Source organism: Capricornis sumatraensis, chromosome 12 (genome assembly GCF_032405125.1).
Source record: "Capricornis sumatraensis isolate serow.1 chromosome 12, serow.2, whole genome shotgun sequence".
Taxonomy (NCBI): Eukaryota; Metazoa; Chordata; class Mammalia; order Artiodactyla; family Bovidae; genus Capricornis; species Capricornis sumatraensis.
In genome coordinates this window covers 90,364,109-90,435,073 of record NC_091080.1, presented here as the reverse complement: position 1 = coordinate 90,435,073, position 70,965 = coordinate 90,364,109, and the positions used below count along the sequence as shown (strand labels likewise).

Here is a 70,965-nt window from a genome sequence, read left to right as displayed (position 1 = left end):
GGGGTGTCTTTTTTTTGGTGGGTTCCAATGGTTGTTCTACAGCTAGTTAAAAGTTTTGTTGCTCTCACAGCAGATGAGTGCATGTCCTTCTACTCTGCCATCTTGAACCAAAAGCACTCTTTAATGTTAGTATAGTAGACTGAAAAATAACCTCCAGCCCCCTAAAAAAAGATACCATGTTCTAATCCCCAAAACTTGGGAATGTTACCTTATATGACAGATAAAGAGTTTTACAGATACAAGTTCAGGTCTTGGGGTAGAAATTCTATCCTAGATTATTACTATGCCCTGAATGCCTTCAGGCATTCACCAACTCATCACCAACTCTGTGGATGTGAGTTTGAGTAAACTCTTGAGAGTTGGTGATGGAGGCCTGGCGTGCTGCAGTCCATGGTGTCACAAAGAGTCAGACATAACTGAGCGACTGAACTGAACTGAACGCCTTCACATGTATCCTTTCAAGAGGGAACTGGAAGAGGTGTTAACACAGAACACACAGGACATGGCAAGAAGAGCGAGGCTGAAAGATACTAGCCTTGAAGACAGGAGTGATGTGGTCAGAATGCAAGAAGTCCTCCTCGCAGCCCCCAGGAGCGGGAAGAAGCTCGCAGTGGGCTCCCCTAGACCTTCCTGAGGGAGCAGAGCCTGCCGACACCTTGGTATGGGCCCAGCGATGCTGATTTTGGATTTCCAGCCCTCAGATGAACTTTGTGTTGTTTTGAGCCTACCTACTTTGTGCTAACTTGTTACCTAACCATGTGGGCCTATTTTTGGAATTGGACAGTGGATAGAGACTGGAAGAATTTAGAGGCACATGACAAAATGCCTGGACTGCTTTTGAGAGACTCTAGGTAGGAATATGGACTTTCTAAAGTGCCTCTGGGCACTTCTGGTTAGGGGTGGGAAGAAAACAAGTAACATGTTAATGGAAACTGGAGGCAGGGAATTCCTTATTATATAGTGGGAGAAACCTAGCTGGATTGTATCCTACAGCAAGAGGTGCAGCTTACATCATGATGACCTTCAATTCTAAGTAAAGTGTAGCCTTGTTTCTTCTCATAATTTATGAAAAATGCAAGAAGAGAGAAATTGAGCAAAGAACCAGGAAGTAAAATAGATGAGAACTTGATGTTTGTGCTAGAAAGAAGGTCATGGGTATGACTGGACATCTTCTTGCTAATGCTGAAAAAATTAGGCGTGTGACTCACAGGTTACCTCAGCCATTTTTGCAGAAGCCAGGAGTAGATGAGGTTATCCCAGAAGGACCTGTGGAAGAGCCTGTTGGCTCATGGCCAGATGTGCCTGGGAGATCAGCAGAAACACTGCCAACAGGGGCTGAGAGAGAAGACCGTGGCAGAGGCTTTCAGACTCCATCATAACAGATGAGACGGCGGTATGGAGTCAGAACAGAGACGGGAAGATCCTGGTGGAAGGAATGTGGCCCTAGAATGTCAGCACCTTGATTCTGCTGCAGTGATAACTGCCTGCTGGATACACTTCTGTTGTTTGAAGCTATCCAGTTTGTGGTAATATGTTACAGTGGCTACTGGAAACTAACAGTTGGAAAGAGAACAGAACATTTGTAATAGAGCTGAGTGTATGTCAGCTGACTAGTAACGACACGTTTATACAGTTTAAGAGATGGGAAAACATGGTATGCATCAAATTTATAGGTCAATTTAAATATCTTAATTTGGGATGGAATGGTGGGCAAGTTAGGGTTTTCAGGCATTAAGAGGCTTGTTGCCAGATAAGGTAGAAAACTGATTTAATTATGTTGATGTATTCTGGGCAACAATTTTTTAAAACCTGTGAACATTAAATGTATTGACATCGTGCAGTGTGGTGAGAAGGACAGAGGCTATAGAAACAAGAAAGCCACTGAGGTCAGTGAAAAGGTGGGCACTTAATAAGGTGGAAATAGAAATAGTAAAGAGAGGATAGCTGAACTTGGTGAGTGAGGAGGGTGTGCAGAGGGAGGAAGAAGAGGAAAGGGAAGAGAAGGAAGTCTGCTGTAGGAACCAGGACGGCCCGGTGTGGTCATGCCAAGAGCCAGCGGTCACCAGGCATTGGAGGAAAACTTCACAAAAGGAATGCTTATTGAACAAGATAAAAGAACCTAGTAAAAGAGGATTTAGGGCACAGAATTAAAAGAAGTGCATCTAGAAGAGTACAGTTTCTTTTCTGTGAAATTTTAAGACATGAATGGTAGAATCCTGAAAGTGTCCGCTCTCTCTTGGCAGTAACGTCGAGCAGTCTCTCCAGAGATCTGGAAGACAGTGGTTTCTGTACCCAGTGTTTCATACCATGCTCAATTACCAGGCGGTTCTTGAAGCAGTTGTTTGTACTTAGGTAAAATGAGGAGAGAGGAGATGTTACCTAAAGTATGTTTGATATAAAGGTAGCAAAAGGGAATTAAACTGAGGAGAAAGGGGACTAGAGGGAGGGTGGTTACGATTTCTCTTTAGATGAGTAGCTAATGATACAATGATGGTATATATCCTCAGAAGGTGTCTGTCAGAATAACTAAATTGCCATGGGCTCCAGGGGGGAAAGAGGGTATTACTTTTTTCAAACCAACCCCCCTCCTTTTTTTTGGCCTTGTACATGAATAACATAAAATAGTTTGCTAAGGGTCAAAACTAATTACATCAGATTTTCTTTTTAATATTTTTTACTCATTTTTTATCTAAAATGGGACCTGTATTATACTTGTTAGTGGAGGGAAGGGTGTGTTAAAATTGCAAAATGGCAGAGTGAAACATACGCTTTGGAAGGTTAAAATGTAGACATTTCACATTTCCAAGTTAGGGGCATGATTCCTAATTGTAATTTTTTAATTTTTTCCCAGCATTCCTGTTACCAGTCCTGATACATATTTCATAAAAATTCATATGTATTCCAAGTAGAGTGATGGTTTTCAGTATCACTATTTGCTAAAGAAACTGCTGCTAAGAACCTTGATCCAAAATTGAAGACAGTGTAAGGAGAATGCTTAGAAAAGAGTTAATTTTTAATAAGGTAATAGAACCTCTGGGTAAAGAGGGACAGGGAGACAAAAGATCCTGGGAGAGGGGCTAGGTAGACCCTTCTATTATGGCAGTATACGCTGCTTTTGTGTACTTCACCTCAGCAATTCTTTTGAATGGGGTAAGAATTGAAAACCTTTTTGAGACCACGTGGGTGCCGTGGCCATGAAGGCTGGCCTGCATCATCGGTGTTGACCTTTCTCTTAGGCCTCCATGGTGTAAGAGAACTTGGTGCTGTCCATCAGTGTAAACACGCCTGTGCATGCCCGCCCCTCATTTGGAAGAATGGTTTCTTGTGTGCACATTGGAAACGAAGAGGGGAGAGGAGTAATGCATACTTGCCTGCAAACGGGGTCATGAGAGACAGACCAGGTCAGTTAGCTGAGAGGGCTGCAAGGCCTTAGCGAAACACCTTTCCAGGCAGCTGTGGAGCCCCACCACACACGCTGACGCACAGGCAGGTTTCCGTCTCTTGAAAGCCACTGAGTTAAAACGAGAAAAGATTGGTTTTTCTCAGCTAGCCTTTTTTAATATAAAATTTACTCTATTGTCAAGGGTTATCAATTTACCAGCATACTCATTAACTTGCAGTTGAAAAGGACTTTGTAATTTTATCAGTTCAACATAGTTTTCTTATTTTAGAGCTAAAATAATGGTTTTTCTTCTTTGGTCACTCTACTTAGGCCTCATTTTTTCTGTTTGGCTGAAAGGGTATTTTCTAGCATTTATAAGTGTTCTACTTCACAGTGTGCTCTCATAATTATCTTATTTCATCTTGTAATTACCCTACGATATACTTACTGTAGTCATTTCATAGTTATTATCATTGCTATTAGAGTCATTCTTTATATATAAGGGTCAAAAATGATTAAGATTTCCCCAAGATTATTGAAGTACTGAATCCTAAAAAACCAACTTTTATGAATGTTAAATTCTTCTGTGTTTTACAAAATCTTGGAATGTTTTACAAATAGGGAGCCTTCCCTAATATACTAAAATTGTTAAAAAAACTTATTTCAGGCCACATTTTGGAATACATGTTCTTTACACAAAGACACTTATTTCTGCACCATTTTATTTGAAAATGTCTGTTTTGTTACTCTTTTATTTTTTTCTTACAGTTTTGTTGAGATATAATTGACATACAGCACTGTATAGGTTAGTGTATAGCCTAAACATTTGACTTATGAAATGATTACCATGATAAGTTTAGTAAAAATCCATCTTTTTTTTTTGTCCCAAAATATGCTCAGTTTAAAGCCGTAATAGAACAAACTATGAGTGTGTGTGCACAGAGGCAGGAAAGGTGTGCTTCAGGTTTCGAGAATTGTTCCATTGTCGGGTGCTGGCAGCGGGCCCTGTGCTTCGCTGGCACTGGGCATAGCACTTCAGTGGTTAGTGTCATCCCAGCTTAATTATGCTCCCCCGCTGCATAGACACTGTCATCTCCCGTATTTGTAGACTTAATGAAAATGAACCTTTTCTTTTTCTTCACTCAGATCTGAAGTTAATTTCAATACGGTTGGAATAGTTTTTTCTGTCTGTGAAGGAAGTTGCTTTTTAAATCTTGTTTAATTTTTTTGGTTAGGTAATATCACATAATTCTGGATTTAACAGTTATACAGTATTTTCTTTTACAGGGTTTTTCCAGTCTTTTACAAACCATGTTACAATAAATTTGTTCAATTTTGCATGTATGCAAGTATATTTATAGAATAAAACTAGTAGAAAATGAAATTGCTGGATATAAAAGTGCTATGAAAATGTAGTTTGGGGTAGATAGTGCCAAAGTGCTTTTCATAAATTTCTCAAGTGGGTTGTTGAGGTGTGTGATATAAAACCCTTCAATTCCCAGGGTTCTTTCTAATATGCTTTCCTTAAGGCCGAGTTAGAACTTTAGGGATGTCTGTATTGGTGAAAGTTTCCGAAGCACAGGCACGCACCCTGAGAGTCTTTACTACATCTTGACTCAGCTGCATGCGCCATGCCCTGACCATCTAGAAAGCAATTTCAGGAGCATAATGGAGATGAAAGCAATGAAGTTTTGACTTTGGAAATAGAAAGACATTCAGATGATGCAGTGAATATTTTACGATCAAGGTCAAATAGGGAGAAAAGGCCAACTTGGTGATAACTGAGATTCAGAAGTCAAGGGTTGGCACAGGCGGTCTAAACCTTGGCACTGTTCAACTTTGGAATGAGTTGTTTGTTGCGGGGGCTGTCCTAGGCCTTGTTGGGTGTTTGGCAGTCTGTTCTCTCCCCATGAGATGCCAGCAGCCACACCCCAGTCATGATGACTCAAGTCACCACCACACACTGCTTGATGTCCCCTGGGGGAGAGTGGAGTGGAATTGGACCTAGTTGAGAGTTTAAGGAAGTGGATGTGGTATCTTTGGAGAGAAGAGCGACTTGAGGAGGAAGGAGCTGGTGAGAATGGCCTAAATTTTCTTAGTGCAGAGAGGAAATCTGTAGAGAACACAGGAAGTTGGTTGCTTGAGACTGAAGGAGTTGAAGGCATTGCAGGAATTAATTTTATTGGTGTCTATTGAAATTAGCCAGGGAAGCCCATCACCGCCTCAATGGACATGAGTTTGAGCAAGCTTGGGAAGTTGTTGAAGGACAGGGAAGCCTTGCATGCTGCAGTCCATGGGGTTGCAAAGAGTCAGACATGACTGAGTGACTGAACTGATTGAAATTAGCGTTTTAATAGTCAGCCAAGTCAGAAAGGTTTCGTTATTTTTCTCTCCAGAAAAAAGTTTATTATTTTTTGGTTGTCAATATGACAGTATAATGTAGCACCATTGAGGATTTTTGTATGCCTTTCTGATTACAAATTTAGTTAAACAAGTTGGTAGATAGAATACTCTTTAGAATTCATGCCTCCATTCGTAATTGACAGTTTGTTAGTCTGGTTGCTAAAATGATAGATAAAAATAGGTAATAGGACAAAATGTATACTGAGCTCAAGGCATGATTATAGAAACTTCTTTTCATCTTCAAAATGTTCATGTGCTTTCCTAACAATTTGTTCATATATTTTTCATAAAAAACAATATTGGAAAATGTTAGAATAATTTACAAGGAGTTGTTTTCGACTTCCTCAATATTTTTCCCTAATACCTTCTATGTCATCTTAGGCAAGATTTTTTTAAACATAAACTTTTGTATACCCTTTTGATTAATTTGTCAGAAGTTACAAATAAAAAAATTTGTTACTAATTTTTTACTTTTAACTTACAGGCTGAAGAACAGTTGAGAATTGTTGAAGAACAAAGAAAGATTCATGAGGAAAGGATGAAACTAGAACAAGAGCGACAGCGTCAACAAAAAGAAGAACAAAAAATTATCCTGGGCAAGGGGAAGTCCAGGCCAAAACTGTCCTTCTCGTTAAAAACCCAGGATTAGACTGCAAACTCTGAACTTTTTACGAAGAAATATGGAAAAACTTTGTATGGTAGCTTCATGTTGAAGTGGTTTTTTTTGTTTTGTTTTATTTTTGTTTTTTTAATTTGGAAAATCTGGAAAGTTAGCTTGTTTTAATAGGGGCTATGCTCTACAGTTCCTTTTTTCCCCCAGCCCACCCACCCCTCAACCCCCTTACCCCCCAACCCCCTCTTAACCTCCATTAAGTCAGATCCTTATCAGATCATTGTTACCTTCTAAAAAGCGATCTATTTTTCACCTGTTGGACTCTGTTAGTGGTCTGAGGAAGAACAGATCACTTTGTTAACTATGGATGGTCTGATAAGGTTTTTACTGACCCACTGACTTTAGAGTTACACTCTGTTTACTACATCATAATGCTGGTTTTGCTGACTTTTTGTTTTTTTATATATTTATAAAAAAAGAAAAAGTTGGTGGTTGCACTGGAAGCCCCAGGGTGTCACTGGGCCTTTGTGGTGTATTGTTAGCCAGTGTCTCGCGATACCGTTGCTCTTGGTGTTCCTGACACAGGTAAGGAAGCAGTTGGTCACCTCTGGCACAGGATACATACACAATTCAGTATTGTCTCTGTTCACCTGGTTTCTATTTCATTGACAGAATCAAACCAGCATTCCCCACTGTGTAAATAAATGATTTTGCTGAATAAAGTAAAGTCTTAAATTCATATGTTGAAGCAATTTTTTTTAAAGTTCTGTTAAGTCTTAAAGAGGGTGGTTTACTTTTTGATGTCAACAATCTAGAAATCCTAGGACTATGCTATATATTTCTTCTAGCTTATACCTTTAACATAGGATTTATATGTACTTTAAATATACTTGAGAATTAGTATTTAATGGCTATTTTTACAAATACCTAATTTATGCCTACACAAATTATGGCAGCAGTATTACCTTTAAGAAAGATTAAGCACCCAGAAAAAGATTTAAATTCTCAATCCTACACCTATTTTAGGGTAATAAGTATTATCACCACAAATTATACTTAATAAAGACTAGAAAAATGCCTCTAAAAGTTTACAGTATCTTAAATTATTTTCACAGTGGGCCATCAGAAAGAACTTAGCTTTGTTCTTTTACGAAAGGCTAAGGTGGTGAGATCACCCTCAGTGGAGGGTACATGCACATTTATTTTGGGGAAAACACATTTCAGCTTAAAAGTTTTCCTTTTGTTTTTGCATGTGGTATCTTATAAATGACTTCTATATACTAGAATCTGCCTCGTTTATCTTTACATATGTTTAAGTCAACTGGCATTAAAACATTTATTCAGGAAAAGGAGATGGATATAAAAAAGCTGCCTGAGATGCATAGATACGTCATCAAAGTAGAGAAACCTTCCAGTATTTCTGAGACAGTTTGACCAGTCTTTTAAAAGTGAAGACATAAGTTAATGAGATGACTAAATGCTAGATTATTTTGTGTGTGCATGCTTTAGTTTGAGCTCTTCCTGAGTCTAATTGTGATAAGGAACAATAAACTAGGTTTAAATATCTTTAAAGACAGAATTTTAAATAGGCATGAACTGTAGTGAGAACTGACTTTTAGTGAACATGGTACCTTCTACTCTAGTAAAACATTCACTTTATTTACCTAAAGAATTTAGGTTGCTTATGAATCCCTTTTTTAATCTCTCAATTAGGTTAGCTCTAATTATTTTATGATTCTTAACACTTTTTTTTAATGTAACTTTTTTTTGGGCGGGGGGGGTGCAGATCCATTGTTCCTAAGTTGTGTATTCAAGTTTTTGGAAATGTTTATTTAAAAATTGTTTTGCTATACAAGTGTTCTAAACATTGTATCTAAGAGAGTAGCCTGGACTTTAGAATATATGAAATCAGCTTATGCGTGCCTTTTTTAATTTTTAAAAAATTTCTTCCTGCCTCATATGGTGTGAAATCGCAGTGAGTTGCTTAGTAACGTATTGCAGTATCCCTTTGCTGTTGGAGACTCCCGTCCAATAATCAAATTGTTCCTGCTCCAGGCTGCAGGAAAGAGGATGGAATTGTTAATAAAGTACACCCAGTCTTCTCTATGCAACAGCAATATGTAGTCATTTGTTTTCTTCATTTCTACTGCTTTTGTATACATACTATAAAAGTTCAAATTCTTTCCCAAACTATTGGCAGTTCAGATGTTCTTTAATTAAGTATGCTTTTCTTCACAATTTGTTTTTTAAAGTTATATGTTCTTATTGCATTACAGAATTAACTGATGACTGTTTATTTTTATTACAGTATTTAAAATATGTAGTTATTGCCATTTATATTGTGGAGTTTGCAGAATGAAATCAGTTGTATAAACTAAACCTTTAAATTAGCTATGTGTGAGGACTCTTCAATGCTTGCAAAGAGGGGAAGGGGTTTGTAGTTAAAGATACACTGCTTCAGTTTCTCTTGTGAAGACAGCAAATTAGGCTCTCCCTATCCTCAGTTAATTTCTGAGTCAGTTTTACTAGTAATGTCCGTAGCTTTTCTGTGTAGCCACCAGTACTTTAAGAATTTGCAAATAATTTAGTTTACCAAAAAAAAAAAAATTTGCAAAAGATAATTAGTACTACTTTTAAAATTTTCTGTCTGAGGTAAAATAAGCATAGAATCCTGGCCAGTTGAGGTGTATATATTGTTTCCAAGGCTTTGTTTTATATCAGAGTTCTCAACTAAAGTTTCTCCGAAGATGTTAATAAAGCCAGAGCTTCTGTCATCGGTTGTCCCTGCTTTCTGCTCCTTTACACCCAGAGCCATCCATCTGTTTTGTCTGTTGGCCTGAGAAATTCTACAACAGAGTATCAGTTTTTGAGACTCCATCCAGGAGGCTTGTGAACACTCAGGTAGCAAAGTATGACTTGACTCGTGAAAGGACCAGAACCAGTGAAGGTAACAGGCTCTGGGAGGAGTGTGAAGGCCAAGCAGTAGGCCCACTCTTTGGTTGAATTGCCACTTGTGGAGGTGTTGATTCTTCACCATCACCTTTGTCGTTCATAAATGTTCCTGTTTGCCCTTGTGTTTCGAGTGTTGCTATTTGCTTTTTAACAGTCTGTGGTCCAGTGGCACAGTTGCCAGTGGAGCGGTAATCTGTTTTATACTGTGTGTTTCGTGCTGTATGTATTTTATCAGGTAGCCATAATTGGTTTTCAGATGGTTAAATCACATTGCCTGATCCATTTACTGTGTATAATTACTAGAATAATGAGTGACTTGCAGCTAGGAAGCAATGGAAAGGGGGATACAGACAACCCAGTAGGACTTATAAGTGGTGTGTGTGTGATTGAACTTCATGGGACGTTTTACAAGATTGTCCCTTTCCTGAGCCTCCGATGGTTGCCCAGGGGATGCTGGAAAAGTTTCACTTTTTATTTATCTTTCCATGTCTGAAGCCAGTAAGTTTCAGAATAAAAGTAAAATCAGTGTTCAGGTAGTTTTCACTACCACTCAAGCGAAGGTTTGTGTGTGTGTGTGTGTTCAGCAGCGTCAGTAACCTTGTAAGATTGCTGTTAACTGCTGATCACTAAGCCTGGTTTATTAGGGTTAGAATAAAATGGGTTCTTTGTATACATATGGGTAATGATTATTGCCTTCCTCATTTTCCAGGCTTTCACAATGGATTAAATTAATGACAACATGAACAATTAAAGGAATATATAATTCCAATTGGTTCTAGGTACTGTGAAATCTCTTACTGCAAAGTGGGATAAAGGAGCAAAAATGGTTTGATGGAGACTGCTGGTCAGTAATACCCCTTACATGTTGAGAGCAGAATTTATTATGTTACACAGGATGTCTTATCTTATCATTGCACAAAGTGGGAATCTCAGCATGTTCAGTCACTAAGTTGTGTCCAACTCTTCCCAACCCCACGAACCATAACCTACCAGTCACTTACGTCCTCCACTATCTCCCGGAGTTTGCTCAAATTCATGCCATTGAGTTGGTGATGCCATCTAACCATCTCATCCTCTACTCCCCCCTTTTGCCTTCAGTGTCTCAGCATCAGAGTCTACCAGCGAAGTCAGCTCTTTGGATCAGGTGGCCAAAGTATTGAAGCTTCAGCATCAGTCCTTCCAATGAATATTCAGGATTGATTTCCTTTAGGGTTGACTGGTTTGATCTAAAGTGAAGTCTTGGGCCAGGTTCTGCAGGTGGTTGGAGCCATACCTGCATTCTTTCCACATACAGTGCTTTTGTATTAATATAAAAGCAGTGATAATTTGAGCTAGAGATTTATTAGATTACTACGTGTTTGCCCAGTTGTGTCCAACTCTTGGTGACCTCATGGACTGTAGCCCGCCAGGCTTGTCTGTCCATGGAATTTCCCAGGCAAGAATACTGGAGTGGGCTGCCATTTCCTTCTCCAGGGGATCTTCCTGACCCAGCGATCAAACTCATTTCTCTTGCATATCCTGCTTTGGCAGGTGGATTCTTTACCACTGGAAAGTCACCTTGGAAGCCATCTGTAGTAGAGAGGAATAGAATTTGGTTCCTTAAATATGTTAGGGTCTGTAAGGTATGAGTTGTCATGAAACTTCCCAAAGGGAAAAATTACTCTCTTGACCAAGAACCCTATGTAATGACTAATAATTTTTTCCTACCAAACTAATAAGTAGACACTAACTTAGCATGCTGCAGTGTGTAATAATATGAATTTTATAAGCTGATGGGGCAGGAATGTGTGGCAACAGTGATCTAAGAGTTTTGTTTTGAAAGGTCTTAACCTGGGAATAGAGCAAGCAAAGTGTCACTCGGGGGAAGAGCTCTTACAGCTTGAGTAACTTGTATGACATGAACTGCAGGTAGTGCAGTAGGGGCTTCCAGCTGTGTTAGAAAATTCATGGCTTTAGACAACATTTCATCAACAAGAATCAAACATCAGCAATTTTTCTGTAATATTAAACTTAAGACATTTTTTTAGTTTTTTGAAAGTTAAAGATGTCTTTCAAAGTAAGTCTTGGAATACTGGTACAAGGAATATGTAAGAAAAGTAAGTTCCAAAGACCAAAGCTTGAGTATGAACCCCAAAGGGGTAGGAACATGACTACTAGTAAGGCACATTTACTTGGACAAAATTCATTGCCCTCTTATTTTTAAAACTACAACTATTGAACTTCTATATTGACCACTTCATTCTATTTTATTCCAATTTATATCCGTCAACTTTTATACTTGGTTACGTCTCTGAAATCCCTCAAAGTTTGATTAGATTTTTAAAAATTTCTTTCTTAACACTGGAAGTAGTTGAAGTAATTTTTGCTGAAATAAAATCTCATTTTTAGATGTAGGGCTAAATATGTGCCAGTAGAATTACAGGTTTTCAAAAATAACCAAGTTTCTCACAATTGTAAAATGAAGTCCAAATACAAAGAGCTATTAAACTGACCCATACAGGCAGATGGGACTGGTGGTTTTTCCTTGTAGATATATATACAATAGATAAAGTGACTTGGGGTAATGCTTTTAATTATTGTAATTAAAAAGCAGTGGTGTTGCTACTGCTGCTACTTTTCACATAGTTTCTACATTTATTTGTACTGAAAGTAAGTTAATACATATTCACACGAAAGTTACATAATAGGAATCTTTTTGTGTAATTTTATTTTTTGGTTAAGAACACACTTTTTTTTTTTAATTTAAAAGCCATTTAGGCATTGAAACGTATAATATCATGTAAGAAACGAATCGCCAGTCTAGGTTTGATGCAGGATACAGGATGCTTGGGGCTGGTGCACTGGGATGACCCAGAGAGATGGTATGGGGAGGGACGTGGGACGGGGGTTCAGGACTGGGAACTCATGTATACCTGTGGCGGATTCATGTTGATGTATGGCAAAGCCAATACAGTATTGTAAAAAACAATGGAAAAAAATTTATTAAAATGTTAAAAGGAAGTCATTTAAACATGTACATTTACATTTTCCCCAAGGTAAAATGCTCTGGATGTGAGAATATCTGATTGACTAAAAATGGAAGCCAGGGTTATTTTCAGACAGTGCAAATTTCCTTTATTTCCTCTGGTTTACTTGGAGAGAGGATGTAGGTGCTAAGAGGTCACAACTTAAATTTCACAACCTAAGTTTGCTAAATGTGAAACAGCTACTGAGACACTCGGTTTTAGTACTTTTAAAGGGTTATAAGCTAGCTTTATATTGTTTCAAATGAATCCCTTAAATGTTTGTAAGCTTATTAAAAAAAAACTTTTTGTGAAATATACTGCCTGTTCGCTCCCACTTTTTCAGTCCTCTGGGAGTCAGGATGACTTCCAATTGGTTTGCTGTCTTTGAAACTTTAAAATACTTTTGGCAAGTTGGAATCTTCATTGAAAACTAGCAAATGCAGAAAATACAGTTGTTTTCTTCTTGTAAAGAGTTGTTTGGAATAATATGAATGTATTGGGTACCTCTCCTGCCTTGGTATTTTCAGCCTTCACAAGTTTTAACATTCCCAGTTGAAATGTACATTCTTAATGTCCAAAAACCGAATACTGAATGCACCATAAAACCCTTCCAAAGTTATTACAAAGAAGAGGGAAAGGGCTCAAACTATCTAAACGAGATATATATATATATATATATATATTTTTTTTTTTTTTTTTTACCACATAAGTAATTGTTTTAAATTTAGTGGATAATCCGTCTTTAAAATTTAGAATTCGTAGCAATAGTAGTGACCGGTTCTTTGCGTTTAAAACATTAAGGGAAACCTGGTGTAGAAAGGAAGTTTTTTTAAGCATGCTGTAGGTAGGTATACAACATAAATTTTTCAAACCGAATTGTTGGCAATCGTGCACAGCGCCTCGTCCCCGCCGCGCTCCCGCCGCTGTTCCTCACTCCGCCGATCTCGCCCGAGGCCCCTCTGCGCGGCGGGGCGCGCGCGCGGAGTACCGGCCCCCTCGAGGGTCCCGCTCTAGCCGCGGAGCGCGCAGACCGGCCGCTAGTGGGCACTGTGGGTCCGCGGAAGCGGCGGCGCCGCGCGTCCCGGCTGCTCCGGGGGCCCGCGCTCCGCCGGGACTCGGAGAGAATTCCCGCCGCCCCTCCGCTTCTCTGTCCCCGTCACCCTCGAAATTCGCGGTCACCTTGGGGAGGTGTGAGCGTGTCCCGATCAAGGAGACGGTCCGGCGGCCCGCGCGGGGAGAAGCGCTGCCTTCGTGGGGCCAGCGCCTTGGGGCTCGGCCACCCCGCCGGGTCCCCGGCAGACGCGCTCTGCCTTTCCCGGCCCCCGCGCACTGGGATCGGGCGCCCCGGCCAGCGTTTGGCGCAGAAATCAGGTGTGCGAAGCGTCACCGACAAGCCCTGGAGAGGGGGTGGCTAGGGGGTGTGCGAGGGGCCGTGAGCCCCTCTACGCAGATCTAGGGGGTGGGGAGAGGTCCTCCGCCTCATAAGGAGAAAGATCCTCGGGAAACCCACCACTTTCCTCTCCGCAGGGAAAAGGGGCGCCCTTGCCGTGGTGTCTCTGCCGAACTTTAGGGCGCTTGCTGGGCCCTGAGATCGCGGCTGCTGGGCGCCGCCGGGCGCTGCTGTGCGCTGTTGGGCGCGGGGACAGGTGGCCCGCGCTGCCCCAGCTCCCTCTCGCCCTCGGGGCCGAGCGTCTCTAGGCCGCCGCTCCGGGGGCGCCAGGGGCTCGAGCGCGGGTCGGTCCCCCTTGGCCCCGGCTCCCCGGCGCTGCAGAGCTCGCGCCGCCCGCCCGGGGGCGGGGGCGGGGCTCACCTGTCAAATGGCACCGCCCACTCTCGGGTGGGGGGCGGGGTGGTGGCTGACGGACAGTCCGGTCGTCCAACCGGCAGACGAGGGCCGCGCGGCGGGCCAATGGGCGGCGCGGCGTGGGGCGGGGCTCCGCGTTTATAGCGCTCTGACAGCGCGCCGGCCGAGCGGACTCTGCTCGGCGGGGACGGCGGCGCCGGCCGGAGCGAGGAGCCGTGCGCGGAGCTGGTCCCGGGGCCCTCCCCGCGCACAAAGGGCCCCCCTCATCCCCCAGCCCCGCGCGCGCATTTTGGCCCTCGCGGCGAGGACCGAGCCCCCCGCTCCTGCCTGCCCCGCGGGCTGGGATCAGCGAGGACTGTGGAGGCTCCCCGTGCGCCCGGAGGCGCCCCTCGCCGCTCGCGCCCAGCGCGCGCTCCGGGACATGGAACGGCGCCGAAGCGGCGTCCGCGCCCTCGGGCCGCTGCCGGGCCCCCTGGATCTATAGTGCGAGGCGGCCCCGCTCGGGGCGCCCCGTCCGCCGCCGCGTCGTCTCTCCGCCTTTGTGTCCCGGCCGCGCGCCCTCCCCGCTTCCCGGCGCCCGGCACCCTGGAGCCGCACGGGAGCCGGCTGTCCAAGCTGCGTCCGGCGCGGCGCCCCGGAGCCCCGAGCCCGCCGCGCCGCCGCGCCCCGCGCGTGCTCTCCCGCCCTGCGCTCTGAGGGCCCCCGCGGAGAGCGCCCCCGGGCCTCGGCGACCGCTGGAGCTGCTGATCGGCGCGCCCAGGAGCTGCCTGCGGTCTCCCCCGTGTCTGCCCGGAGGATTGGGGTTCCCGGCCCGCACTTCGTTCCTCCGGCGCCAGGAGCGCGCGGAGCTGGGAGCGGCTTGGCCATGGCCGCGAGGAGGGACTCGTTATGGAAGTACTGCTGGGGAGTTTTGATGGTTTTATGCAGAACTGCGATTTCCAGATCGATAGTTTTAGAACCCATCTATTGGAATTCCTCGAACTCCAAGTAAGTAACGTCCACGATGCCCCTCGTTCGCCGCCCCGGGGTCCGCCGCTCCGCGCAGCCCCGAAGGGAGGATGGGTCGGGCCGCCGAGCCTTGGAGTCTGTTTCTGGATCCTCGATCCCTCGCACCCCCTCGACCCCCCACCCCCGCCGCCTTTCGCTTTGTGGTGACTCCGCTCGGCCTTGCAGCCAGAGCGCCGGCCCTGAGGGGCGTCCTCCTCGTCCTCCGCCCTGTGAACAGGCTCCCGGGCACTAAAAAAGCCCCTTGTTGACTTGGGTGTCACGTCTGGAGAGGTGTCCGATGGCGATCCCTGACCCTGACTTCTCCAGGGCGGAGAACGGGGCCGCAAACAGGGCCGGCTGGCGCGCCGAGGCTGGTGGGCTCCGGAGACGCGAGGATGCCGCGCTCCCGAGGAGCGGCGGGGCGCGGGCCGGGCGGGCTGGGCGGGCGGGGCAAGCAGGCCGGGGGTGCAGCGGAGCGCTCCCGGGAGAAGGGAGCCGGGGGTCCCTGGGCCGCCCGGAGCTCGCGCGCCTGGGCGCCGCGCGGCCTGCCCGAGGGTGCGCGGGGAGCTCGCCCGCCCGAGAGAACTCGGGCGGCGAGCCCTTCCCTCCCTGCCTGGGAGACCGGCCTTCGGCTGTTCCCGAGGAACTGTCTGCAGGTCGGCCTCTCCCTTCGTTTCTAAACCCATGGGCCGGACTCTGTGTCCCGAAAGCTAACTTGATTTTAAGGATGCTTTGCGCAAAAGCTTCATTAAGGCCCTGCCCAGTCGCCACACAGCTCCTGAAGCCTTCGCGCCTGGGGAGCCTGGGCGGGAATGGGAGCCTTGGGTCCGATTTGCTTTATCGAAAGGTGCAGCCCGAAGAAGCCAGGCCTGGCGGAAATTAAGTTTCAGTGTGAACAGCCCGAGTACGTTTAGCATTTAGACAAGGAGATCCATCTCGAAATATACCTATATGATATATATACATATATGGTCGTGACTGGTAATTAGTCAGCTTGTGCACTCAGTATTGCATTATTACCTCACTCTCGGGACACGTCTCAAATCCTAGACAAAATTATTTAACAGAACCATGGGATTTTTTAACCTTGGGAAACTTGGGCGGGGGGTGGGGGAGGAGGGGGAGTCTGAAGACACTGGTTGTTCCCGGAGTCAGCATTTGAGATCAGAAGCGAAATCAATGACCTAATACGAAGTTGAGTTGGCCGTGGATTTAGGAATAAAGGGATGGGGGTGGGGTGGGGTTGATTTGAAGATCACATCTCAATCAGAGAATTATATCCACGCTTTTAAAAGTGGTGAATTTCAGATTCACCAACATGCTAACCAAGAATTCCCTGGTGAAGAGTGAAAAAACCGTCATGGCTATAAAGCGTATGAAACCGAGATTCTTGCACGAGGCTGGATGGCTTTATCCCGACACTGCTCCCGTGTATAATAAAAGTTACTCAGTGCAGTCGCTTTCCCTGTAGCCTGATCTCTATGGACTTGTGTTTCCTTTTCCCCGCTTTGGTGTAAGATACTATATTTGCTGAGAAAGCCCTGGCAGTGAGAGCTGGCCTCCGCTCCCGCAGCGTGAGGCGCCGGGCGGTGCGGGAGAACGCGGGGCTGGGAGCCTGGGCCCGGGCACCCGGGACCCGGGGAGCCGGGAGCCGGGAGCCGGGCCAGGGCAGCGAGCCCCGTGGAGCCGGCCCAGGGCGGCCGACGCTCGCTTCCTGCCTACAGGGGTCACTCTTCCCTGCGCTGTCGCCAAGCTGGCCCTCGCCTCCTCCCCGGGGCTGCCTTGCACTTTCACTCACCGACTGGCTTTGAGGGGCTGGTTTTTGGGTTTGGGTTTCCACTCCTCTCCTCCTCCCAATAAGATTTAATTTTTACATTCCTGTCTTTAAAGAAATTTCCATTAACCCCTTCAGGTTTCAGCTCAGTAGAAGTCACCTTTATGCATTATTAACTACTGGTTTGTGGGATTTGCAAATAGCTACTTGGAAACAATAAAGGTAGCGCAGTAATTATTTCAGCCTACGGTTGTGAGTATCTTCTTCCTCTAAGATGCTGCGGGAACTGGTGACTGATACTCCCTAGCCTGATACGAGGATCAGGCTTCTCTTCTGAGCTGGGCTTGGATTTAGAGCCCTCCTGGAGGCCTGGTTGTGGAGAAGCCTGCCTCCCTGCACCGACTGCGTTGCTGTTGGTGTGATGTCTCCGGCCCCCAAGAGGAGAATTTCTTTTCCAATCCTCAGGATAATGGCTGGCCTAGAGGAGGGGATCGTTTGTCCCCTGGCAAAAGTCTACTTAACTAAGTTATGCAGCTGAATGCTAGCTTGAGAAATCAGAAAGATTTCTTCCTGGGGGAATGCTATAAAAGAGGCTTTTTAAGTTTGAGAATGAATTTAAAAAAAAGGGGGGGGGGTGCCAAGGAGTTGCTCTGTTTGTTGGGGGAAGTTGCATGTTTATTTCCAGGGGGGAAGTCAGTAAATGTGACGACGTGGCAGGAGAGTAATCAACTGCATTGAAGTTGCCCATCAGTTTGTCCAAGTGTAGAACAATTCACTTGTAATGAATCGGCCATCAGTAATTAGGTTTGTTTCACTCGGAGGTCAGCTTTTTTAGCAGGTGGTGGACAGAGAGAGCACACAGCAGCTGTTTGGAGACACAGTCCAGAAAATCCTTTGTAAATTCACCATCTCCATAACTACTTCAATCACACTGTCTGCTTCTCCCACCCCACCCCACCACCACCCCCTGCCCCGGAAGAGTTTTTAAGAAGTTTTACTGACTGAAAAGTTAGCCCCTGCATCCACAGGTTCAAGGAAGGGTTGTGTCAACTGTGGCCATTTCGGTTGTGTAGCTTTTTTTTTTTTTTTTAACTCTGGAGAGAAAAACAGAGCCTGGCTTTCATTGCTAATTAACATTTCAGTAGAATAATTTTTTCCAAGCATGATGTTTTAGCCAAAAAAAAAAAAAAGGTTTGCTCTTTAAAATACATATATATATTTATTATTAACTTCACTTTAGAGTGAGCAGGTCGGTATTGGTATGGAATTCTGGAGTGAATTACACTAGCTTTGTTGAATTTGGAGCATTTGTTTCTTCTGTCTAGGAGTGTGGTTCCCTAGTATATGCCCCATATACTAGTTAACCAAGCGTTTTGCTTTTCTTAGGTCAATTTTTCCCTACATAATGGTGAATTCCTGATATTGATTGACTTGATACAAAAGAATGGCTGGATAATGTCCAGATAACCTATAATACTTAGGCTCCACCACAGTCAGGCTCTGAATAAATACAGACCTGTCAGAGATTGATAAAATAAACTACAATGGATAGTGCTGTTTAAACAGTCCATTCAATACCATATATAAGCCGGCCGGCCTTCCATTGTGTCTGAAATTCTTATTTTTGTAGGTAAACAAATGCACATTCAGCAAGGATTCAATAGCCCCTTGAACTATGCTCCCCAGTTTGCGTTTGGGTTAATCTTGTCGGTTTTAATATAGAGAGGGGGGGAAAAAAAAGCACAGAGCACCAGGGGTGGAATTGTTCGTGCTTTCACATCCACAGCCCTCACATTTTGTCAGGATGATAAACTGTAGGTAATGGACTGTCGCTGTTGCACGGGACGACCGAGCCAGGGCGAGCACAAAGCCGGGGCAGCCTCGAGATCTCACTGCAGGCTTGGGAGCCTTCTTTTCAGACCAGGAGAGAATTGATTTGGGAATCGTGTGTCCAGGGACTGCACTTTTTAACCTCAGCAATTAACAGCCTAGAGCTTCAGAAACGGGAGCTGGAGGTTAAGATGATTCCTTAAGCACTTGGTTCAAAATCTTTCAAAAAGGGTAGCTCTTGACACTTGTCCTAGGAGGCAAAGACATGCAAATGACTCCCGCATCCCGAAATGTGCCGGGCTGAAGCCGGGGGACAGGTAAATGAGCCATCAAGCCCGTACCAGCTGAGAACTGCTGATGGGCTTGGTTCCTCCATACGGAGTCAGCTGAAGAGTCAGCGGTATATTCAGAATCATTATCGTAAAACCTCTTATCTGGAAATACACCGAGAGGAATCCTCTGGTTGGTGGGTCAGCATGATGATTACCTGCAGAGGGACTTTGCTACCTGGCCCCACACTGAAATAATTCAGGTAGTACCGGGGGTGGCTGAGAGTGACCCCCCGCCCCCGCCACAACCAGCTACGTCTCCAGCGCCGGCACCTAATGGGAAGCGATTCGAGATCCCAGCGTGACTGCAGTGACGCGTCACAGGGATGGGAGTGGCAGGGGAAGGAAATACAGACTTGAGACCCTTATCAGAAAAGAAAGAAAAGAGAACAGGCAGGCTGTTTTTTGAGCATTCCATGAAAACTTTATTCTTGAACTCTCCCACTGCAAATGAGACGAAAAGGAGGGCTCTTCTAAGGAAAATAATCATCGAAACGGTCCTGGGGGCCCGCCTAGTCTCCGGCTGCTGCCGTAAAAACCTGTTTTTCAGGTCACTTTTCATATATCTACATAGATTTACTTAGGAGCTCGCTCTTGGTGCAGAAGAGTAGAGCCTTAAATGGGGAGTGTTCAGTGGCTTAAAATATTTTCATTAACATATGCAGACTAGAAGCTGCTAGTTAGGAATTAGGTCTTTCGGGAATGAGCTCCCCCCACTTCTATCTTTTTTTTTTTTAAGGGGAGGAATTAGAATGGGGCTGGGAGAGAGGAGGAGAAGAAAAGGCAAGAGGGAAGGGTAGGGTAGGGAAGGGACAGAGTTCCGAACAGCTTGGAAAAACTCCTGGGGCTTCATTGTCTCTCTAAAGCCAAAGCACACAAAGACACAGGCAATTCAGCCCTTCTCCCATGATGGAAAGTGTAGACCGTGGACATCGCTCTCCTGTTTGACTTGTTTAATTCTCATTTTAAATTCAGTACTATGCGAGCCGTGTGAACTCTGAAGATTTCTTTAGTAATCCATTTTGTAGTTCCGAATCAAAAACAAAGTGAAAGGGTCTGACACAATTTGCTTTTATTTTTAGGCAAATCAACCCTGGTCATAGTTAATAAGGGGATTACAACCCAGACTAGGTCTTTACAGATGTAATGTAAATCAAGGGCAGAGTAAAAAGACACGGATCCCTTTTGATTGAAGTATGGTAAAAAGGCATAGAGAAGCTAGCAGCGGTAATCTGATTGTATGGCAATAAAACCACCATTTTCTGTCTTTCAGATAAAAATAATGTGGTAAATCCATGCAGTTCATAAGATGTAAAGGCAGATAAAGGGTGAAGCCATGGCAACATATAGATTAGCTGGATGTGGGGAATGACACGTCTCTGAAAAGAGTGTAGAAAGGACGGCCCTTGCTTCAGGCTGTTGGCTATTATGTGGGAGCCATACAGACTTGGAAACTCGGATTAGAAGGTATGAAAGCCCCCCTTGTGGCCCGAGATGGTTGAAGCCGGGAAGAAAAGATGGCTCAGTTCTTGCTCATTGGTGGCGGATAATATGGCCAAGGTAGGTTCCCATTGACCGCCTTTTCCAGAGGCTGAGGTTGCGGCTGATTAAAACCTCGGCTCACTGCAGTGAGTTCAGGCCTGCAAGCTTTTCCTTTTTAACTCCTGGCCTAACAGCGGCTGCCGTAATGTAGGATTAGCCGCCCTTGGCGGTACCTGCCTTCATCTCTTTGGTCTCCAGGCAGGGACCTGCTGGGGATGAACAGAGCCCAGAGGGGCTAGGAAGGGCCGCAGGGACCTGAAAAGAAAACACAGACCTTTTGATTTCAGCCATCTTTCAGCCCCAGCCCGGGGAAAAGCTGAGCTAACATTTATATATCACCCCCCTACCCCCCGCCTCTGCCAGGGAGCTAGCTCCTCTCTGAGTTTTTCGTTTCCCACTCCCAGGGGAAAAAAAAAAAAAGTATAATTAAGCAAAATCACAGGGGGAATTGCGTCTTCACTCAGATAGGTAGTAATCCGATATGCCCCCACCGGTGGAGATGACATTTCAATCCTAACCATGAGTTGAGTTGAATGGGACAGGCCCCCATTGGGGAAAGGGTAGGACTGTAAAAGTTGTGATTGCTGCCAGCTTGAAACTTAAAAACAGAAGAGGCTCTTGCTGCTCCGTGCCCTGAACAGCCCTGTCCATAGGCAGGGCTTTTGTCTTGGAGGTCTACACTTTGCATTTTAGTCATTAACCAAAGTCGGCCTTTGAAGCCGTGATTGGGTTCCAGGCAGAGTGGCATCGGCAAGTTAGGTCAGGCCAGAAAGGAAATTTTTGCTTTTTCTGCCTCCTGTTTGGCGTCTTAGAAAAGTCTCAGCATTTCTTTAGGAAAGTCTGAACTCTTAAGAGGCTGAGAAAACTGAAAGCTGCAACCCCCCAGGGTGATGACTTGCTGGAGCGGGGCATCTGGGGGCCGTCCTCAGAAAAACAGCGTGGTGACTTTCTAGACAAACGCATCCCGTGTCTGAAGATCTTCACTAAATCGAAATTATTCTGTTTTAGACCCACCTCGTGGATTTTGCTCCTAATTCTCAGAGAGCCACCTCGACGGTGTGCGGCGACGGCTTTCTGACGCATGTTGCCTGTTTCTCTGGCCACTGCGCTGTAGCTTTCGCTACTTCAACACACGTGAGAGAGGCCCAGAGACCTGCCCTCCGCAGGGCCTGCTACTCTACCTTCCTCTACAGTGCAGTTCAGAAATCATGTCAAAAGACCCAGTGCGTTTGCCCAGGTTCATCTAGGAGAAGGGGCACCCCCTCATTTACAAGCTGGTCACATCCCAGCACCTTGCATTCTGCATCTGACAATGAGCCCTAATGGTCCATTCAGCGAAAGTATTTGCTTGTTAGCGGGGAACAGAGCATGATAAATGTCCAGCAAGCTTGCGGCCTCCTTCAGCCTTTCAGACGCAGGCTGGTGCATATTTATGGCAGGCAAGTGACAAAAGGAGCCGCTGAATTGCCCTGGCCTCCAGCTTTCTATGAGGAACAGGGTTAAAGTGATTAAAGAAATGATGCAGGCAAGTCCTGCCACTTGTTTACGAACCAGCATCCAACCCACAGCTTCGAGTCCTACCTTTGAGAACCCCTTGCAGGAGCGTTAGGGATCAGGACGTTTGGATCCGGTGGCCCCATGGAAAGAGAAGGTGATCCCTTATGAACTGTTCTGCACATGCGCTAAATGCCAGGTGCGCCAATTTCTGTGGCTTCCGTGGAGAAGCGGCAGGGGGTCTTTATTCCCCTTTTCGTGTATAAATATCAAATGTGTAATTCTAGTCCAGGGCATTTTGTGGCTGGTGAGTGCAGCCGTGCTGGTTTCAAAGAAAACACCATAGTAGGAGAAAGTGCCATGAAAGGCAAACAGGTTGTTTCTGCCCTTAGTAATTCCCCCAACAAAATATGAAGACCAAATTGGCAGTAGTGAAGTGTTCATAGTTCGCTCTTTCCATTCTGGAGAGCACGGGTAGGTGAATGTTCTAACTGCTTGGTGCTGGGCAGGCATTCAGAAGACCGTGAATGAACCATTCTCTGAAAACTTCATCTTCTTGGTGTTTTCTGTATGAAACTCGAAAAGCATCCAGATTTTTCTTCTCAGTTTACGTTTGGTGGCACCCAGTTTTAATTACAGTCCTTGGATCCTTCTACAAGTATTAATGTGCATGCGTGCTAAATCGCTTCAGTCGTGTCTGACTCTTTGCGACCCCTTGGACTGTAGCCTGCCAGGCTCGTCTGTCCATGGGATTCTCCAGGTAGGAATCCTGGAGTGGGTGGCCATGACCTCCTCTGGGTGATCTTCCTGACCCAGGAATCAAACCCGTGTCTCCTGCATTGGTAGGTAGGTTCCTTACTACTGGCACCACCTGGGGAGCCCACAGGTATTCATAGGTGCTAGTTAAGTCTCTCTTGCTTCTGAGACAGAACTCTTTGCTTTTCACGTACTGAGTACTCCTGCATTCCACCAGAGTGGTGATGGGTGCTACCCACCCAACCCTGCACACCTCAGTAGCTCTGAGCTGCAGAGCTAATGTCTGAGATGGCCCTTCTAGCATCTCTGCAGCATCTCCTGTACCAGCTGATGAACCTGAGGGCCAGCGTGGTGCTCTCACCTGAGGAAGCACTTCTGGATCTCAGTCCTTGCTTTTTCTACCTGTTAAACTGGCTCACTGTGGCCTGAAACTTTTGTCCTGAATAGGAACTGTCTGATGAGTGAGTGGGGCCAGGCTGCGTACATTCGAGGCCAGCTCAGAGTGCCTCTACCTGCAGAAGTTAGAAGAGGTCAGTTTTCACTTAGATCTGTTGCTGTTGTTTTGTCACTCAGTCGTGTCCAACTCTTTTTTGACCCCATGAACTGTAGCCCCCCAGGCTCCTCTGTCCATGGGATTTCCCAGGCAAGAACACTGAAGTGGGTTGCCATTATCTTGCTCCAGGGGATCTTCCCAACCCAGGGAATGAACCTGTGTCTCCTGCATTGGCAGGCGAATTCTTTACCGATGAGCCACTATTCGCTTACCAGAACTATATTTGGGGTATGTTTTTTTTGCAATAAACAGTGTATTTTCATCTCTGTTCTTTTATATTCAGTACAAATATATGCATAGTCAGTGTTAGGAATATCATCTAATGTGTAATGCCCTTCTCTTATGTTAAATACATGACCTTTAAACAATAAGTATTTTAATCTTGCAGACTCCAATCAGCAGAAAATAAATGTCTAATTGTATGGGGGAAATAATTAAAAATAAGATTGACCTTCTCTATGATTGCATATTGTGTTTTTTTTTTAAATTAATTTTTATTGGAGTATTGTTCCCTGGGTTGGGAAGATCCCCTGGAGAAAGAAATGGCAATCCACTCCAGTATTCTTGCCTAGAGAATCCCATGGACAGAGGAGCCTGGTGCGCTACAGTCCACGGGGTCACAAAGGGTCGGACGCGACCAACTGACGCTTTCACTCCGCATTCGTAGTTGGCTTTAGTGTTGGGTACAGCAAAGTGAACCAACTGTCTGTGTGCATATACGCCCTTGTTACTGGATTTCCTTCCCACTTAGGTCACTGCGGAGCATCGAGTAGAATTCCCTGTACTGCACAGTAGGCTCTTGGGGTACGTTTTTGATAAAAACAGGCTCTCCTAAGCCCTGCACCCCACTTTGTCTATGGGAAAATGGATCTTCCTGAGAAATGGACTGTCCTTAAGGGTCACCGTTTCCCCTGAAATGACTGCTCTCTCTTGATGGCGTAGATCAAACACAGTTTCTTTAAATCTTGGCCCTGTAATCCCACAGCACTCGAGTTAAATACCCAGGGCATAGAAAGAACATGATACACGGCACTGTTATGATTCATATGCAAGTCTTAATCCCCCACCACCCAGCCTATCCCTAAAAGGCAGGGAGCAGAATTCTTTCATGTCATCCATCTCTACCAGCAAGCATTGACATCCAATAAGTATTAGTTGGAAGAGCAGTCACAACCCAGAGGTCTGTTTCTGGCTGCCCCTGTTAACAAATCACCTGATCCTGGGGCGCTCCCTCCAGCCCAGTGGCTCTAGAACCATCACAATCACCTGGAGGGCTTGTTAAAACAGGCTGGCCGCCCGCCCCCAGAGTTCCGGATTCCTGAGGGCTGCTTGGGACTTGAAATTCACATTTCTAACAAGCTCTCAGCTGATGCCACACCTTAAGAATGGCTGCCCTCTTTCCAACTTTTTTTTTTGGAAAATGGCTCAAGATTAGATCACCATCCTCTGAAAGGCTGATAAGGATCGCTGAAGAAAGCCCTGGATCGCTGAAGAAATCGGAGGCCCTTGTCTCCCAGCTCTTGGCCTCTGTTTTTGCCTGGTTGATCACTGATGGTAGATAATTCATTGACTTGTTGGATGAGCATTAGTGAACAGTGAGGTCTGTTAATGCTGGGCTCTGAGAATACAGAAAAGAGCAGTCTCTACCCTCAAGAGACTTAAACCCTAAGGGAGTAAGGCTGTCCCACGGGGAAGGCAAACAAGGCCAGTGCTGTGTGGCTGGGGTGGCCACGGGCACAGAGCAAGAAAGGAATTGGCGTTCCTCCCACGGGAGGGGAAACTGAGTCAAGAGAGACAACAGTATCGCTAGGCAAAATCCCAGGAGATCTCTGAAACAGAACCACAGTCAGCAAATCAAAGGAACACATTTCAGCTAAGGGTGGCCACTGTCTACACCATATGTCTTTAATAATCTGCCTCATTTCCTAGGTCTCAGTGGAGCTTGGAGACAGATTCCCACAAGTGAACAAACACCCTGCGGGACAGCTAACCCAGCGATTCTAGCCCTTTTACTCTCAGGAGAACTAGCAGTACGTATTGGTTTTCAGAAGGTCTGTGCTGATAATGGAAAGTTCAGGTGATTCAATTTAGCAAAGTGAGCCAGGCCAGGGCTATTTTAGTTTGCTTAAGAGGACGGGCCTTGGAATCTGGCTGTAGGAGCCCACTGCCAGGTTAGTCATTTTTTTGCTGTGTAGCTTTGGGAGCAAGACCCCCTGCGTTTCTCACTTATCCCATTTCTAAAGTGGGGGACAGTAATCTAACAGGATTGAAGAAGAAGTGTGCTAGAACTGTGGTCAGGATTGAAGACTCTAGCTCTGGACTTGGCACAATGAACCGATACCGAACTGTCGGCTCCTGCTGTTGAAAGTTAATTGAGCATCTACTGTATGCCCGGCTGTCTGGTTCAGTTTGCCTTCTACATACAGATGTCAAGTAAATAAAAAGAAAATGTTGATTAGGACGTGGCGCCTGCACCTTTAAAGTCCCTGTTTAGCTGCCTGTCTTCCGCTTATCTCACACACTTTGCTGCTACGTGAAGCACCTGTTTAGTTCCCTTCTGCTACCAAATTGGATGCTCTCTCCCCTGCTTCCTGCCCTGGTGCTGTGTTGTAACATTTATAACCCTGAATCGACTCGGCTTCTCCACCAGGGCTGGGGACGAGCTGGATCCTGGGTGAACCCCCTTTATGGGCAGGGCACGGGAAGCCACTGGGTTGTTGAATGCATCCTTGAAGACAGCTGGGTAGCCTTTCAGCATTAACGTGCCATGCTGTTGCTTATTTAGCAACCTCCTCACCTGGCGGGCACAGTCTGTTTCACTGAATGACAGTTGCCTGCAGCACATGCTAGGGGCCAGTGACTGTTCTAACTGCCCCGCAAATACTGACTCGTTCAGACTTAATAATGACCACCTGAGAGAGGAACTGTTATGACCCCCATGACAGCAATGGGGAAACCAAGGTGGAGACTGGTTCCTCATCTTGCCTCAAGTCATGCAGCTCATAGGTGCTACAGTCTGTGTCTGAACCTGAGTGTTCTGACTCCAGGATCCTTCCTCTAAATTCTCCAGCTCTCTTTCTCAGGCTGCTGCATGGATTGGTTAGAAATCACATAACCCAGTGAAGCTTACGTGTGCTCAAAGCAGTACCCACAAGGTGGGTTGAAAGAAGGTTTGGGGTATCACTCTTTGCCTGTCCATCTTGATTTATAGACTTTCCTGTGATGGACATGTGATTCTAAATGGATCCTTTAAATCTTTGATAACAAGGTTTTACCCAATGGAAGCTAGACAGTTACAAAAGTCCATCATATTAATAATGCATTTATTGAGTATTACTCCTCTGACTATTAACATTTTCCTTTTAAAAATGGGAGCATTTGATCGTCTCTCTGCTGGGAGAAGACAAGGTCAGGTTTGCGTGGAGAGTTCCGTGGGGTTCGGTGCTGCACGCGTGTCAAGCTAAGGAGATAGGATGACATCTTTTTTAGAGTCTAGTCACAATTAAATGCCATTTTATTTTGGATTTTGGGATCTGAGCCAGCTTCCATCTTGTCAGAGCTGAGAAGACTCAAATCAAGTCCAGGCCTGTTTCTACAGCAAACTGGGCTTCTGGCTTCCTGCCTGTGGATTCATTCAGTGTAGCCCATCTGGCTTTCGATGTCCGGCGAGTTTGGAGCAGTTTGTTTCAGGAAGCGAGGCGGGGAGGATCAGTGGGCCTGGGATGCTCTTGACTCCCGAGCAGATCCTCCCCAACCCCGTTGCATCCCCTCAGGGCTCAGGGTCTGCTCACCTGCAGCCCTGGCGTGGGCTGGGGGGCTTGGTGAGGGGCTCTCACACCTCCAGCCCTCACTCCTGCCCGAGTTCAGGGCCTCCTCTCATCTCATCATGGTCCAGTTCCTTCCCCTCCTGGAGTTCAGCAGCAGCCTGGGTGACTCAGGGTGGTGAACTCCCTTGTGTTTGTTTTTCGGTCCGGCTCATCCCAGGCTGCTGGCGGCGACTGAGCAGGAAATATATGGTCCACAAAGTTATGGTGGCGCGCCATCCACATTTTTCTCCCTAATGTACACACCTTGGGGTGATCTGCAAGGGAATCCGTCACCCAGTCTGGTTTTCCTCCTTTCTGATGATTATGGTGCAGACGTGACTTCAGGAACTGCTTGCTTCCTCTTCCTGTCTTCTGCCCCTGCTCCCTGGGTTGTGGCCCATCCCGGGAGGTGCAGGGGATTGGTCAGCATCACCCGCCCACAGCAGACCCGTCCCTGACCCTCTCTGGAGTGAGGAAGGACGAAGTGTCCAGAAGGCAACCGTGTAGGTGGCTGCGAAGGGCTGGCATGCAGCCTTCTAAATTGTGTTGGTAGCTGATGCTTGCCTGGCAAGAGGATTCTCTGCTTATGGCAAGAGAGCCCGGGAATCTCACCTCTTTCTTAAACCTTACTTCTGAAAATGCTCTTTCTACAATTACACAGACACTCACTGAGCCCTTATTCAACGTGGGGCAAACTGGGGTGGGGGCCCCGGGGTCCAGGGGTGAACAGTCCTGGGGTCACACTCCAGCCTGGAGAATGGGCGTCCCACCCCCATGGCGTGTGCTTTCTTTCAAGGCTGTTTTCCTCACGAAAGGGGAGAGGTTTCTTTCACCCATAAAACGTGGCTGGATGGTCTCTCTCAATAGGCACAATTGTTTGAAGTTAAAAAAAAAACGTGTGTTGATGGAAATGAAAGGGATGCTCAAGGGCCCTCGATGGTGTTGCTGCGCTGAGATCTCAGGTCCATCTCCTTAAGATGCCAGCCTGTTTCTGGACAGTGTCCTTCTGCTTTTGCCTCCTGTGGTGTTCCTACTCAGGTAGCTGAGCACAGGGGGTCTGTACTTCTATCTGAAACAGCAGAGACCCGGCTGGAAATGCCCTTCAAATGGCTTTCTGCAGGAAAGCTGGTTTTCTGGGGTTTCTTCCTGGTCCCTCAGCTGTGAATAGAGAGAGTCCCACCTTCCTTTATAGACTCTTGCTAAAAGCATGCTTTGGAGCAAGACCGCACAGGTGCAGACAGATTATGCTTGGGAAAGGAGCTTGCTTGCACCGGCTCCCGCCTGCCCTGCTTACGAAATTCCTGTTTCAATAATGGGGCCGCGTGGTCGGGCCAGCCTGACAGAGGTTGGCCTGGGTGATTCACCCCCCCCATCCGCTTTCCCAGGCACATCCCAGCATTTCCAGCCCTCCCGGTCTCACCCCCCAATCCCCAACCCTTTTGCCCCAGCTAGCTACAAAATTCAAGGCATGATTTTTTTGGGAAAGTTTTGAGGGAGGAGATGTTTGGGGCACTTCCATAAATAAAGACCTTGATTTTTGTGTGTGTGTTTTGAGCCCAGTGGTTGATTTTTGTTTTAATTCCATGCTGGAGATTAGCCTCTGTGAGCCTAGAAAAAGGAGACCATGACCTCTGCCCCTCCCACTCTTAAATTCTAACTTAACCAACAAAGATATATCTAGTCCAACCTCGGCTCATTAAAGGCGAGCCTTCTGTGAATTGGAGGGTTTTGTTATGGAGAAAATTACGGTAGGGATCAAAAAACTAAATACCTACTTGTGTTATTTTCCTGAAAGAAAATGTAAAGCTTGAGCATCATCTCTCTGAGCACTGGAGACTGAAATTCACTTTCAGCCACCAGTGTTTTGAGCGTTATATCACAAATAACAAACAAGATTAACATCAAAGGGAGTCAGTTTTCGCCCCATTGTGCAGCCTTGGAGGCTGTGAAATTTGATATTATTTTGGCTTATACGGTAATTGTAGAATGACAGAGGGAAATGGATTAAGTTGAAATGAAAGGATACACCGCCCTGCACACACACACTGCTGAATGCAGGTTGAGGTCGTTGGGCCAAGAATGGGGGCCCGGAGTTGTGTCCTTGCAGATCAGGATTTTATAAATAAAACTTTGCTTCAGTCACCGCCGTCTACAGTTCTTTCAAGTCCCTGCGTAGATGAGGAGTCCGCCTCCCCTTGGAGAGTTGCAGAACGGGATCGGGCACCTGTGCTCACCGCCATGTGAGTTTCAGTGCTTCTCATCTTTCCTTTCCTTGAAAAGATGCTGCCTGTCCTCGGTGTGAAGTTTGAGATGTACTCTCCACCCCCACCCCCTGCCCACCCCCCACCAGCTCTTGGATTAAGGCCGCTGTAATGGTCCAGATTGTAGAGCCAGTTTTTATACACCTTTTCTTTTCCTTGAATAAATCAGTTTCATGTTGCAGATGATATTTGTTTCTAGAAAAGTGTGAAAGAAGGGACACCTGTGAAAACAGACAGTTGTCCCAGCACCCGTACACACTGGAATCAAAAGCTGCAAATGCCAATTAAAGCCTCCAGTGACTACCTTATTTCTTAGAGCTTTCAAGCCACTGAGAAGACAGTGAGTGGTGCGTTTACGTGAAGTTTTAAGGTAATTACTTGTTCCTCCAAGGTGGGCTCTGGTAACCTAATTCTGTATCAGCCTGACACCCTATAGCGACACCCCATATCTCTCTGGTTTCAGAGTAAGTGTGAGACACTTGTTCTGATATTGGAGTGCAAAAGGGGGCAGTAAAGTGCTGTCCACAAAAACAGCACAATGGTTTCCCCGAGTATTTCTTATGGTCGATATTGCCTAAGTCTTTCTTGGGCCCTGCTTGTATTCATTTATGACAAGCTTTTCTGTTTGGGGCATTTGGAGTTGATCATATTAAGCCACAGCAGCAATCTAGCATTAAACGGAAGTAAGGCAAGCCTGAAAATCCTGCCTGTTTATGAAATGTGCCATCAAATTCACAAACTCATGAGTTTAAGTCATTCTGGGGGGAGGAGGGATCTATGTTCCCAAGTGCACTGAGCGTCTCTGGAAGGAGTCTCGAGCTGCTGCATTAATGCTGGTTTAGCTCCTCCTCTGCAAAGCCCCAGGTGCATGGGGAGGCCACAGGGTTAAGGGTTTGGGCTCATCGCTAGCACCGAGCACGTCTTTGCAGGAGGGAGTTAGGAAGGTGTGCCATGGCGAACAAGGCGGTAGCGGGCTTGTCCTGATTCGGAATTTCAGAGGCAGCGATTTACACACCAGCTGCTCTTCTTCCTGCAGCCTCTGACATTTAATTACAAATAAAAGCATTTTCTGGGAAAAATGCATGTTTTCCAAAACATGGTAAACTCAGAGTGTACTTAATACAGAACTCTGGCTTGTGAATGAGCCTATTCTGTGGTATGATTTGGGGTGTGCCAACTGCTAGGGTAATAAAAACTTGTTCCTAAAGCTGGGACTCAAGCGTGCCTGAAATGTTAGCCAACTCCCAGATCTGTGCAGTTGAATGATTAAGCAGAAACTGTATCCCATAGTTTTCATCTGTTTGAATAAACTACTTGTATGTGACTACATACGGCTTTTGTAGACTCAAGAACTGCTTCATTAAATAGACCGCAGTTCAGAGAAGATAAGTTTTAGTTGCGTTCTCAGGAAATGCATCCCCCAAAAGTGTAAAAGTCTACAGGCCTTGAAAATCTTGTTTTAAACTGGAGTCATGAAAGACTGCTCCAGAATGCAGTAGTTTGTTCTTGAAACTGGACCTTGACACATAATGTTCTAATCAAATTACAAAAGCATTTGATGTTTATCGCAGAGAATTCTGAAAAAACGCAGAAAGCTGACAGTCACCCCAAGTCCACCATCCACTACCTCAAAGCAGCCTCAGATAAAGGCCCTGTGTTTGGCCGTCGGTGTCTGTGTTTTCTGTCTGGTCAGCAAAATGAGCAGAGCAACATGCTCTGTGTATGCGTGTGTGTGTGTGTTTTCACCTGAACTTCGCCATTTACTTAAATAATCATAAGCTCTAATGATGTAATGTTTTCCAAATCTTTTTATTTTGTGTTGAGGCATACTCCAATTAACAATTAACACCGTTGTGATAGTGTTAGGTGAACAGTGAAGGGACTGACCCATACATATGTTAAATACATGTATCCATTCTCCCCCAACCTCCCCTCCCACCCAGGCTGCCACATGACACGGAGCAGAGTTCCCGGTGCTCCACAGTAGGGCCTTGTTGGCTGTCCGTTTTGAATATGGCCGTGTGCACATGAGCATCTAATGATGTAATTCTGAAGCGAAAGGAAAAATAAAATCAGTCATACACGTGGGCTTCCCAGGTGGCTCAGGCGGTGAAGGATCTACCCACACTGCAGGAGACCTGGGTTGGAGCCCTGGGCTGGGAAAATCCCCTGGAGGAGGGCATGGCAACCTATCCAGTATTCTTGGCCTGGAGAGTTCCATGCACAGAGGAGCCTGAAGGGCTACAGTCCACGGGGTCATGAAGAGTTGGACACGACCGAGTGACTAACAGACACGTGTGGCAAAGTCGGGTCTCTTCACTCAGACGCGGAAACTGCTTGGGCTTGGCATTTTGTTCCAGAGGTAGGAGAGGGTCGCCTGCCGGTCACTTTCCCCTAGTTACACCCCTAGGGCGGGGTTTGCATGGGCCCCGCTATATGAGCGACGTGCTCCTGTTCTCAGTCGGATGATACCTGCCACAAGTATGCGGAAATATCAGATACCCAGAGAGATGCTGAAATTGTGTGTGTACAACGGTACCCAGAGAGGACCCCGGGTCGGAGCTGACACCCTTTAAAACAAGAAGCTCGGTGGTCATGCCTGTCTGGAGGGCGTTTGCCTGACCTGGTTATTTGTTTAGACCCAGAAGCTGGTCATTCTTGCCTACATCCTTTCATTCCCCTCTCTTCTGCTCTGGGTCAGCGGGGTGTTTTTGTGTTTGGCAGCAGCGTATCAATTTGCCCTTATTACTGTGGTAGTTCGATGTGTTCTCCAGTCCTCTGCCTCGATGTGCTGTTGCCTTCAGGAGAGCAAGGGCTCCTTATTTCAAGTATTTTCAGACTCTTTGAGCATCAAGGGGGCCACAGTGATTTGGCTGTCCTTCTAGGTTCAACCTACGTATTTTTGGCAACCTCAAAGAAAAGTGTGAGAAGTCCTTGCACGTTTGTCCTGAGGGGCATATGTTATGATGGGGGCATAATGGAGGAGTGGGAAGGGGAGAAGAGAGAAGCAAGGAAAACGGGGTGTCCGTGAGGGGGTGGGGAGGATAACTGTGGGCCCGTAACCAGCCAGCCCCGGGCACCTCAGCTCCTGGCTCCTGTGGGCCTCGCTGTTCCGTCGGGCCTGGTTCGGATGTCAGGCAGGCAACCATTGCCCCATGTGATGTACCCTGTGAAACCTGGGAGTGTGATGCCAGCTGACAGAAGGGTCCAGACTGGAGACGGTAACGTGTGAAACTCCGATCTGTCGTGACCCCTAAACTCCTAAGTGGCAAGTTGAGGCTTTAAATGCATTATGTCAGGTTTTTAAACAAGGATGGGATCCTAGTGTGGATTAAAACATTAAGGAAATTTGTGTCACCAGGGAACTATATTCAATATCCTATGACAAACCTTATGGAAAAAATATGAAAAAGAATGTGTTGTGTTTGTATCACTGCATTCCTGTGCTGCGCAGCAGGAATCGTTGCTGTTTAGATGTCTGTCTGACTCTTCGCAGCCCCATGGATTGTAGCCTGTCATGGGCTGCTCCAGGCAAGAACACTGCAGTCAGTTGCCATTCCCTTCTCTAGGGGAATCTTCCCAACACAGGGGTCAAACTTGTGTTTCCTGCACTGCGGGTGGAGTCTTTACCCCTGAGCCACCCGGGAAGGAGGGCGCAGCAGAAATCAACACACGCTAATCAGCTCTACTCCCATAAAATAAATTTTTAAAAAATGTTGTGTCACATAATGGTTGCATTATTTTAAAAGTTTCCACAGTGATGAATATGGAGTTGAAATATCTAATTGAGATTACTAGAGATCTAATTTAGATTATTAAACATTTAAGTCTAATTTAGGTTATTAGATTGATTCAGAGTATTCCCCGTGGAAGTGTTAAGAGTCTAGTTTGGTGAATAACTTTTAAAAACTTGGATTCAGGTTGATAGGTAATCAGAAGATAAAAACAGGTCCTACTAGTAAAGCATTTCATATCAGGGACTTTCCAGGCGGTCCAGTGGTTAAGATTGTGCTTCCACAGCAGCGGGGCTCGATCCCTGGTTGGGGAGCTAGGACCCCACAAGTTGTGTGGTGCGACCAAAATAATCATCATCATAAATTTCAGGCAGGGAAACTTCAGAAACCCTACTCAGAGTTTCCATTTTATTCCACATTATACTGTCCCTGGGTTTGGCTCAGAGTCATCATATCTTATTGTCTTGCTTGGGAATGATTCACTGGGAAAAACTGAAAAACCATAGGAGTTCCCTGTTTCTGCTCGGCTCACCCCACTCCTGTGCCTTCCCACGGAAGCCCTCCAGGGAGAGACCCAGAACCACAGCTCCAACACTCTGGGCAGCTGTCCTGACCGCGAGCTCCCCCGATGGGTAGGAAGACAGGCCTCCCCCTCCCAGGAGGGTAGCAGGGTGACTTGGTCTGACTCTGAGCCCCTGGCCCCGAAGGGGATCTGACCCACTGTGTTTGCTCTCCTATGTAGGTTATAAGACAGTGTGAGCCTTCTTTGTTCTTTGTTTTCAATCAAAAGCCAGTAGATATTCTTGACGAAGACCTCTAACCACTTTTTTTTTTTTCCCTTTTTGGATGTGGTTGAACAACAACAACCTCAGCCCTGTGGCATGGGTTACAAACGTGGGGATTTTCCCCTGGGCTTCTTTGGCTACAGAAATGGACATGATCTCATCACACAGAAGGAAATCCGCGCTTGATATTCACTCGGTAGGGTCACTAGGCTTCCCTGGCAGCTTGGTGGTAATGAATCCGCCGACCAATGCAGGAGATGAGGGTTCGATCCCTGAGTAGGGAAGATTCCTAGGTCAGGAAGATCCCCAGAGAAGGAAAAGGCAGCTCAGTCCAGTATTCCTGTCTGGGAAGTCCCATGGACAGAGGAGCCTGGCAGGCTGCAGTCCATGGGGTCGTGAAAGAGTCAGACACGACTTAGCGACTAAACAACAGGCAGAGTCAGTGTAGTAATTTAAAATTAGCCAGTTGTCCCCACCCTAATTATTCTTAAAAAAAAAAAAAATTTCCCAAGTCAACAATAAGACAATTGTCTTACTGACTATTACCAAATGTTCAGGGCACAGATGTGCTGTGCAATCTGACTTGTTAACATTTCTGAGCAATCTTGAGGTGATAAAATGCAAATATAAGTGACCTGGCTTCAAAAATACACCTCTGTGGTCACTGCCTTGGCCTTAACCTATGGGACACATTGTTTTCCATTCGGAAATGATACTATCAGGACATCCACCCCGTTTTCTTCCCACCTGCATTCTGTGATTCTCACGAGCTGTCCAGATCGCTCTATAACATTACATTGGAAACACAAGTTGCACGTCTGGTCCGTTTTTCCCTCACCCTTTGGTCCTTGGCTCCCTGGACATGGCTTGAGATGGACACGAAGATGGATCCGTCAGTCTGCTATGGACCCTGGTCTCTGATGCCTGGGCAGAGGCATGCACGTGGATTGACTTTGTTTCTCTTGGTTTGCCTTTAACTACGTGGCTTTTCTATGAAAAGCTCAATTGAGAGAAAGCTGCATTTCCCCAAACCTGATTTACGCTTTAAGGCAGTGCAGCCGGAGCTGAGAGGTGTGCAGGGCAGGTGGGGGTGGGGGGAGCTTTTCCTGTCGCGTCTCGCGTGCGGCACGCGTGTCCTCATCTGGTTTGCATGTCAGGTCCGTGTGCGGGGACTGAATGGAGACCGTGGTGGAGGGTGCTGTGATTGGTGCTCACTTACCGAAGAGTCAGTGCTCAAAAGCAGCCTCGCTTCTGGGGGTGGCGCACGGCTTTGCGTTGTAACCAGGAAAGGGTTGCAGAAAACTGCCGATATCCATGACTCTGGGGAGGACGAATCCAGAACTCCACCTGCAGTGCCCCTGACTGTCCAGAGACGCATCCTGCTGGGGTGGTTCTGCTCGGTTCTCAGCATCACCACCCTCCCACCCACCTCCCCCAGCCCCATCCCAACTCCAGCTCATCCTTTCTTCAGAAGCCCTTCCGTGCCTGCGATCTGCAGCTAGTTCGTGGCACTAGCTGTGACTCGAATTCACTGTGTGTGCCTTAGCTGCCTCCGGTCCTTTAAGCATCTGCCGGGTGTCAGCACTTGGACGTTCTGTGTTCAGTCAGCCATGCCTGGGAGCTGCCTGCCCTCAGGAAGCCAGACTGTAAAGTCCTGACATCCGGGTCCTCCTTCCCTGTCATCGTAGCATCTCTGATGGGGACGCAGCTGCCTCGGTTGTTACCCTCACTTGACTCTGCTTGCTCCACGTTGCCTTAGAGACAGTGAAGGTGCTTGGATAGACCTGAGGGGTATCCTGCCTGCTTAGTAAGGAAGCCAGAGACGGGTACAGTTTGTGATCCCTTACGTGTGGAATCTGAAAAACAAACTGGTGATTGTAACCAAAAAGAAAAGTTCACAGATATGGAGGACAAACCAGTGGTTATTAATTGGGGGAGGGGGGGTGGGCAGAGGAGGGTGGGGGGGGGCAGAGAATTAAGAGCGACAAGCAACTGTGTGTAAAATAAGCTCCAGGGGTCTATTGTGCAGCACAGGGACTGTAATCAATATTCCATAATAATTGTCAATGGAGTAGAACCATACACGTTTTGAATCACAATGTAGTGCCCCGGAAGTAATATAATATTATAAATCCACTATATCTCAATTAAAGAAAAAAACCAACAACCGTGAAGTCTCCTGGGAGGCAAAGGAATTTCTGGGCTCTATGCACTTAGTGGTAACATGTGCAAGAAATTCAGCCCAAATCATTTGTCCACTGAGAAACCATAATCTCATCAATTAAAGAAACGAGTGTGCTAATTGCTGGTATATCTATTACTATATACCTGTATAGGTTTAAAAAAAATCAACCTCTAAAGTGCTCAAGTGTCGGGTCCTGTTGTATGGATTTAAAAAGGCATAAATTTTTTTAGGAATCCTTGAAACCACTTTTCAGAGTGAAGGAGCAAATCCTTGCCTGACTTTTTGCCACAATGCCTTCTGAAAAGTGAACTGATGCTTTTGCAAGCATTAGGAATAGTGGGTTTCATCAGGATTTACTTTTTGTGAGTGCATCCCATACGCTTATTGCAATTGAGATTCCTCCCTCTCAAAAAGCATCCCCTGGGTTACCTCCTCCCCAGACATGGCGCCCCTGTCATTGACCGTTTCAGCTTTTTGTGTGATCAGTACTTTTCTTCCCAGGTTTTGGTAGTGGTGAACAACCAGCTTGCCAGTGCAGGAGACGTAAGAGATGAGGGTTCGATCCCTGGGTCAGGAAGATCCCCTGGAGAAGGAAAAGGCAACCCACTCCAGTATTCTTGCCCAGAGAATCCCATGGACAGAGGAGCCTGGCGGGCTACATGGGATCACAAAGAGTCGGACGCCACTGAAGCGACTCAGCCAATATAATCAGTGCCCTCTGAGAATCTGGTCTGAAACATGCAGATGCTTGTAGCTAGGCCAGTCCATATGTCCTCTGTCCTTGACTTCACCCCATCGGCTTCAGCAGAAACTGGAACTTGGATTTGGTGAGTGAAGAGAGAGTCACGAGGAGGTGCTCACGGGGGCGGAGAGGGAACCACCAGCAAGTCTTCGGTTACACAGGAAAAAATCATCTTCGTGAGGGAAACAGGATCTGCGTAGCATCTTGAATGAAGGAAGAGCATGGTGAGCCAAACCCGAGACGTAGGCGTGGTGTGGGAGAGCGCAGAGATGTGCAGAGATGATACACGGCTTTCGGGTGGGGATGGGCCCGACGTCTTAAAGGGACTGAATGGATGGGCAAGAGCATGGGTCCGTCTGTCTCGGGGTCCTGAGGTCCGGAGCCTGGTGGTCCAGGGTGAAGGTCGCTCAGCGTGGAGGTCAGAGCTGAAAGGAGGCAGGTCCAGGCATCCAGGCTACAGATTTCACTCCAGCTAACACAGGTGCCCACGCTGTGCCGGCTGCTCTCCGAGCAGGTTTAGGGAAGAAGGTGTTTGGAGAGGGGTGGGAAACCCCAGGCAGGAGTCCCCCCTTGGTTCTCAGATGCAGTGAAGATTTCCTAAGAAGGTCCAGGGATAAGACATGAGAAAAATGATGTGTCGGGAAGGTGAGCGGCGTTAACACTCACTGTATCTCATCTATATGGACCGTCAGTCTCCTTGCCCCGCCTCCCAACCACGGCAGAATCACTTAGAAAAGACTAAAATAGCCTCAAACACTCAGATTCTGCCCTTCAGTCTGTCCACAAGGAGCCAGAGCCGGGTTTTAGCCACAGAAAAGATGGAGACCACTGACCCTTGGGATGGAGAGAGAGCATCAGAGGCCCGCGGTCCCCTGGAGTCCAGTTTTCCCAGCAGCTCTCCAGAAAACTGCAGAAATGGCCCAGAGGTTCCCCGAGAGGCTCCACAGAGGTGATCTATATTTGTCAACAGTTCTAGAGAATTCTTCAAGGGTGCACAGCATGGTTGTCTGAGACTTGTCATTTATTCTGAGTTCCGCTTCAAGGAAAGATTTTAGTCAGGTGGTTCTCATCCACTGTTCTTTCCTAAGTTAAGAAAAGTGTCATATATCTCTGCTTTAGGAATCTCAGTTAAGACAATATAAGAAAGAAAGGGGGCCACCCTCTCTTTGGGATTGTAGAAAGGCACATTCCAGGGAAAAGTGACAAGCCATTGTGTGCAACTTGCTTTTTTTTTTTCCTGCCACAAAGAATATTGGTTTTTCACATAAATCTGCTATCTAGTTTTTGTTATGTTCTGTGATGCTTTATAATCAACCTCATGCACGTTTCAGAAAAATTCATACCGCTCATTAGCACACATCATCACCTGTTCTTTCAGTATCGATTTGAAATTGGGGACGCCCCATCCCTCCTGGTTTCTCCCTCTCTTTCTTTCTCTGTCTTTCTCTCTCTCTCAGTGAACTATGATCCATTCATGATCATGGCTGATGGCCTTCCCTGGTTCAGTAAACGTTGGATCAGACATGACGCTTTGTTCTCAGACTTTAATACTTGAATGAGCCTGCAGGCTTGGTTTCCTCGGAAGGAACGAGATGGGTTTCTAAGTGTGTTTTCAATGTTAGCACTTGTAGAATGATGTTCACTGAGAAGTTCTTGTTTTGGGTTCTCAGAGGAGCTCCCTGATAGGAAAGATCTTTCAGCAGCAGAGCTGGGAAGAAAGAACGGGGAGGAGGGAGGCTGTCAGCGGTAAGCATCGTGGGGATAGTGTATCAGGAGTTTGGGTTCTAAAGATCTGCACCTAAGAATTAATTGAAGCAAATATATCTCAAGGGAGGGGGAAAATGGTTTGTGGGGCCAGGACAGTAGATGCTGTCCTCCTGAGCTGGGGACTTTTCATCTTGCAGCTGAATCAATACTCCAACTAATTATTTCTGGTTGACTTTTTATGGGTTTGTAAGACGTTTCTTTTGTTCAGGGTAATAAAGGAGCCATTGTTGGATCAGTGACTGACTAATTATGATAAGTAATTTGAAACATTCTCGATGAAACTTGTCTGTTAATTAGCATCAACAGCAAATGGAAACTAACAGGACAACAAAGTCTTACTGCATCCACCATTCCCTGGAATTGATTCTGTGGCATGCCCAAGAAATGGAGGCTGCCGATGGTTAAAAAATAACAAACAGGTGGGAAGGTCTGAGTCACCATCAAGGAAAAGGCATTGTGAAGTTACACAAAGGAGCACTGAAATATTACAAGTGAGGGGGTGGGAAAGGACTGTCGGCAGGGTGACTTGATCCTGCTGGGTAAAGATAGGAGTGTGGTTTCTTTCTGTTTCTTTCTTTTTTTTTTTTCTTTAAAGCTTAGTTCCTAAATACATGCATCCCGTGCTGATCTGAACTCAGGGAGTTGTCGTTCAGTCGCTCAGTGGTGTCCCACTCTCTGTGCACGCCAGGCCTCCCTGTCCCTCACCATCTCCCCGAGTTCACTCAAACTCACGTCCATTGAGCCAGTGATGACATCCAACCAACTCATCCTCTGTCGGCCCCTTCTCCTTCTGCCCTCATTCTTTCCCAGCAACAGGGTCTTTTCCAATGAGTCTGCTCTCCACATCAGGTGGCCTAAGTATTGGAGCTTCAGCATCAGTCCTTTCAATGATATTCAGGGTTGATTTCCTTTAGGATGGACTGGTTGGATCTCCTTGCAGTCCAAAGGACTCTCAAGAACCTTCTCCAGCACCACAGTTTGAAAGCATCAATTCTTCGGCACTCAGCCTTCTTTGCGGTCCAGCTCTCACATCCATACATGACTGCTGGAAAAGCTATAGCCTTGACTATACAGACTTTTGTCGGCAAAGTGAACTCAGATACTGTTGATCAATAAAAGTGTGGAACTATGAAATTGCAGTTTGGAATTCTTGATGTTGTCTGACTATATTGTCACTATCATTAACACGGTTAATTTTTTTTAAAATAAACTCAATGGTACCTTTTCTTTTATGCTTTTAGATTTCTACCTGGACAAGGACTGGTACTATACCCACAGATAGGAGACAAATTGGATATTATTTGCCCCAAGGTGGACTCTAAAACTGTTGGCCAGTATGAATATTATAAAGTTTATATGGTGGACAAAGACCAAGCAGACAGATGCACTATTAAGAAGGAAAATACCCCTCTTCTCAACTGTGCCAGACCAGATCAAGATGTAAAGTTCACTATCAAGTTCCAAGAATTCAGCCCTAACCTCTGGGGTCTAGAATTTCAGAAGAACAGAGATTATTACATTATATGTAAGTATAATTCTATTCACTTATTTTATGGAAATTAGGATAAGCTAAATAGGTTTGTATCCATTTTTGTTTCCTTAAAATTATTACTGTGGCAAATAATTTGGTGGGAATCTTTGCTGAAAATTGTCCATTTTTTTTTAAAAGAAGCCTTAATTGAATGAAGGACCCTGTATTAGTAATACTCATTAATATAAATACCTAAAGAGAAAGAGCCTCCTAGAATTTTTGTAGCATTGAAATAACTGGATATATTTGAATATGCTCAGCATCTCTACTGACAAAACCATTTTTAAGAAACATTGGTGAGATTTTGATAGGTGAATCTTGTGTGATGACTTTATCTTCATCCATCCATCCATCCATCCATCCCTCCATTCATTTAGTATTTACTCTGTGCCAGAAACTGTGCATCAGTGCTAGGGGGTTCAGCAGTGAGCAAGATGGTAAAATGGTACCCATTCCTCAGGGAGCGTGTAGGTCAAAGGATGGGAGTTGCAGGCAACCACTGTCGTACACAGGCAGGCTGAAACCAGATTTGGAAAAATAAGAATAAAGTTAGGTTGGTTTGATGAATTTCTTTTTTTTCTCCCCATATAATTAATTTGACACATCCTGTGTACCTTTTGGGTTCTATCTGAGCTACTGCTGTTCACTCCTGAGGCTGTGAAATCCAGTGAAGCAGGCTGCATCTACTAGGTACAGGAGTTAGGGTTGTTCCAGGCCCAGGGTATGTCAGAGCCCAGTCTGGGTGCCTAGGACAGCTGTTCACATCAGCGCAGCACAGTCCTTTTCCTTGGTTTCTTTGGGAGTCTCCACTCATCATGGTGGGCTCCAGTTTGTCAGGGGCACTGAGCTGCTGTCTGCTGGGAGACCGTCCCTGGGGGATCAGACTGAAACTCTCTTGGCTGCTTTTGAGAAACTGTAAAATCAACAATTCATTGACTATGTATTAAGTACTCAATATTGTTTTCTGTTTTTTTTATTACAGTCATTAGTAATTAAAACAAAGGCGGTCATAACCATCTAATCCTTGTCCTTTGCTGTGAACCTGAAATGCCACAGCGACAGAAAGCCTATTTTTAAACCAGCATGATGCACAGAGAGTGGCTTAGGGAGAATAAGTAACAAAGAAAAAGGGAAAGTGGTGAATTACAGATTTAAAAGCAGAGTGCTCATACAATGAAAGGAAAAGTGTTTTTGAGGGATGGGACAAGCAGATGGGGTGGTAATATGTATGAAATAAGAGGGAAATCTTTGAAAATATAAAATAGTCATTAGGTAAAATAAATGGAAATCTTAAGCTTTCAGAAGTCCAACAGTGTCTTTTAAAAAAAAAAGACTTTTTAAAATAAGATTTCTTGTTGTTGTTTAGTCACTAAGTCATGTCTGACTCTTTTGCAACCCCATGAACTATAGCTCTCCAGGCTCCTCTGTCCATGGAATTTCCCAGGCAGGACTACTGGAGTGGGTTGCCGCTTCTTTCTCCCAGGGAGCTACTGCAGGCGGATTCTTTACCTCTGAGCCACCAGGGAAGCCTGACAATGCTAGTAGGCACCTTCTAGCTGGATGCAAAGATTTGGAGTTAAACTCAGGTACTATACATTGTCGGGCTACACCTTCTGGAGAAGGCAATGGCATCCCACTCCAGTACTCTTGCCTGGAAAATCCCATGGATGGAGGAGCCTGGAAGGCTGCAGTCCATGGGGTCCCTGAGGGTTGGACACAACTGAGCAACTTCACTTTCACGCATTGGAGAAGGCAGTGGCAACCCATTCCAGTGTTCTTGCCTGGAGAATCCCAGGGACAGCGGAGCCTGGTGGGCTGCCATCTATGGGGTCGCACAGAGTCAGACACGACTGAAGCAACTTAGCAGCAGCAGCAGTAGCAGCAGCTAGAGTATTAGTCCAGTCAGCATCATTACTGTATCCTGGTTTCCTTCCACGGGTAGGAAGAAGAGAAGTGACACTTGGGAGCAGTTGTTTATAACCCCCAGAGAACAGTCCAAGTTGCCAGTAGACTGAATTGGAATTGGTGTTGGGTCATTCCCTAGGTGAACTGATGCCAGGAGCCCTGAGACCTGGGTTCTAGTCCTGCTGCCTAAGCTTAATGAGAAACTTACTTTATTTCTTTGAAGTTTGATGTCTTCTGTAGGAAACGGCCTTTATTATTATTATTGTTCTTATTCTGGCTAATGGTGGAAGTCTCCAGTTCCAAACCATTTATGGTTGGATGTGTACATCTGGTCTAGCGTCTCTTGTCAGGGTGGCTCTTCTCCAATTGAATGGACAGGATCCACTGTAAACTCTTTAAAGACACTGATTTGTAGGATTAACAGGTTTGTAATACAGGCATCACATTTTTTTTTAAGTTTTAGAAGTCAATATTAACTTTTGATTGGGAATGTATTTTTAAACCTACCAAGTATCCGCTGAGTTCCCCTAAGAAAGGACGTGACAGGTGTTCATCCTAATCTGTTTTCTCCTAGATGATTATTTGCTTTGGTTTGGGGCAAAATGATATATCCGGGTTTTCCTCACATTGGGAACTGACTTTTTCAGGTGACCTGGGTCAGTCATTAACCTTGGGTTTAATTTGCATAATAAAATCTCCTAATCTTAAATCTTCCAAAAGTGAGGATATTGCAGCCGTTTGGTCTGGGTTTTATTACATTCTGATTCTTAATTGCCTCAAAGACAAACATTTTATATAAGCTACAGGTCTATTGTTTTAAATCATGTCTTTACATTTTTTTAAAAAGTTTATAAAATAATTATCTGTTCTGAAGTGACCCCTTGTCAAAGGAAGCCCAGTCTCAGAAAAACACTCCAGTGAATACTAGGCAAGCATTCCTAACTGTGTCCTCAGCCTTATTTGTGTCAAATTTATGCTTGGTTTCCAATTTCTTTTTAGAAGTGATAACCCAGAAGGATTTGCTTGCTTCCAAATATCAAATTGGGAGTCATTGTCACTGATTTCTTTGGAATCGTTTAATAACTCACTTGCATTATCTCTGGGGCCTCCCTGGTGACTCAGATGGTAAAGAGTCTGCCTACAGTGCAGAAAACTGGGATTCCATCCCTGGGTCGGGAAGATCCCCTGAAAAAGGGAATGGCAACCCACTCCAGTGTTCTTGCCTGGGAAATCCCATGGACAGAGGAGCCTGGTGGGCCACAGTCCATGGGGTCGGAAAGAGCTGGACTCAGCTGAACAACTAACACTTTCATTTTGTAGTCTCTCTGCCTTCCACAGCAGAGATTCAGCTTTTGTTAACCGGGATATTTCTAGACCTAAGCACAGTATGGGCTGCATAGTTGGTGCTTAAGAGTTATTTATTTATGTATTTGTTTTTATTTTTTATCAATAGTTATTCATGAAAAGAGAAGAATAAATAAATGGCTGAAGGATTTGAAAAGTTAAAAAAACAAGGGGGAGAATTAATAATTCAGAGCTGAATGAATCAGCAGTTTTGGTGTGGAGGCCTTTTGCGGTATTAACCCTCACGAAGGTCCCTTGGGTTGGTCAGCCAGCCACAGCGTAAAATCTTGCAAAATACCTGCAAAGAGGTTTTCATCACACTACCAAAAACCTGTGAGTCAGAGATGGTGACAATGAATGCCCTTGTGTGGATAATTTCTAAGTGAACCATGCCCACAGCCCAGATGTTAGGAAGAACGCCGCCCGCTCCGGGCACCTCCCAATTTACCCTTGTGTGGTTGGTACGTTCTTTTACCGCAAATCCATAGCCAAGATGTGGATTTGTGGAACAGTTTAAAAGACATCATTTCTAACGATTGTTTGATTGATTAAATGCTGTTCTGTAACTCCACCCTGCTGCGTTCACAGTGGTCCTTCGGAAAGCCACCCCTCGGGAAAGTCTTCCTTGAGAAACGCTGAATGAATTTGAATGAGTCACCATTTCATAGGCCCATCATGGGTTTCATTCTCCAAAGCAAATTTTTTTAAAATGTTATCAGAGCATATAAAATTGGAAAGCTCCTCAGTCAGCTTTGCTATTTTTTAGGCATAAGCTCCACTTCTGAGCAAAATTGCAAAATAAATTAAAATGTTTGCACACAAATATAAAGAAACACCATTCTTAAAGAATCAAAACAGAACAGCAGATCCCATTCCTGTAGTTTCGTGGACTGTTTTCTTTTTCCTGTTTGTTTTTCCTGTTGGTTTTTGGTTTCCTTATTTCTGGGTGTAAGTGTAGCAAGTGGCACTAATTATACTGAATAGAGACTTCCCTGGTGGTCCAGTGGTTAGATTTCATGCTGTCAGTGGAGGGGGTGCAGGTTCGATCCCTGGTCAGGGAACTAAGATCCCACCTGCTTAGTGGTGTGGCCAAAAGATTAAAAATATATATACAGAAATGAAAAATAAAATATGCTGAATGTACTATAAGCCCTTTCCCTAGCAAAATCATTATGGGAGGTTTCAGATGTCCTTCTACACATAGATTTATTTTAGAATATATGTGTGGTCTCTGCAGTTGATTATGGGCTTTAGTTGATGAGTTATTTACATGATAAAGGTGGCAAAAGCTGTATTTCCCTCACGAAACATCATCACGTTCAAGAGCATGGCAGTATGAGCCTGTCACTTATGCGACTTTGGGGCAGGGATTTATGTCTGATACCTGGCATAGAATTGCCTTGCGTATAAACTCAAGAATTAAATGCATTTTTATTTTTAACTTAGAACTGCTGGCTTCATAGACTGGCGTGCGGCAGTCCATGGGGTCGCAAAGAGTTGGACACGACTGAGCGACTGAACTGAACTGATTGGCTGCATCATAGAATGCTCATCGACTCTTTGCAACCTCGTGGACTGTAGTCCTCCAGGCTCCTCCGCCTATGGGATTCTCCAGACAAGGATACTGGAGCGGGTTGCCATTTCCTTCTCCTGGGGGATCCTCCCGATCCAGGGATTGAACCTGCATCTCCTGCCTTGGCAGGTGGGTTTTTGACCACTGAGCCATCTGGGAAAACCCAGCTGGGAGCTTGGAGTCAGGCATAGCTGGGTTCTCGAATGCCCTTCAACAAGGAACTGAACCAGTCCCTGCCTCAGGCCCCTGTCTGTCAGCTGGGGATGATGTGCCTTGAAGTGGGGCACTGTATGTGGAGTGCTTACCATGGCAGCCGGAGCAAGCACAGCTGGGGGTCTCTTTGGAGAGAGGCAGAGGGTGGAGGGATGCAAGAGGCAAGAGATTAAAGGCAAGCCTGTGCGCTCCTGCGAGCTGGCAGGCGGGGAGGATGTGCTCCAAAAGTGCCATTTATTTGAAAAACCATCCACAAAATGAAACTCCGGAGACTTTACAAGTTTCAGTGATGCTGCGTAACTTAATTATAAGACCTTCCCTTTTTTTTGTCTTCTTGGAGTATTATAAAAGTTCTTTTGTCCTTGGGCTTTCCTTACTGAGAAACATGCATTTATGGATCTTTTTGTTGGAGGAATTGCCCAAGCTTGTTAGCAGATCCTCTGTAAGACCCAAAAGAGACAGACTGGGCGGAGTCTTCTACACGTATAATCATCTCCCACTTAGCATCTCACCAGCCTTGCCAGGTCCGTTTCTCTATTCCCTGTTACACAAAGGAGATGCTGTGTTTTTATTGGTCATTTCCACAGCATCCCAACGTGGTATCCATGTTCTTCTAGAGAAAATGTAGGCATCTCGGTTGCCTCGTCACTGAGATGAACTGAGACCATACTTCCTTTCACTGGTCTGACCATGAGAAGCATCATTTCTGTTATTTTTAGCGTAACATAAAATCCTTTTATGACCGTGTTGGAAGCGCTCTTCAGAGTACATCAGTAAGACTCCTTGTTCAATTTAATATGAATAAAGCTTAAATTCTTTATAATTTCAGGAATAAAATCTCAACTTCTGCTCCACTGGAACTTGTGCTGGGAAATGCCTGGTTTGCAGGTCTGCTGGAGTCATGGCCACTGGGGTATTTATCCCGTATCTCTTGGGGTTTAGGAGGATTAGGCTATTGTAGGTTGAGACTCTGTTCATGTTCAATGGCGTCACCTAGGCGGTAGTGACAGCTTATCTTATTTAAAGCTAGACAGAGATTGTCCTCTGAGCACCATTCCTTTTTCCCAGAATAACCTATGAAAGGACAAGATGACTCTGGTCCTTAAAGCAATGGGGAGAGACTAAAAGCCTCTCACGTGAAATAAGAGTACATGAGGCGTGAAGGCAATTCCTTGGAAAAAAAGAATTATTTAGGAATTGCTCAGAATAAAACTGCCATTACTGTTTCATAAATTACATCTTAATTTCCCTAGCACCTGTATTTATAGCTTTTGCAAAGTTTACTTAGACTTGTAAATAATTGAACAGTCCTGGAGACTTTGTGGAAGCATGAGGACGCGTTTCTTTCTTAATAGCCTTTAAATATTTATCATGAAAATCAAAATTTAAAGCAAAATAAAGTACTTCAAGAAATAGCCAGGAAGCATTAGACAGACATGAAAAGATTACTTGGCAAGAACTTATTTATATCATTCTTAAGAGTCCTGGGTGTGTTCCTGGCAGATTGAAACCTCAGGCTCTGGGTGTTTGATCACTCACAAGAAAGTGTTATGGCCTCACATACTCTGTGTCACTGTGCAGTCTCAAAACACAGGTGACAGAGGCATTTTTATCACCATGAGAAAATAGAAACTTAGGACGTGTGAGTAGGTTAGTACAGTTCACACAGGCATGGGGTGTCAGGGGCAAAACTGAGACCAAGGTTTGCAGACCCTTAGCCCAGCATCATTAGATGCTGCCGGTGCTCCTTGGGGTTGTCAGGCACATACCTGTGCACAGGTGGAGAGCAAAGACAGTCTACAGCCAGAGCACTCTACATACTGGGACACACATGTCACATACATGGTGGCAGCAGAGACAGCATATATTCATACAGAGTGCAGGCATGGATACCCAGGTGCCCACGAATGGCTACTCACCACGGATACCCAGAGACCTCTGCTTGGATCAGACGTGTTGGACCAGAGGTGCTGGCCTGTGTTGTGTAAATGTATAACTACCCTCAGGCTTCCCTGGTGGCTCCGATGGTAAAGAATCTGCCTGCAGTGCAGGAGACCCGGGTTCCATCCCTGCGTTGGGAAGATCCTTGGAGAAGGGAATGGCCTTCTCCATATTTTCGCCTGGAGAATCCCCATGGACAGAGGAGCCTGGCGGCTACAGTCCATGAAGTCCCTAAGAGTCATACACAACTGAGTGACTAAGTGTGATCACAGTGATGGCTAACTGCAATCACACGCCCTGAAATTGCCCTGCGAAAATGCTATAGAGCAGTAGGAAAGTAGAAAGGGCCATTGGTTAACAGTGGTTGTAGTGGCAATTTATCAGATCTTCCGAATTTTCATTTCTCTCTTTAGAGCTACTGTCAGTCAACTCCACTTCTCCAGCAAGACGGAGCTTTGTGTTTTATCAAGTACAGTTGACCCTTAAACAGCACGGACTGAACTGGTTGGATCCACTTCCGTGCGGATTTTTTCAGTAGTAACTATTCCAGCGCCTTAGGATCTGCTGTTGGCTGAATTCGAGGTTATGGAAGAAGCACGGGTGTGGAGGGCTCACCGTAAACTAGACTCAGATTCCCGACTGCTTGGGGGTTGGGGCCTCTAACCCTCATGTTGTTCAAGGGTTCAGTGTGCTTTGCCTGTCAGTGAGAAGTGGCTAATAGTAAGATTAAAAATAATAAAAAATCTCTCAAGTGTACAAAAAAGGTAATAGAGACTTCAGATTTTCTTAGCCAAGTACAAGCGTACAGTTTGTGTGGATGGAGGGATGGATGGAGAGAGGGATGGAGGAATGGATGGAAGGATGGGTAGATGGGTGGATGGAGCAAGGGATGGATTGATGGAGGAGGGACAGGGGTGGAGGAATGGATGGGTGGGTGGAGGAATGGCTGGATGGATGGGTGGATGGATGGATGGAGCAAGGGATGGATGGGTGGATGGATGGAGGGAGGGGTGGATGGGTGGATGGATGGATGGAGCAAGGGATGGATGGATGGATGGATGGAGGGAGGGGTGGAGGGGTGGAGGGAGGGAGGGAGGGGTGGATGGAGGGAGGGAGGGGTGGAGGGAGGGAGGGAGGGAGGGGTGGAGGGAAGGAGGGGTGGAGGGGTGGAGGGAGGGAGGGAGGGGTGGATGGGTGGATGGAGGGAGGGGTGGATGGGTGGATGGAGGGAGGGAGGGGTGGATGGAGGGAGGGAGGGAGAGGTGGATGGAGGGAGGGAGGGGTGGAGGGGTGGATGGAGGGAGGGAGGGGTGGAGGGGTGGAGGGAGGGAGGGAGGGGTGGAGGGAGGGAGGGAGGGGTGGAGGGAGGGAGGGAGGGGTGGATGGGTGGATGGAGGGAGGGGTGGATGGGTGGATGGAGGGAGGGAGGGAGAGGTGGATGGAGGGAGGGAGGGGTGGAGGGGTGGATGGAGGGAGGGAGGGGTGGAGGGGTGGAGGGAGGGGTGGAGGGGTGGAGGGAGGGAGGGAGGGGTGGAGGGAGGGAGGGAGGGGTGGAGGGAGGGAGGGAGGGGTGGAGGGAGGGAGGGAGGGGTGGGCAGGCAGAACCTCTGGCAGGAGCACCGTTGATCTCTTCACAGAGGAGCCAGGCTGTGTGTCGTTAAAGACCATCCCGCTTTGCAAACGGCTTTTTGCCTTGGTGGAGTAACCCAGTTTCATCATTCCTGATGTTAAACCAGGAGCTGCAGGTGTTCTTTTATTGACGCAAACATGTGGAAAATGTGGCTTCTTGGAGTCTAGGACGTGTCCCCTGAATGGAATTAGGTTCACGTGTAGGGCAGATTCAGACAGGGCACTTTATCAGGGTTCCTGCTGGTCTCTAGGCGGTCAAAGCAAATAACATCATGTCCGTCTGAGCTATCATGCATTTTCTCATCTGCAGTGTTATGTTCTAAACTGTCAGCAAGCATTAATTCAGTCTCTGGTGAAGCCCTACCACCCAGAGATGAACTCTGCCTCAGATGGAAGTTTCCCACTTCAGTGCCGCGGTCTCGCAATTACTGGGTCATTAATATCATTGCCTGTGATTAGGGACGAGCAGGAGGCTTGTGTGCTGTGCCCGCCCCACCATGAACTTTTTACTCTGACCCTTCACTATCTAGAGGTTTCCACATCTCCACAAAGATATTTTAATGATGAAGACCGTTAAACACTCAGGAGTGGGCTAGAAATTGTGTGCTGGAAATAATTTGCCCAAACACATGCCTCTTCGTGGCCAAAATGTTTTTATTAGATGTTATCACTCTCTCTTGACTTGGAAATCTCATTTTTATTAAAAAAAAAATCAGAATGCCAAAGTAAAGCTAATGTAGACAATAGGGCATTATGTCTTATCTTTAGAACTCTGACCTCATTCTTTTTTTAATGTGAGTTTGGTCATTCTATCGACGTGATCATCTGGCCCCTAATTTTTTTTTGAATCATAGCCATCGCAATGAAAATCTGCAATTCTAACTAGCCACTGGGCCACCAGGCAGTTGGCACCCCATTTTTTAAAATGTGATTCCTCTTTTGAAGTAGATTTTGGCCCATATTAAGGTTGACAGTCGTGTGTAGAAGGTTCTTTTACTGTTAATGATCACATTCTCTCAATTCTAAATCATTGTGACACTCCCTTAAAGCACACTTGATGCAAAGCTTTTTCTATTTTTTTAAAAATCTTGTTGAAATTTTTGTTTTGCCTAATGAGAGATCCTACCTGCATACATCATTATCACTTGTAGCAATAAAATTTTAGACTCTGAAAGGAATGTTTTCCCACAAGAGAATTTATGAAAAATCAAGAAATCAAGGTGTTGCAAGCCATATTTTGAGGAGAATAAAGTAAGCCACTCATAAAGGACCCCATGTGTTTAAGCCTGCCTCTTGTAAAAAGAGGGGACCGGTGATTTATTTCCAGGACTGTTTGATCTTTCTCAGCGAAATGTCAGAGCAGCCGTTGAGCCTGGGAGGTATTTCTGTCATCGACATATACCTGTGATGTGTGCCCACACTTACACACGCACTTTCACTTCTTCTCCTTTACCCATTTTTTCCCACTCTGGTTTTATGTGTAGTCAGCGACTGTTCAGGGCTGTCTCACCAAAGGTGACTTCGGCTTTTAGCATCTTCAGTGATTGTCCCCACCTTGGACTTTGTATATACTTCCTCATGGTGAAGGGGTTTTATGAGTAAGCTGTGATGAAATCGCTTATGCTCTGAGGGTCATATTTATCATTTTCGATTATTACTGTTCTCTCGATTGGCTGAATTCTCTCAACGTCCAAGTCTCCTATGAAGTAGGAGATATAATAACATATGTTGGCGCCTTTAGACTCAGTTCTAAGTGGTATCTTTGCATCGTCCCTCTTTCCCAAAAGAGTAATATTGGAAAAGTAATATGTCCTACAATCTTTTAGTGAACACACAAGCAGAAGCAGTTGACTAAACTGTTTCAAGGTTGTTAAACATTTTTCAAAACTCTCATTACTGAGTTGTCAGTAGAATATCCTATCACTGTTCATGGTGAACATTTAAAATTGGGAAAATAAAATTATTCCATTTTATTCAAGAGCATTCATTTATACTGGATACCCATATCTCTGTTGCTACATGCATGCTAAGTTGCTTCAGTCGTGTCCGACTCTTTGAGACCCCATGGACTGTGGCCCGCCAGCCTCCTCTGTCCATGGGATTTCCCAGGCAAGAATACTGGAGTGGGTTGCCATTTCCTTCTCCAAGGGATCCTCCTGACCCAGGGATCAAACCCACGTCTCATGTCTCCAGCACTGCCCGGAGGTTCTTTACCACTAGTGCTACCTGAGAAGTAGGTGTCTTTACTTGTATCTTTACTTGTAGTTTAATACGGGAGGAGGGGCTAAATTGTGACTTTGGTTTTTAATTCATTTTTCCAAATCATTCTGTCTAGTGGAGAAACTAACTAAATGTGTTGTATAGAAGTCACTGGGGCTAAGCCAGTTATTACCTCCAAATGCCTGATTTACTGCTTTAAAATGTCAAAACACAGCCAGAATGATGTGGGGTTAAGTTCAAGTGAGTCTTCCCATCATAACTGAAACAATGTTTCCTTGGGTGAAAAATGCACACTTCCTGTGTCTTCCTTTGTATTTTTCTTCCTTCAAATCCAGACTTTTAGAAGTATCTATAAATCTTTCGTTCTAAGATCAGGCATTCTGGGATTTGAATTAATGCTGAACTTTTTTTGATACTGCACCAAGCAAAAATAGTGAGGACCTTGAAAAGCCATGGTGGTGTATTCGCCACTTCTTTAACTATAAAACCACAGAGGAAAGCATATAAAAAAGAAGAAGTTAGAAGTGATTTTTTTTCATCTTCCTTTTGACACATTATACAGATGCTTTTGTTTCAAAAGTTTTTATTAATTAAAGCAAAGGGCAAGTTCCTTTTGGCATTTAGTGATTGTTAGCATTTCCATGTTTAGAACTTTTCTTCGAAGTTGGCATATTAGAGGATCACTATGATACCCAGGGCATTAAACTACAGTGAGTTCTAGAAACTGAATCCCTGTGTCTTTAATATATATTTTGAATATGCATCATATGTTTTGAATATGAATTCATGTCAGGGTGCGAAATAGTTAGATCTTAGCTCCCTGGGTTGTATGTTCATATTAAGTAATTCCATTTTTCTCAGCCTTCTGGTTTTCAACTTACATAGCAACCCTCTGGAAGGAAACAGTGACCCCATCCACGTGCCACATGCATTTTAGTGACATCGCTTTACTTTCCAAGTTTCTCACTTGGTTTTGCTTCTTTAGTTCCTCAGTGTGCTGGGTAATAGGCTTCAAGTCCTTCCAGTTCTTGAGCTGAGTTTCGGGAGACCCGTGTGTATAAGGGCTGCCCGAAGAAACCACACTTAGCACAGCCAGCATCAGATGACACGGCGGACGCGGACAGTGCCAGGAAGCTGATGTTGATAGAGGATTTTCACAAAATGCTCTTTGTTTTATAACCAAATAAGAGCAAATTATGTCTTGTGCAGTTTTATATGGACACAGAGTTTTTATTCTTACTAGAAAACTGAACTCTGATTTCCTGACCCTGTATGCTTATTATCTGTCTCTCTTTGGTGCATCTCTCTGATGAGAAAAGGATTTGCTTTGGGGATGTCCACCAACCCCCTCGACTCCATCCCAGCCCCATCCCAGTAAGCTACATTTTAAAATGGTCTAGGGACTTCCCTGGCGGTCCAGTGGCTAAGACTTTGTGCCTCCAATGCAGGGGCAAAGGTTTGATCGCTGGTCAAGGAACTAAGATCCCACAAGCTGAGAGGTGCGGGCATGAAAATAAATAAATAAAATAGTATGAAATGCCCTGCATAGGATATCTCGATGTTTCATTCTTTCCATCATAACCTAAGAATGACGGATGTGCTTCGTCAGGAGGTGCCCACTCTGTAAAATTTCTTGGTGCTGACCTCTCTGTGCATGGGACGGACCCAAGTGTACGTCGGCACTCAGCCAGCAGTTAATGCTCCACCCACTTACCGAGGTGGAAGACTGAAATAAAAACAGCCGAGACCCAGGACTCCAGCTCACCCTCCCCCGGGTGCAGAGCCATAACCACCAAGTGAAGACACATTAGAATGTGATAGGACTTCCTCTCTGTGGGCACAGTCCAAAAACACAGCCAGAAATGCAGTATGCCTTGCCCACTGGTTCTCCTCTCTTACTCAGATCACCAGCACGCTGCCTGCCTGCAGCTGGGGAGAAACTGCAGTTAAGTCCGCGTACAATTACACGGGCAGGTACAGATGTTCGCGGAGCAGTTTTCAAACGTGAAGAGAACTTTTAGGCAATATGAACTCAGGGTATTTCCCCCCTTCCCGGGCTGAGCCATGATCTCCACCCACTTAAAGTCAGGCCCTCGGGGAACAAGCGAGTGATTTCAATACACTTGCTCAGTGCAATTAGATCCCAGAAGCAAAAGCTTTTAAAAGCAGGCTATAAAATGCCCCTGTATCTTTATGAACCTTCCTTTCTAACTAGATAGAGATACTCTTCTGATAATTTTTGATTTGATAAAATCTAGTTTTTTTCTGAGTCAAGGAGGGAAAAAAAGTCTGGGCACTAACAGCTTAGATATAACAATGTTATATTTTCTCTGTAAATGATTAAGTGCAATTTCATCCATTTAATACAGTCATACTATGATTGTGGTGGCATTAGATGATGCTGATTGAGAGATGCAAAGAAAAATTAAGTAGAATGAGGTTCGCAATTTATTTTTACCTTCTCCCAGTTAACAATTTCCAATACATTCAAATCAACAGTAAGAATAATTGCAAAACTGTCTCCTGAAGTAGAAGTAGATTTTACTCCCAAGTATTAGCACTTTCTTGTTGTATTTCAAAGTCAGCCACTAAGCTTGTTGGTGACCAGCTGTTGCAGCAGAGATCAGAATATTAATCTTGAGGCTTTATTTCAGAGTTCATGGCCAATAATGTGGTGTCATCAGGTCAGAAGACTTTCAGCTGTGCCCTTTCTCAAGGTGGCGGCGGAGGGAGGGCAGGGGACACCGCTAGATTAGGACCACAAGCCCTACATTCCTTGATAAGAAGGTTGTGAGGAAGACAGACATTAGTTTTTACTGTGAGATTAAATATACAATAAGTTGAAGTTACTCTTGAGTTATTTTATAACTGAACTTGCTGTGACGTTTACCTTCTGAAGTTTCCACTGGTACTCACATCTTAAAACGGGGTTTTTTCCCAGACAGCTTACATCATTCCTAACTCAGGGCAAAAATCCTTTCGTGGTGGAACATATAACTGTACTTTTTTTTTTTTTTTTTTTGACCGAGCTGCATGGTTTGTGGGATCTTAGTTCACTGACCAGGGGTTGAACTCGGGGCCTCATCAAGGAGAATGCCAAGTCCTAACCATTGGACTGCCAGGCCCTCTTAACTGTATTTTAAAGTTCAGCCCCTTTTATTTATTTTTTTAAGTTTTTATTGGAGTACAGTTGCTGTACAATGTTGTGTTCGTTTCTACCGCTCAGCAAAGTAAACCAGCGACGCATACACATACGTCCCCTCTTGTTTGGATTTCCTTCCCATCTAGGTCACCACAGAGCTTTGAGTATAGAGTCCCCTGGGCTGTACAGTGGAGTGTCAGTAGCGTATATGTACAGCTCAGGGAACGCTGCTCAGTGTTAACGCGCACGGCAGCCTGGATGGGAGGTGAATTTGGGGAGAATGGACACCTGTAAGGCTGAGCCTGAAGCTACCACAACATTGTTAATCGGCTACACTCCGATACAAAAGGAAAAGTTAAAAATAAGCAACAGGGTATATGTATCAATTCCAATCTCCTAATTCATCCCACCCACCCCCCACTTTGCACCCTTTTGAACACCCAAGTACTGGGATGCTAAAACAAACATTAGGAATGAAATTTCCAATATCTTCTAGTAACTTTGCAATTTCCAAGTGGACTTAGAGAGAAGGGATGCAGAGCCCCGAGTGGAGAGAAGACCCTTCCGCAGTCACAGTCGTCTGCTCCTGGGCCCCCTCCACCCTCATCCCAGCCCCCACCCCAGCAGTGGCCTCGGCCTCAAGAGCTCAGCCAGAGCTGCATCTTCAGGTTTCCTTCTGGGACTCTCCAGGGCTTGAGGGTTGTTTTTTTCCCCTCCCCAAGGAATGAAAAAACGTCCACAGTTGGAGATGCAAAGCGGTCTTCTCCCATGGCACAGGGAAGGCACTGACCTGTAAATTACAACCAAAAGGAAAGTCACTCGAATTACGGGCACCCCTCCTGCTTCCAAACTGACAAAGTGGAAGTCGGCTGTAGTTTCTGCCTCTGCAGATGCAGTTCTGAATGTTATTCACCAGTGACTGTTCTCTGCTGTGACTTGGCTATTCTTTCTTGAATGTCTTTATTTTTTACTTTTAGACCTGAATCTTTGATCTTTTTACATCAAGGTTAAAATAAATAAATCTATATTCCTTCCCCTTACCTGGTTGTTTTTTTCTTCTTCTGTGTATCAACCTTCAAATCTTATTTTTATCATTCGTCAGCTCAATGTTAAAGTTTTAGCAAGAAACACTTAGTCACTGAACTTTGCATTGGGGTGCATTTATGTCTGTATGAATTAGAAAAGATGGGAATTCCACTTCAGTTAAGTAACTAAACCTTTGAGACTGTCAGCCAGATAAAGACATCAGCTTTTCACCATTTTTTCTGTATAAAAACATATCCTAAATTTTGAGAAAACTCAAGTGACAATTATAGTACTGCTCTGATATTGTTCAGAAAGAGTGCCTGCTCACACTTAACCATACTCTTCTAGGCCTGTGGGAGGAAAAGATACTTTGAAATTTAAGCCCAGGTTTGGAAAAAACAAAAGGGAAATAAGACAGAAAATGGAAAGAAAAAAATAAAAATTTTTTAGAGTCCCCAAAGCATGCAAGCTTCTTAGGTATTTATTCTAACTTATCTGCCAAACATTTTCTCAGACATCTATAACAGGATACTATCTACTTTTTACTCTTAAAAAAAATTATGATGGCAATTTTTGTCCAGTTTCCCAGGAGAAACTCAGTATCAGCAAGAACAGAAGACTAAGATATGATTGTAAGCTTGGACTTGAAGGAAGCACTCAGATAAGCAAAGAGATATTTATACACACAAGAGGCAGCCATTGTTATTAAGGAAAACAGGGAAAGTAAAAGTCAGTAACTTGAGAACACAAAAACGAGTCAACTCAGGCCTTGTTTTCCAGCTCAGGTAATTATCCACAGCATACATATTTCCATGCACACCTATCCAGATTTGTCTGCTGCCCTGCCGTTTGGGAAACAAACAGCCCATTAACAGACTGTCTTTGGATGTATTTTTATCAGAAAGTCTGTCCCCTTTTCAGTGCTTTTAAAAGTATAGAGTTAGTAGGCACGACTTTGGTAATTAGAGAAGGGAGACCACTATGAGGGTCCAGTGGTTAGGGATCCGGCTTGCCGTAGGGGCCACAGGTTCGATCCTTGGTCAGGGAACTAAGATCCAGAATGCCACACAGCATGACCAAAAACGGGTGGGGGGGAGAGAGGAAAAAAAAAATAATAGAGAAAGGTTTATACGGCAGAATTGGATGTGAAACACTTATGTTCCCTGCCCCTTGAACTGTGGAGGAATAGAAATGTCTAAACGTCCACTTCCTTTTCTCATCTGGAACTTGACCTGTAATTTAAATCCTGTCCCTCAGCAAGTTAGCTAGCAGCCTGTCTTTTTGCGGCTTTAGTTACAATGCTCTTCAGAGAACTCACTGTCCTAAAGAGATAGACCTTTGTCTTCAAATAGAGTAGGGCATGGACTGCTGGGGAAAAAAAGACTCTGAGAATGGTTAAACATCCTGCCGTCCCCCTCCTCCTCAAGGTGGAAAGGTAACCGAGCTGGTGGACCTGGACCAAGTCCTTCCTTACGTCCCGAGCTGCCCCGGGCGACTCACAGAGCAGTGGGCACGTGTGGGTCGCTCTGTCCACCCAGGGTTCTGCGCCAGGGAGTCTGGTTGATGAGTCTGACCAAGGTCGATGGTGGTGGTAATAGCGCATCCATTCATTCCAGACGAGTACAAAATGATGGAGGAGGAAAACTCCAGAGCTGGAAGACGTGAATTCTAGTACAACCTCTTAAGCTCCAGAAAGGCTGGGGAAAGAAAAAGGGGCGTGGGAGTCTCCTCTCTGAGTGTTTATAGAACTTGGACGCTTGACAATCAGGGAGCATCAAGGTAATTGTTCTTGAGGCAGGAAATCAGTAGTAGAGGAAGCAGGTGCTGGGTGATGATTACCACATTTTGAAATTACCGTATTTACTGTACTGCTCTTTGGAGGCTGAACTCCAAAATAGTCAGCTTTTGGAAGATGCCATTCCTTTTATCTACAGACTCAGACGAAATCCGTTGATTATAAAGGGAGGAGAAAGCGCTTAAGTCCATTGGAAACCAGAGGTCATACGTGCGGCAGTGTGGACGACATCCATCGCTCTTTGTTTCTTTATTTTTTCGTTTTGCCTTTCAGCATCCCATACTTTCAGCAAACCTGTGATTAAGAGTGAATTCTTATTTTCCGAATTGTTTTCAGACATTTCATGTTCATGTAAACTTGGCTTATTGATTTCCTGATTTTTTCTTTATTTTTTTGTTTTGTCCATTTTATTTTTGATCAGCTACATCAAATGGGTCTTTGGAGGGCCTGGATAACCAGGAGGGAGGGGTGTGCCAGACAAGAGCCATGAAGATCCTCATGAAAGTTGGACAAGGTAAAAACCGTCTGCTGATTCACGGAGCCTCTGATCTGGTTGGGCCCCCAGCTAGTATGGCTGCCCCCAGGGCTGCGCACACGCGCCTCCTCTCACTCTTCAGCTTAGTTTCCAAAGCAAACCTTTCTGTGCACCTCGAGCCACTGACCGACTTCCTTAAGTTGATGCAGCCCATTTCTTTTTACTGGAGACACTTCTAAAAGTTGAGGTCAGCCAGGTTCAGTGTCTATGGCCATGTCTGTATCTGCAGATAGATTTTTCCTTCTTCAAGGCAAAACACCCCCTTTGGTTCACAATTAAAATACCCAGAATGCAAACTAAAGTTTCTGCCATTTTGCCCATTTCTGCCTCTTGACTACGGAAGACTTGTGTTCACTGAGGCTTTTCACACAGAGATGACCTCTTGTGCAGAGAGAATTATTCTTCTAATTAGAAGCTGGGGTAGTAGTCAGTCAACTCGCTCAGTTAAATTAAAATGTCATCTGCAATGTTCTGCCTGCCAAATGCAAGAATCCCTATAGTTTCCACAGATGGCCTCACTAGCTAAACCTCTGAAATAACTAGTAGAACCGTTGTGCTTTCAAAGGAAAATGATATTCTTGCATCTTACTGTACTTTGTATAAAGAATCTTACGTTCATTGCTATTCGTGCCTCTTGAGATTTAGATCCAGCTCCTAAAGGTAGATCCCGTCAGATCTCTGTGCTGTAAGTAACTGCCTGTTTTTCATATAGATGCAAGTTCCGCTGGGTCAACCAGGCATAATGATCCAACGAGGAGGCCAGAATTCGAAGCTGGTACAAATGGAAGAAGTTCAACAACAAGTCCCTTTGTCAAACCAAATTCAGGTACAGCAGCGTGACTTGTGTGTGACTAGTCTGTGTGTACCACTGTTACTGTGTACCACACTTACTGTGTTGCACACAGTGGGGAGTATCAGAGTGCAGGTATTTCTGCCCCAGAACGTGAACTTGTACTTCCTGAAGTCAGTAATCTTCACTCTCAGTTCAGTTCAGTCACTCAGTCGTCTCCGACTCTTTGCGACCCCATGAATCGCAGCACGCCAGGCCTCCCTGTCCATCACCATTACCCAATCAGAATAAAATAATTCACTCCCACAAAAGTCTTAGCTTCAAGAGAGCAGAATCCATCAAATCTAAGTGCCAATTATTAGCACTGCTCTTTCAGATCAAAGTTATTTTCATTGGCTGACACTTTATCATGCTGGTTGCAACACTAGCTGCAAGCCGGTGTTAATGTATATATAATTAAGGCTCTAATGCCTCATCTAATTATATCTAATCCACAGAGAGCCTGATTGATCCTCTTCTACATTTAAGGTGGTAACGCCTTAAAATATTGCACAATGCTACATTTTCCAGGTGGTTTCATAAATTTTTTTTTCCACGAATTCAGTGTAAAATGAGATATTAAAGGGAGTCCTGGCAAAAGTTTAGAATACTGGATAAAACTGTTGTGTAACTTCGCTTTTTTAGCTGTCTTTGAGCAAATAGCTATGTGTTTGTTACCACTGGAATGAACTTGTTATGTGGTGGTCGCTGAGCAGACGTCAGATCTGAACGCCTGGTTGGTAGTCGCACGAATTTAGCATCTGTAGCAGTATTCCATCTCTTTCCAAGCGTCAAGGAGGGAAGTTGTTATTTCTAACTTTCAATGACAAGATGTGTCAAATTCTTATGACAAACTGATAAATGGATAATATAATGATGCCAGGCAGTTTTTTAGTGCTTAGCATTTGGGTTGGCAGTCTGTTCCGTGTGAGAGTTTCTACTGCCTTCCAGATATATTTTAAGTGTAAATCAAGTAATACAAACGAGTTACGGGTTGAACGTTTTCCCAGGCCCCATCCCTCTTCGCAAGCGCTCCCGCCATTCTGCGGGTAGGCGGGGCTTGTCCTTAATGACAGGGGGTTGGGAGATTCCCAGGAAGCCTTCCGAGCCAGAAGGCGGTCCAAGAGCGGTGCCGCCTCAGCGGCAGACGCTGACCTGAAGGCCTGGCCACTTCCTTTCCTGCGCCCTGTGGTGGCTGCAGGCTGGCTGACCTGGGTTGAGACGTGGGGCAAGATCAAGGGCTGCCTGTCACAGCCCGTTCTCGAAGCTGATGGACGATGATGTATGGAGGGGAAATGAAGCAGTCTGGGAGCAGCTTCAAAGCCCCACCTGGAGTCCCGTCTCCCCCCAGGGCTGGCTTCTGCCATTTGCATTTAGCTGTTTTTTGTTTGTTGTTTTAACTGAAGTACAGTTGTGGCTCGCTGGTTAAAAAAAAAAAAAAAAAAATCTGCCTGCCAATGCAGGAGATGCAGGTTCAAGCCCTGGATCAGGAAAATCCCTTGGAGAAGGAAATGGCAACTCATTCCCATATTCTTGCCTGGGAAGTCCCGTGGACAGAGAAGCCTGGTGGGTTCCAGTCCATGGGGTCGGGAAAGACTCACACGACTTAGTGACTAAACAAAACAAAATTTACCATGTCCTGTTAGTTTCAGGTGTATAGCACAGTGGTCCAGGTATGCATATATGCTCTTTTCCAGATCCTTTTCCCTTCTAAGTTACTACAAAATACTGAGTATCCTTCCCTGGGCGATACAGTATTGTCAGTTGCTCAGTGGTGTCTGATGTTCTGCAACCCCATGGACTGGGGCCCACCAGGCTTTCTTCAGGAAGAATACTGGAGTGGGCTACCATTTCCTTCTCCAAGGGATCTTCCGGATCCAGGGATGGAACCTGGGTCTCCTGCATTCCAGGCAGATTCTTTACCTTCTGAGCCACCAGGGAAGCCCACAGTAGGTCCCTGCTGGTTTTTTAGTTTATATATAGTAGTGGTTGGTCAATTCCAGTTTTCTGATTTACCCTTGCGTTTGGCTAATAAATGAGGTGATTGCTTTACCAGAGTCTGGCTGCCAGGGAAATGTTTGGTCCCCCGCTGAGTTTTACCACCTGGACACACTTCCCCTCATCCCCAGCAGCGCTCCAGAACCCCCTGGGGACAGCGCTGACTCTTCTGACTGCTCTTCCCACCCCCATCCTCCCCACAGGTTCCAGCACAGACGGTAGCAGCGCCGGACATTCTGGGAGCAATATCCTCGGTTCCGAAGTGGCCTTATTCGCAGGGATAGCTTCAGGATGCATCATCTTCATCGTCATCATCATCACGCTGGTGGTGCTGCTGCTCAAGTACCGCCGGCGGCACCGCAAGCACTCGCCTCAGCACACGGCCACGCTGTCGCTGAGCACACTGGCCACGCCCAAGCGCGGCGGCAACAACAACGGCTCGGAGCCCAGCGACATCATCATCCCGCTAAGGACCGCGGACAGTGTCTTCTGCCCCCACTACGAGAAGGTCAGCGGGGACTACGGGCACCCGGTGTACATAGTCCAGGAGATGCCCCCACAGAGCCCGGCGAACATTTACTACAAGGTCTGAGCCTCGGCGGTGCCTTCGCTTCCCGGAGGAAACTTACTGTCCCCGCTGCCGCCCGCCGAGGGTCCGAGACCCCCTGTGTCTGCGACGGACTGACGCGCAGCGGGGAGCGGGGACACCCCTTCTCGGAAGAGCCCCGTAGAGTCGGACAGCTTACTAGTCTGTAGCGTTTCGGCCGCGGTGACGGAGGATGTGCCCCGGCCGTCGGAAGACTCGCGTAGAAGATGCGCGCGCGTGCCCCGCCCCTCTCCTCCTCCGGGTACCACTGGGTACCACGAGCGCGCGCGCCCGCGGGCCTCCGCAGGAGCCGGGAGACCGAGCGGCTGGTGGGCAGGAGCGAGAGCTGGGAGCATCCCAGGCCCCTGGGTCGCCGGGCCTGGCGGGGCCGCCCTCCGCCTCGGGCGTGGCCCCCCGACCCCCTACTCCTGAGCTGCACCCCGGACTTGTCTTGTCGCACAGACTCTGGCTGCGTGAGGCCTCGGGAGACCGCTGGCTTCTAGTCCTCACTGTTGCACACGCCCTGTCATCCAGGGCTCTGCAGGCCTTCACACGAGATTCCCCCCCACCCCCACGCCACACTCGCATCACTCACGGGACATTAACGTTGGGCGTCTCCTACCCCATCCTTTTGCAACAACAGCCACAGCGAAAGGGGCCACACGTTGATAGGAATGGCGTCTGCGGGTAAAGAGGAGCCTTCCAGCCAGATGCTCGGCTGTCAGCCCAGGAAAACGAGGAGTTTCGTGAGAAGGGGGCGTGGGGGAGACTCAAAGGCTGTCTGTCTGCGAAGGCGGTTCCGTGCTGCCACCTCTGAAACAAGATTTGGGAAGGGAAAGCCCCAATTAGAGAGCACAGCACTTTGGTTTTGCTAAGATTTTTAAGAGGCAAGCAGGAGACGCAACGACACACACCGTAGATTAGGGTGCATTTGAAGGAATTCACTCTTATCAAATAGCAACGCACAGGAAAAATAAAAGAAAGAGACAGTCCCTCTCTAGCCGGATGGAACAAAGAGGCATTGTTGGTAGAGGACCAGGCTTGGAGAGAAGGGTGATTCGGGCAGGAGTTTCTCGGTACTGGCAATAGACGTACAGCTGTGAAGCTGTAGGGAAGTCTTCGGTCTGCTTTGGATGTTGTTTAAAGCGGACCCAGCTGCTATACTTATCACATTTTATTCACACAGGGAGAGCCTTTAGGAGAACAGCAGAGAGCCAAATCTGACCTAGAAGTTTAAAAAGCCAAAGGTCACACGGGCTGTAATTCCATCATCATTGACATTAATTATTAAGGCATCTTCATATCCGTAAGGAAGGTCAGATCCCCCCGCCCCCTCATCGCCCCTCCCCTGCCACCGCCCCCCCCTCCTCATCGCGCCTCGTGACACTTTGGTTTATGGTGGTGCCGCCCTGGCCTCGGGGCGAGGGGTGGGTACTGATCGAGACTGCAGCCCCCGGTAGTGTGTCAGGGAGAGGCCCACGCGGCAACCCTCCTAGGAGTCCCGAGGGCCCAAATGATGATGTCCGGCGGGGAGAAGGAAGGTAGGATGTGTTTATAATAGGTATTTAGAACACAAGGGATATAAAATGAAAGAGTTTTACTAATATATATTTTACGATTGCACACAATCCACACCAGAAGATGTGAAACTCATTTGTGGCGATTAAGTGGTCTCAAACGCTCCGTGTTTTTGTTTTTTTGTTTTTTTTTTAATTGGACTGCTACTTCTGGGAAAAACGACATTACTCCAAAAATAACAATAATGGGAGCAAACACAAAAATAACCAAGTCCTCTGAAGGCATGTCACGTCACCATAGATTAGGAAGTGCAAGCCCCAAATACCAGGAAATCAGTGTTCACTGCGTCGTGTTTTCAACAATGAGAAGATGTGCCGGCCTTTAGCTTCTGCGCTGTGTTTTCCTTGCCTCATGGGCTGAAGTGTTCGCTAGAATCCACCGGGTCACGTCCAGGGGGCTTCGGCTGAAAGTTCAGCCTGACCCCTTTCCTTCCTCTCTACCCCCTCCCCTCGCCCCTTCCCTGCTGGGAAAAGAAGCGAGTAAACAGGAAACCTACTTTTTATGTGCTATGCAAAATAGACATCTTTAACATAGTCCCGTTACTATGGTAACACTTTGCTTTCTGAATTGGGAGAAAAAAAAAAAAAGCAACAGCATTTTAAGGTTCTCAAACCTCCAGTGAATACCTACAAAAATGAGTTGTCACAGAAATTTTTCTTTCTATTTCCTGAACCTGAAAATGATGTTGGTCCAAAGTGTGTGTGTGTTTGTGTGAGTGGGTGTGTGGTATACATGTGTACATATATGTATAATATATATCGACAGTATATATTATATATATCTATATCATATTTCTGTGAAAGGTTGCTATGGTGACCAGCCACAGTACATATGTAATTCTTTCCATCACCCTGGCCTCTCCTGTACGTGCATTCATACAAGGTTTTCTTATAAGCCATCAAAAATTGACCTTTAGGATGGGGGAGAGGGGCAAGAAGGGGAGAAATGGGAACCAGTCTGATTTTAATGCAATTGAAGGTGTGCGTCATCAGTTGGCTACATTTTGAGTATGTGCTAAACTGTGAAAAAAATCAGATGAGTTGATGAAGAGTGGCCTGCAAGCAGTTGACAAGTAGTCTGTGCGTCTGTTTTGTGTGTGGTGCAGAATATGACAATCTACCAACTGTCCCTTTGTCTGAAGTTGGTTCAGCTTTGGAAAGTTACTGTAAATGCCTTCCTTGTATTCTCATCCCTAGTCACCTGACTTTGGAATTTGCACCATAATGTTTAAGTGAAGATGCTGTAAATAAGTTCAGATTTTACTGTATATGGATTTGGGGTGTTACAGTAGCCTTATTCACCTTTTTAATAAAAATACACATGAAAAACGAGACAGATATGGCTTTTCTTACCCAGATTGTGTACATAGAGCAATGTTGGTTTTTTATAAAGTCTAAGCAAGATGTTTTGTATAAAATCTGACTTTTGCAATGTATTTAGCTACAGCTTGTTAAACAGCAGTGTCATTCCCCTTTGCACTGTAATGAGGAAAAAAAAATGGTATAAAAGGTTGCCAAATTGCTGCATATTTGTGCCGTAATTATGTACCATGAATATTTATTTAAAATTTCGTTGTCCAATTTGTAAGTAACACAGTATTATGCTTGAGTTATAAATATTTTTTCTTTCCTTTGTTTTATTTTGATAGCCTGTCATAGGTTTTTTGATCTGCTTTAGTTCCACATTGCAGTTAGCCCCCCAGCCAATGAAGTCACGTTCCAAACCTGTTTCAAACTGAATTTGTTCTTAAAAAAATAAAATATTTTTTTCCTATGGAAAAAGCGCCTTCAAAGTATTTTCCTTTCCTGCTTGTTTTCTTTTCCTTTGACTTTCTTTTTTGTTGGTTATTTTAATTTGCCTCCCATGTTCCTCTGTGATTGCAGTAACCCAAACCCTTCTGCCCATAGGCGTGCACGTGCCCATTTTTCAAACCAGGCCGTGTGCACAGCGTAAAGGTTCATCTTGCCCCACCCTGCTGCGTGAGCCCCTTGGTTTCCCCGTAAAACTTTTGATCTCACGTTTTAGTGTCAGGTTTTACATGGACTCCTCTTCATCCTGAGCAGTTTGACCTGCACAGTGTGAAAACAGCCGTGAGAAGAAGAGAGACTTCTGAAAAATATTTTTGTTTATTGATTTGGCTGCACTGGGTGTTGGTTGTGGCTCACAGGACCTTTCGTTGCAGCGTGGCGGCTCTTAGTTGACACATGTGGAATCAAGTTCCCTGACCAGGGATCGAACTGGAAATGAAATGAGCGTCACTAAGTCCTGTCCGACTCTTGCAACCCCATGGACTGTAGCCTGCCAGATTCCTCTGTCCATGGGATTCTCCAGGCAAGAATACGGGAGAGGGTTGCCATTCCCTTCTCCAAGGGATCTTCCCCACCAAGGAATTAAACTCGAGGCACTGCAGGCAGATTCTTTACTGACTGAGCTATGAGGGAAGCCCATAGCTTCCCTGGAACCGGAGCCCCCTGCATTAGGAGAACAGAGTCTTAGCCACTGGACCACCAGGAAAGTCCCAGAATAAGGACTTTTATTCCAACCTTAGTTCCAGATTGATCTGGTTTCCATTCAAACAGAGCAGTTTGCTTCCCTTTCCTTCACAAAATAATCCCAGGCGGAGGGAAAAAGTCAAAGGTTCTTTGTGAAAACGTGCCATGGATGAAAGCGAGTGTTGTGACGCCGGACTGAGGCAAGCAGTGAATTTAGCTTTAGCCACCCTTGCCGCGCACCTTCTGGGGAAGGTGACTGCTGCCCGAAGTGTTTTCCCCTATCTTGTGGTCTTTGAGGCCTTGGGATTGATCATCAGACCCCCACCGTGGTCATCCTTTGATTTCCGAGGGCAGAGCTGTGGTCAAGCCAAAAAGTGACTGACTGGTAACCATGAAGGGTTCAGTCCTCCTACGCGGGTGCTATGGAGCACATGAGTGTTCCGATTCTCAGTAGTGTCTGACTCTGAGTGACCCCCTGGTCTGCAGCCCACCAGGCCCCACTGTTCATGGTGTTTCCCAGGCAAGAGTACTGGAGTGAGTGGCCAGGACTTCAGAACCTCACTGGAGTGAGACCCTCCAGGGGATCTTCCTTGCCCAGGAATTGAACCTGCATCTCCCACGCTGTCAGGCAGTTTCTTTCCGCACAGAGCCACCTCGGAAGCCCTCACTGGCTACATGAGCTCTGGTTAATCCTTACCTTAAGGAGTAAAGCCTTTTAGGTGGAGAGGGTGAGAAAGGGCCCCTGAAGTAAGGAGCCAGAAATCGTTCAGCCCGGGGTGATTTGCCCCAGACCACAGCTGTAGCAAACGAAGAATCTGAGTGCTTCAGAAGCCCCTCAGGAGATTGTCATGAAAGTCTGCATCTGTAGCCTTGGCCCAGCAGACTTGGGCTAAAGGCGTGTTTGTCGAATAAATGCTCTCTTTCCTAAAACCAGAAACAAAATTCTCCAGAGGCCTACAGTTTCACTTGGTGCTTGAATAGTAATTTCGTCTTCCCCATCAGGTTATTTCACTGCCCCTCCAGTGCAAATCCAAGGTTCGAGTACAGTTTACAGCCACGTCCCCCAGCTGAATGTTCAACCCTGATCACGAATGATTAGTCTGAGTAAAAGAAATCAGTGACAAAATACTGTTTTCAATTTTCACAAAAGCATTGTGACCTCTGACACAGTTTCAGTGGTCACTTTGTTTTTGAAACCATCCTTTCCAAACTAAGTCAGCCTCAACTGAGAAAAATAAAATGTGCCCAACAGGTGTTATTCTTCTCGATCAGAGAGAAGGAATGTCACATACAGAAACTCCTCGCAGAGGTTGCAGAAGCAGGAGCCCTGCGTCCTCTTTGAAAGGTAAGCCCGCGGTTGCGACTTCCCTGCCTCGTATCCCCAAGTGTTGTCCGGCCAGGTGACGACTCTTCAGAACGACTCTCCCTGTTGTTAAGTCTCCTTTTTGGTAAAGCAGTTGTCCACTCAAACACTGTGATAAAGGTTCACAATGGAAATGAGAAAATAAAATAAAATAAAATCTCAGTGTCTGGCCGTGCAGCTTGGTATCAGTCTGTGGCTCCAACCCAGAGAAGAATCAGGGGAAGGAGAAAAAATAAACAAAATTCAGAGGAATAAAACTGACTGCTAATGTACATAGAAAGGACTGATTATCTGCTTTTGGTTGGGCAGAAAAGAGGTCTTCAGGTGGCTCAACAGGAGGCAAAATTGCGACTGCACCCAAAGGCCCAGGATGGTCTTCTGTTTCTGTTTTCAGGGAATTTGGCATAATGTTTGTGATATTTACACAGCTGATGCCTTTGATGGCACAATTTCTGTATTTCCTAAATATTTTCCTCCTTTTGTATTTCCTACCTCATATTTCCAGGTAACAAAGCATTTATCAGTGATCAAGGGGATGTTAAAATATTATCTTTTTTTCCAGCAAATTACAGATAGATGAATCCACTTTTTAGTGATGAAAGTGTGCCCCCAAAGCTGAAAAATGTATTCACTTCAAAGTTTTTATATCGTGGTAAATGAACTAACAATCTCTTAGAAACAGTTCTTCACATGAAGCTAATTATATATATATATATATAGTTTTTTTTTAAGAGGGGGGTCTTTGCTGGTGGCTCAGACAGTAAAGAATCTGCCTACAATGCAGGAGACTTGGGTTCGATCCCTGGGTTGGGAAGATCCCTTGGAGAAGGAAGAGGCAACCCACTCCAGTATTCTTGTCTGGAGAATCCCATCGACAGAGGAGCCTGGTGGGCTACAATCTTAGGAGGTTGCAGAGAGTCAGACACAACTGAGCAACAACACACAGACACATTTTAAAAAACAACCAAACTCCTCAAAAAAAAAAATCTCTATGGACATAAGTGTGTGACATGAGAAATAAGGAAACCCGCACAGTTCATGGACAGTCATAGAAAGTCGATACGTGTCAAATAAATGAAAGTAAGACCTAGCTTCCTGCTCTATCTCTACTGCCACTGATTCCATGGCCTTTTAACAAATCACTTTGTGCTCCGTGCCCCAGCAGCCTCACCTGTAAAGTGAGAGGGCGTGTCTCCAACACACTGAAGGTCGCTTTCAGCTTTTTACAGGATTTGCAGCAAAGCCATCAGTCTTCTGTACAAAAGGATCTCAATGCAAGCTCCTATTTATCCTGGCATCCCACAGACAGAGCTCTGAAGACTGTTCACCGTCAAACCCCAACCCCCTTGGGGCTGCGCTTGACCGTTCACCCCTCCCCCATCGAGAGTCCACCTCTGGCTCTGAGCTCGGCTGCTCGCCACCCCTTCCTGCCGTTAAAACTAGAAAGATCCAACTTCTAACAATCTGCACACACTGACTGAACTGGGAGCCCTGCTCTTGTGTGTTCAGCCTTTTAGCCATAATTTTTAAGAACAGGCACATCTCAGAGATAGTTCAAGTTTGGTTCTGGACCAAAACAAAGTAAATACTGCAATAAAGGCATGTCACATGAATTTTTTGATTTTCCAGTGCATATAAAAAAGTTATCCTTACACTATACTGCAGTCTAGCACCAATGGCTCAGCGGCAAAGAATCTGCCTGCAGTGCAGGAGAAGCAGAAGATGAAGGCTCGATCCCTGGATCAGGAAGATCCCCTGGAGGAGGGCCTGGCAACCCACTCCAGGATTCTTGCCTGACAGTCCCGCGGACAGAGGAGCCTGGTGGGCTACAGTCTGTAGTGTTGCAAAGAGTCGGACACGACTAAAGTGACTGAGCACGCACACACATAGTCTAGTGAGTGTGCAATAACATTATGTTTAAAAAAATGTACAGACCTTAATTCTTAAATTGTTTTATTGCCAAAAAATGCCAAACAGTTACAGCAGTAACATCAAAGATCACTGCCCACAGATCACCATAACAAATTTAATAGTTATGAAAAGTTTGAAATATTGCAAGAATTACCAAAATGTAACATAGAGTCACCAAGTGAGAAAATGCTATTGGAAAAAAAGATTCCAACAAACTTGCTGGTTGAAGGTTGCCTCAGATCTTCAATTTGTAACAAAAAAAAAAGGCAGTCAAGCTAAGTTCAATAAAACAAGGCATGCCTGTAAATCTTTTTTTTTTTTTTTTCTTTATTTAAAAACATTGTCAGTCACTCTGAGCAGGCTCCCAGCTTCTGTTTAAAGATTTCATGAGGGGCCAGGCAATGTGGTAGCAATTGATCGTGTTCTCTTCCACCAGTTAACTGAGCCCAGGTTCACTTTATTTTCCTTGTACTTGAGATTAACTTGCTCAGTAGTTTATTCTTTCCGTGCTGGTTGCTGGAACACGTCTTTATTATTACTGTCTCCTTTCTGATTTACACCTCTGATTCTGTAATCTGTGGCAAAGAAGTACCTGACTGAAAAACATCTTTTGGTTGTTAAGAGCGCTATTATTTCCCAAGAATCATTCATGCATAAGAAAGACATCACAGAGTTTTTGTGGGTTTTGTTTTTAAAGCCATCCGTGACTCTATCTTTAAAAACTCAAGAACCGTACAGGAGATAATGGTCATCACAGAAAACTGCTTAAAATCGACTGAAATCTGAAGATGCCTTTGAGGTGTATCATTTTTGTTTAGTAGCCTCATTAAGGCCACATGAAAGGGAGACAAAAAAGGTGGTCGGGATTAATGTCTGGCTCCAGGACATACCCGGTGGGGGAAGCAACAGCAGCACCACAGGAAAAGCTCCTGCGACAGCTCTCATTCGAGTCTATAAGGCATTTGGTCCCTTTGTCATCCTGGCCATCGGCATAATGTTCAAGATGCTGAGAAGGCTGTAAGAGGTTTCTACAAACACCACTGCAAGTTTCTTTGTTTTACATGTGGCATTTGCTGTGTTTGGTTCCTTCATATCCTTCTGATGAAGTGTCTTTTGCCTGAGAGAATGCATGCAACTCTCAGAAGCGGGGACACCTGTCTGGAGCTTCTGGTTCCTTGTAGGATTCCCCCCTGCACCCCCTCCAACCCGCCCCCGCTGCCCAGCTCCAGGCAAACTGCATAGCTGTTCCTTCCTCCTCCAAGGCCAGTCATCTGAAAGTGGGTTTTTTGGGACACTCACTCATACGGTTTAACTTAATGCCGTGTGTCCCATTTTGGCGTGTAGCTTATAAAACGCAACAAATCAAAACCTATTATCTCTATAGCTTACCCGGAGTGAATGCTTAGAGATTCGCAGATAATGATGACATAGAAGCAGAATTACCAGTGACTTCAGCATCCTCAGAGAGATCCTTTTTACTGGACTGGTCCAAGATGCTAACAAGGGGCCCAGTAGGCTCTACACAAGTCTAGAAGCTTCTGTCCACTGAAAACACACACACACACACACACACACATTTAACTTGCCCACTTACCCATCACACATCTATTTAACACTTAATATATGCCAGGCAGGGCCCTAAGCCTTGGAAATGACGACATGAATCAAAGATTCCTCCTGTTAGGGAGCTCAGAGTCCAGTCGTCAACTCAAAACCTTCACAAGTCAAAAGGAAGCGTCTCAAACGCATGTAAAGAGGGGAGTAACAACTTTAACAACCACTCTATGATTTATTCCCAGAGCATCTGTTGTAAGAAGTATTTGTCCATTAGCAGCCTATGTCTTTGTTACTGTGGGTTACATTTCTTTCCTTTTAAATTTTTCATTACATATATGCCAACGGGCTGGTTCAGATGCTAAATTTAGTGTAACGGTTCTTTAAAACATCTTCAGAGTCTGCCTCAAGCGCCTGCCTCTGGCCTTAAAGGGCAAATCAAAACGTTTCCAATTGGTTTCCAGCCCACATTACAATGTGTATGTGTATTTGAAAGACTGTTTCTTGGCTATAATTGGTAGTTTTCTTGTAGCTAGTTCTGAGGAAAGAATTGCAGAGAGCTCTCTGTCTGCTAACAGTAGTTAGTGCTGAGCTCAAAAACAGCAGGAAAAAAAATGAAGTCTGAGTGTCTGGGATGCTTGCCAGACTGACCTCCAGAGTTTCTTGCAGCAGAAGGTATTTAGCCGAGCAGACACAGGGCTCCTCCTGTCGAGACCAGGGCTCTGCCTTTTAACTTCTCTCCTTGTAACGGAGAGAAGAAAAGATAACCACCAACTCCTTTAATTATCTTGCAGAAATCTGTCATCAATGACACACGTAACACATGGATTCCTCCATACTGTGGTCAGGAAAAGACAAGATGGCACCACACATGTTCTTTCTAGGAGCACGTGTGTCAGATTCAAAGAGGAAGTTACCATTCGTTTTTTCGGGCGATGGAAGATAGCCCGTGATGGTTCCTTTCCTCCGGGCCCCTTGGCTCTGCGTCGTGGGGACACGGTTCGGCTGCAAGCGATTGCTGAATGTGGGAAACACCGCAGCCTGCATGGAACGCAACGGACAAGAGTCTGTGTGTAGCATTATTTGGGATGCGGAG

General features: G+C 45.6%; 2 protein-coding genes across 5 annotated transcripts in view; both read left to right on the top strand.

Moving 5' to 3' along the window:
* ARGLU1 (arginine and glutamate rich 1) overlaps positions 1 to 8,181 on the top strand; it is a 27,121-nt gene extending 18,940 nt beyond the window's left edge. The window contains exon 4 of one of the 2 annotated variants that reach the window (XR_011145777.1): positions 6,270 to 6,308. Coding sequence is in view for 1 of the 2 variants with exons in the window: in XM_068984330.1 (XP_068840431.1) it covers positions 6,270 to 6,434 (165 nt within the window). In the remaining variant the exon portion in view is untranslated. Of the gene's footprint in view, positions 1 to 6,269 lie in introns of both variants that reach the window. The other variant, XM_068984330.1, reaches the window with a different exon arrangement.
* A 6,843-nt stretch (positions 8,182 to 15,024) lies between these two features.
* EFNB2 (ephrin B2) lies at positions 15,025 to 64,261 on the top strand. 3 transcript variants are annotated; one of them, XM_068984215.1, is made up of 5 exons: positions 15,025 to 15,146; positions 39,946 to 40,229; positions 57,445 to 57,537; positions 58,271 to 58,384; positions 60,589 to 64,261. In XM_068984215.1, exons 1-5 carry the CDS (start codon positions 15,025 to 15,027, stop codon positions 60,975 to 60,977), a joined length of 1,002 nt encoding a protein of 333 aa, XP_068840316.1. In that variant the 3' UTR covers positions 60,978 to 64,261. The 3 variants fall into 3 exon arrangements, with proteins under 3 accessions (XP_068840316.1, XP_068840317.1, XP_068840318.1); XM_068984216.1 differs by lacking the exon at positions 57,445 to 57,537; XM_068984217.1 differs by lacking the exon at positions 58,271 to 58,384.
* The last annotated feature ends 6,704 nt before the right edge of the window (positions 64,262 to 70,965 follow it).

What these genes read in the sequence shown, in the direction of transcription:
- EFNB2 (XM_068984215.1), top strand. Translation starts at nt 15,025, where the DNA reads ATGGCCGCGAGGAGGGACTCGTTATGGAAGTACTGCTGGGGAGTTTTG. An exon ending in CAGAGATTATTACATTATAT is followed by an intron (nt 40,230 to 57,444) that starts GTAAGTATAATT and finishes ATTTTTGATCAG; the next exon opens with CTACATCAAATGGGTCTTTG. An exon ending in CTTTGTCAAACCAAATTCAG is followed by an intron (nt 58,385 to 60,588) that starts GTACAGCAGCGT and finishes TCCTCCCCACAG; the next exon opens with GTTCCAGCACAGACGGTAGC.